This window comes from Dama dama, chromosome 16 (genome assembly GCF_033118175.1).
Source record: "Dama dama isolate Ldn47 chromosome 16, ASM3311817v1, whole genome shotgun sequence".
NCBI lineage: Eukaryota > Metazoa > Chordata > Mammalia > Artiodactyla > Cervidae > Dama > Dama dama.
The window spans coordinates 25,832,467-25,904,555 of record NC_083696.1 but is presented as its reverse complement, the minus strand read 5'-3'; the positions used below and the strand labels follow the sequence as shown (position 1 = coordinate 25,904,555).

The 72,089-nt window shown below is 39.0% G+C and overlaps 1 protein-coding gene across 4 annotated transcripts; it reads left to right on the top strand.

Moving 5' to 3' along the window:
• Positions 1–18,554: 18,554 nt before the first annotated feature.
• ZNF169 (zinc finger protein 169) lies at positions 18,555–68,248 on the top strand. Of its 4 annotated transcripts, none has more exons than XM_061163590.1 (6): positions 18,555–18,631; positions 18,772–18,966; positions 29,012–29,097; positions 50,597–50,723; positions 51,210–51,305; positions 66,242–68,248. In XM_061163590.1, exons 3-6 carry the CDS (start codon positions 29,020–29,022, stop codon positions 67,786–67,788), a joined length of 1,848 nt encoding a protein of 615 aa, XP_061019573.1. In that variant the 5' UTR covers positions 18,555–18,631; positions 18,772–18,966; positions 29,012–29,019; the 3' UTR covers positions 67,789–68,248. The 4 variants fall into 4 exon arrangements, with proteins under 4 accessions (XP_061019573.1, XP_061019571.1, XP_061019574.1 ...); XM_061163588.1 differs by having other exon boundaries at positions 66,239–68,248; XM_061163591.1 differs by lacking the exon at positions 29,012–29,097 and having other exon boundaries at positions 66,239–68,248.
• Positions 68,249–72,089: the final 3,841 nt, after the last annotated feature.

Here is a 72,089-nt window from a genome sequence, read left to right as displayed (position 1 = left end):
TTTAACTATACATCTTGATTTGGGTCTCTTTAGATTTATCCTGCTTGGAATTGGCTGAACTTGAATTCAGAGATCTTTGTCTTTACTCAAATTTGAGAAGTATTCAGGCATCATTTCTTCAAATAATCTTTCTTTCCTTTTTTCTCTCTCATCTTCTGGGACTCATACATATTTTTCCTTTTGATGGCATTTCTAGATGGTATATTCATATATTTATAGATGGCATAATCTATAAATCCCTTGGATTCTGTTCACTTTCCTTCATTTTTTTCTTCTTGATCCTCAGACTCAGTAATTTGAAATGACCTGTCTTCAAGTTTACTGATGCTCCTTCTTTGGTTGCTATTGAATCCCTTCAGTGAATTTTTCAATTCAGATATTTTATTGTCGCCTCCAGGATTTTTTTGGCTCCTTTCTACACCATCTCTCTTTGTTGATATTCTTGCTTTGCTCATACATTATTTTCCTGATTTCCTTTAGTTCTTTGTCCAAGTTTTCCTTTAGCTTTCTTGCATATTTAAATTGCTTTAAAGATGTGTAGCCAAAGTCAAAGGCTTTAGCATAGTCAATAAAGCAGAAGTACATGTTAAAAAAAAAGATGTTGTATGGCAAGTCTGCTGCTTGTATTTATTCAAGGATGGTTTCTGGAAATTTATTTTGTTCCTTCAAATAGGCCCTTTTTCTTGTTTCTGTGTCTGCTTTATGCTCTTGTTGAAAATTGGGAACATGAGAAAACAGCTACCTCCCCCGTCTATGCAAACAAGCGTGTTAATGCCTTCAGTAATTGGCCAGGTATGTCCTCAGCCTTGGGATCTATTTGGGAGGAAGCTAACATCTTAGGTTTTTTTTGGATATCATCTTACTTGGGCCATATGTGAGCATTTCCCCTGCCCCAGTTTTCCCAGAATTTATGGCTGCTGTTAAATGTGTTAACTTCTCTGAACACCTGCTTCTCAGGGCCTTTCATGTTCTATTATATTCCTTCGCCTGTAATTCTTGCCTCAGGTCTCCATGGGTCAGTGGTTTCCCCTGCAGGTTTCATGTAACGTTGTGCCTTCCACTTCTTTCAGTGACTTCTGCCAATCTGAGATCTGAGCTGTGCTGTTGTTCCCCATTGGAACTGAGTCAGCTGAGACAGAAATTAGTTCCTTGGGTATCCCACAGACTAGTCCTTCTAGCCTGAGGGAGAGACTGGGAATTAGGTTACTTCCTTTCAGCCATGCCACACCTGGGAGAAAGTGGGATGAGTGTGGGTAAGAAGGCTACAAATTCTCCTACTATTTGAATGTTGCTTTTTCTTGACTGGGCATTTGTTGGTTGCTTTCACTGTCTGAAGGCAGTGTATCTTGTGTGAACTGGCTCTCTACAGCTGAGGCAATCACCAAACAGGGCTGACAGCTGAGTGTTCCTTGCCAGCAGCACTCCCAGCAGCTGGGATAACGATTCTTCCTTCCTAATGAGGGATCTCGGTGATGTGCCACAGCATCCACCTCAGACCCGAAGTCATAAAAAGCAGAGGAAGGTTATGTGTGAGTACAGACCATATGCACATAATGGCCATTCAGTGGCTCTTAAGCTGGCCAACAGGTTGTCAGACATGGAGTATCAGTTCTGACCTTGACCCCAGAAAATTCATGTGTACCCTGACCTTTCATTATGAGTTGGCTAGAAAAGTAGATGAATTGGAAATACCAGCACCATGAAATATGAGGGAGAAATGAGGACAGACTTTAAAGATACGAACACAGCATGGCCCAACCTAGAGTTCCTTTATTCCACCCATGCAGGCAGGTAAAATTTTCTGGAATATATCTTCTATGGAGAAATTGAAGCAGAGGGGATGTGACTTACAGGTGCCAGCTGGGAATGATATGCTGGAATAAAAACAGTCAACTTAGGTGAAAGTCTGAATATTGATCAGGAGACCATTAGCCTCTTGGTGCAAAAGCAGTAAGTAAAACTATTTGTCCATTTAGCATGAATTAAGGCAGTGGCACCAATGTCCCGGTAGTGTTTCTTTACTGCCACACACTCAGAGGTTTTTTAAAAAGTCAATGTCACTTAAGAGTCTCTTTGATGAAGTAAAATTTATTAATTTTATGTAAATCTTGACTTTTTAGTAATGACTTTAATATTCTGTGTGATGAGATAGGAAGTATACAAATGCATTTGAGTTATTGTTTGAATTTGTGACCTGAAGTAGCTGATTTTTTTCATGGGAAACCACTTTTCCTTGAAAACACTACTGATAGATAAACTATAACTATTCATACCTGGGTATTGGTACACATTTTCTCAGAAACCAAATGACCCAGCTACTTATGACAGTGTTTGTGGCCAATGATAAAACTTAAAGTTCTAAGTGAATTTATAATTGTAAATTCTAGTGAGAGTTTCCCAATATTTAAAATTTTTCTTATGGGATCAGTGGTGATATTAATGATACTTTTGATATTATGTAGTGGAAAGTGTTACTGTTTGCAAGACCTGCATATCTCAGTGAAAAAATGCATGATGTAACATGCATAATCTATGGATAAAAGATTTATTCAGTATGTAAGGATTTTAATGTAATGGTATGAGAAATTTATAGGTATTTAGATTCCACATTGCAAATAACCTTTAGGAAGTGACCAGTTGTTGAATTTTGGTGTGGTGTCAAAGTAGATCCTGTGTATTGATACGAGGCTGGATTTTCTTCATACACCTCGACTGGAAAATTGTATCACCATAAACTGAATGAGTACACAGATAGACGAGATCGGGCGTGTTCAGGGTGGTATGGCCGTAGACCAGATAGGAGAATCTATTTGTCTTCTAAAAAGTCAGACATTAAAGAGATTTGCAAAAAACATAAAAACAATACCACTCTTTCCCCCATTTCTCTTATTTTGAAAAATAGTTATGTTTTTATAAAATGCTATTTATCATAACATAAGATTATTATTTTAAAATAAATTTTTTTTTCTGTTTTAATTTCTAATATAAATTTTCATACATTCAACCCACTAAATAGAAATTTGTTGGTGTCTTCAATATTTTTTAAGTGTTTAAAGAAGTCCTGAAATCTAAACATTTAGGAATCACTGCTCTGGAGATAGGGGTTTCCCTGGTTAATCTGCGGTAAAGAATCTGCCTGTGATGGGTTTGATCCCTGGGTTGGGAAGATCCCCTGGAGGAGGCTATAGCAACCCACTCTTGCCTAGAGAATCCCATGCACAGAGGAGCCTGGCAGGCTGCATGCATTCCATAGGGTTGCATAGAGTCAGACAGGATTGAAGCGACTAAGCAGCAACAACAGCAGCTCTGGAGATACACATCTGTAACTTATCCTTGTCTACCTTTAAGATGGTTCCCGAGCAAAGTAAGAACTTTACAACAGTGTACTTCCAATTGCTATCTGTACTCTGTGCTCTGTTGAAGTGTATCTTACTTTTCCGTATGCTAAACCCCCCACATTGTATTATAATTTTTACTTTAAACATTTGAGGCACCATGGAAGTGTACTGCTCAGAGCTCCCTTTAAGAAAAAACTCACTAGTTGTGAGGCGCACAGTTTCCTGAGAGCCTCCAGTTACAGCGCCTTCAGAATCTCCCTCAGTGTTAGAACTGAGGCCAGTGACTCCTTAGGCAGTCCTCAGCAGATGATAAGAATGGCAGGTTTGCCAGAGTGTGGCCATTTCACCAAGAACAGTGCTCTTCTAAGAGGCTTTCTTTGCCATGGAGCTCTGTGTTGGATTGTCTGAAGTTTTAGTATATCTCCCTGCCAAATCCTGCTTCCTTCCGCGTTTCTTTCTCAGATGTTCAATTTACACTGTACTCTGAAGGATTCCCCTGAAATATTCAGACCCCTTGTCTTATCTTCCATAGACATCACCCTCGATAAACCTCTCACGTTCTTAACTCTATCTTGTCATTTGCTTCCTTGAAAGAGCCACCTGACATAGCACTCTTTCAAAAAGATTTTACTCTACTGTTTTTAGATTTTCTTCTTGCAGAATTGAATTTCTTCCTGTTATCATTTCTCTTCTTTATTTTTCCTTCATTTTTGAAGGCTATTTTCACTGGATACAGAATTTTAACTTGGCAATTTTTGTCTTTCATCACTTTAATGATATAGTTCTGTTATCTTCTGATTACATCAGTCATTTTTCTTTTCACTATTTCCAACATACATTGTCTTTTATTAGGACTGCTTTCAGGATTTTTTTAGTTGTTGTTGCTGCTGTTTTGCTCATTCTTCTTTATGTTTTAAATTAAGAAAGATCAATAACACATTTATAGGAGACTTGGAAAATACAGAACAAAGTTACATTTCGTTTCACTATATTGCAATTATTTTTTAGGTCGCTAAATTAAGATTTTTAATTAGGGTTCTAATATCAAACTCTCAAAAATTAATAGAATGAATAGATAGAAAAGTTGAATATATCTAAAAAGCCCCATGAATGAATTCAACATAATTAAGATTTATACAACTTTTACATGGCAGTAAGATACAGATTCTATTCAAGTTCCTCTGGACTTGGAGACACTGGAACATATCCAGGGATGTAAAACAAGGTGCAAAATTTTCATGGTCTAAAGGTATTGAAATCATACAAAACCTGTTCGCTTATCATACAAAGTCTGTTATCACTGTGGAATTATGTTAGAAATCAATATCAAAAGATACTTGAAAACCATATATTTTCAAGTGCAGTGTGACATTTACCAAGAGAGAGCTTTGTCTTAGCCACTGAAAAAACCTCAGTAAAGTTAGAAGACTGAAAAAATGCAGAGGTTGATTGCAGAGAAGAAAGCATTTAGATAAGAAATTAATATCAAAATGAGAAATTAATATCAGAGATATTAAAAAGAAACCTCATGTATTTTAAATTAAATGCCCACTTTTAAATGATGGGTCTAAGAAGCCATAACATGGAAAATTAGAAAATATTTGTAACAGAATAAAAATGAAAAAAGAATTCACCAGCATTTGTCACATGCAGCTGAAGCTTCTCAGTGCAACTAAATACATTGTGGAACCTTAAGGTATAAGAACAAATAATAGACACTAGCACAAAGTTTTGTGAAATTTGAACAAAATCTGTAGTTAATACTGTATCACATGTTCATTTCCTGTTTTTTTTTTTTTCAACATAGTATTTCTTTATAGTCTCAGAATTGGGATTAGAAGTTTCGAACCTCCTTCAGTATTTTAAAAATCACTATAAATTTTCTTGACTTTTAGCAGTAGTACTAGATGCTGAAATACGTGGAACTGTATGAAAGTTTTGAGTGAATATGAATTAGAAATCTAGCATTCTATTCATGCCAAGTCAAACAAGTGGAATCAAAATGTCATAATTTTTTTTAGCTAGGCAAAATTTCATGGGAAAAAAGTGAGAAAGGGAAAGTGTTAGTCACTCAGTCATGTCTCAGTCTTTGTGACCCCATGGGCTGTATAGCCTGCCAGGCTCCTCTGTCCATGGAATTCTCCAGGCAAGAATATTGGAATGGGTTGCCGTTTCCTTCTCCAGGGGATCTTCCTGACCCAGGGATTGAACCCAGTTCTGCATTGCAGGCAGATTGTCTTCATCATCTGAGCCACCAGGCAAAAATTCATAAGTTTTCTGAAATGCATGTATTATACATACTATTTACGTATATGTATACAAAAAGATTTTCTACTCTGCTTCTAAAGTATTGAGAAAGAACAACAACAAAAAAGAGAGACATTAGAAAACATAAATGAAATGGGAGGACTGAATGTGAAATAGAAAAAGTGAAAAAAACTATATAAAAGTAAAAGATCATCATATAGTCCAGTTGTTTCTAAACATGGCTGCTCATTAGAAACACATCTGGAGCTTTGGAGGAAAGAAGCAATATTTGGGCATTTGTATTCTTCAAAAATTTCCAAGATAATTCTGATATGCCTCTTGATTTTAAAGACTGATTACATGTTTTTCTATTAAATGGTAGCTTTAGTGAAATAGAATTGTGTTATTTTCTGTTGACCAATCATGATACAGTAGTATTAAGTAAATAATAGTTACATAATCACAGTAGTAAAAGATGTTTATCAGTTTTCACAATCAATAGCCAGAGAATAAAAGATAATTACAGTTGCAAGCCACTATGGCAACATGGTTAACCTAACAATATAAATTAATTATATACAGTTTGGGGGTTAAGTAGAGTGATATGGTAAGTGGAAGTGCATACATGCACATATTTTCTTCATCTACCCAGCCAGTCTTATGTCTTTTGGTTGGTGTGTTTAATCCATTTACATTTGAAGTAATTATCAGTATGTATGATCTTGTTACCATTTTCTTAATTGTTTTGGGTTTATTTTGTGTAGGTCTTTTCCTTCTATTGTGTTTCCTTTGTAGAGCAGTTCCTTTAGTAGTTCTTGTAAAGCTGATTTGGTGGTGCTGAATTCTCTTAACTTTTGCTTGTCTGGAAAGCTTTCGATTTCTCTGTCAAATGTGAACGAGAGTCTTGCTGCATAGAGTATTCTTGGTTGTAGGCACTTCCCTTTCATCACTTTAAATATATCATGCCACATTCCCTTTTGGTTTATAGAGTTTCTGTTGAGAAATCAGCTGATAACCTTCTGGGGGTCCCCTTTTATGTTGTCATTTTTCCCTTGTTGCTTTTAATATTTTATATTTGTCTTTAATTGTTGTCAGTTTGATTATTACGTGTCTTGGTGTGTTTCTCCTTGGGCTTATTCTGCCTGGGACACTCTGCTTCTTGGAGTTGGTCGACTATTTCTTTTCCCATGTTAGGAAAGTTTTCAGCTATTATCTCTTCAAATATTTTTTCTTTGGTCCTTTCTCTCCTCATTCTGGAACCCCCATAATGCAAGTGATGGTGCATTTAATGTCCCAAAGCTCTCTTGGGCTTCCCAAGTGGTGCTAATGGTAAAGAATCTGCCTGCCAATGCAGGAGACATAAGACACTTGGGTTCGATCCCTGGGTCAGGAAAAACCCCTGGAGGAGGCCATGGCAACCCACTCCAGTATTCTTGCCTGGAGAATCCCATGGACAGAGGAAACTGATGGGCTGCAGTTGATGGGGTCACAGAGAGTTGGGCATGACGAAGCAACTTAGCAGGCACGTATACACTGGAGGGGATTCTGTGGGATAAGTGAGAGAATCATAGCACAAGGCCTGGCATGAAGGCAGCCCCCAACAAAGTCTTATTTCCTGGCCTTCCCTTGGGACAGTCTTCCCTCCAGCACTAACCATTCACAGATAGTATGTCTGAGGACACAAGCCAGCTGTCTTCCACTTGCCCAGTGTGTGGGCATCACCTGAGGGGTAGGGCACTCAGTGTTTGCCTTCAAGAACACACAGGCAATCCATGAACAGAACAGAGATGACTGGCATTCCAGACTTCCAGTACAGTAGTGAGCATGTAGTTCCTTTTTCTTTGCGGCCTCAATGTGCTCATGAGGATAGCAGTGTGACGCAGAGGAAGACAGAGTCTGCATCTGATAGTAGTGGTGTAGTGTTAGTTGCTCAGTCGTTTCCAACTCTTTGTGACACCATGAACTGTAGCAGGCCAGGCTCCTCTGTTCATGAGATTTCCCAGGCAAGAATACTGGAGTGGGTTGACATTTTCTTCTTCAGAGGAGTCTGTATCTTGTTGCGTCTGATCACAACTCTGAAGAGTCACTGGCTGCAGGATTCAAGCAGGTCCCTCCACTTCTCTGATCCTGTTTCTTCATTGAAATTGGTTTAACATGAGGGGTCAGTGAGAGAATACAGGTGAAGGGCTGCATGTTGTCTAGTACTGCTAATGCTGGATGAGGGTTGCCTTCTCCCACATGGATTCCTTATAAGATCCAGTGGAGGGGAGAGCAGTCAGGATGGTCATAGAAGCTCTTTGTTGCTCTCAAGGCCTTACTGTGGCCTGGACCTTTGGGACCGAGTCTTCTGTGATGGTAAAACAGTTCTGTGATATCCATGTGCCATGTGTCTCTCCATCTTAGGGCATAGGCAGAGGCACCAGGATCTTGACTCTGTGCCAGTTCTGTTGGGAGGTTTTACAGAGGGTCTAGCACAGCACTGTCCAGTAGAAATATAAATCACGTGTAAGTTTAAATTTTCTAGTAGTCACATTAAAAAGAATGAAAAATAGGAAAATTTTAATGTATTTATTTAAATTAGTATACAGGAGACTTAAGAGACACAGATTCGATCCCTGGGTTGGGAAGATGCCCTGGAGGAGGAAATGGCAACCTGCTCTGCTATTCTTGCCTGAAGAATCCCATGGTCAGAGGAGCTTGGTGGGCTATGGTCCATGGAGTTGCAGAGTCAGTTGGACATGACTGAAGCAACTTAGCATGCACCTAAAATATTGTTTCAACATGTAACCCATATAAAAACATTTATTAATGAGATAAGCTGTTCTTTTTTCATACTAAGTCTTCAAACTCCCATGTATATTTTACATGTACAATAATCTTAATTAGGACTAACCACAGTTCAAGGACCCTAATATTAGATAGGACAGATCTAGTGGGATGTGACCTCCAGGAAATAGAGCCATGCTGCCATCTCGTGGTTATGCTATCAAATAGCATCCTGAGCACCCAGAGGCCAGGCCTTGTGCTGGCACCAAAGGCACACAAGTTAGTGAGAGAAAAGGCACCAACCTTCCAGGAGTCCAAAGTTCCAGAAGAGAAGGCTCTTAGAGTGCTCTGAGATTTGGAAACACCAGGGATGATCAGTTCAGTTCAGTCGCTCAGTCCTGTCCAACCCCTTGCGACCCCATGGACTGCAGCACGCCAGGCCTCCCTGTCCGTCACCAACTCCCAGAACTTGCTCAAACGCATGTCCATTGAGTTGGTGATGCCATCCAGCCATCTCATCCTCTGTTGTCCCCTTCTCCTCTGGCCTTCAGTCTTTCCCAGCATCCAGATCTTTTCCAGTGAGCCAGTTCTTCGCGTCAGGTGGCCAAAGTATTAGAACTTTAGCTTCAACATCAGCCCTTCCAATAAATATTCAGGACTGATCTCCTTTAGGATTGACTGGTTTGATATCCTTGCTGTCCAGGGGACTCTCAAGAGTCTTCTCCAACACCACAGTTCAAAAGCATCATTTCTTCGGTGCTCAGTATTCTTTATAGTCCAACTCTCACATCCATGCATGACTACCGGAAAGACCATAGCTTTGACTAGATGGACATTTGTTGGCAAAGTAATGTCTCTGCTTTTTAATATGCTGTCTAGGTTGGTAGATCCGTGGTAGCCCACAGCACCAGGGATGATAGTCAGCCAGAGATGTGAGAAGACTTTAGGAACAAGGAGGCACTTCATTTGCTTTTTAAAAACAACTTTTCTCATTGCTCAGATTTTCTATTTTTTCATTTGTTTCAAAGACTTTGTACTTGCTTCTTAAAGTATTTTTATAATGCCTGCTTTAAAATTCTTGTCATAAATTCCATTATTTGATTCATTCTGGGGTTTGATTGTCTTGGCATTTGTGGATAATTTATACTAGATAGGAGCCTCTGGATTCTATCTTCTTCTTCTTTTTTTTTTAGGAGTTGGGGTTTAAAATAAGGACCAGCTGAATGCAGCTGTTCGGCTTCCCACTGGGCCCTGGAAACACTTGCTTGGCAAAATGGAGCACTTACAGTGTGCTGCTGCAGTGGATGGGTACCTTTCAGGCCTGTGTGGGTCACCAGTTCACATCTGCTCACTGCCTCTGAGTGAAGGTTTTGGTTGGCGCCACTGACACTTGGAGAAAGAGGAGCAAACAAAGTGCTAGTTAGACCCACCACCTATCATCTTACTTTACCTCATTAATCCCAGGGGAATGGAAACTCACTTTCCCAATTGACCCCCTGGAAGCAAGAGAGGACTGAAGCAGAGTGATGACTACCCTCCCTAGCACCATCTTATTCTGCCTTAGTAATGCCACCTGGGGTGAAGGCTCAGGTTCCCTAGGGGTCCTCTTGATGGGGTTTTAGGGTGAGTGAACTGCTTACTAACTGTGCTTCACTCTCTGCCTGTTTAATCTCATTGCTGGCAGGTGGGGGTGGAGGTTTAGCTCCGTCTTGGACTCTGCTGGCACATCGGGTGGAGTGGGGGAGAATGAATTACTCACTGGATCAGAACTGCATTGCTTTGTTCAGTGTGGATGCTGGATATGGGTGCAGACACTAGGCCTTGCTGATCGGGTGGCGGGATGGGGTAGGGAGGGAGTGGGTATTAGTGTAGTGTGACTAGCTTCATTATTGTATCTTGTCATTAAGTTTTTTTACTGTCAGGTGAGGAGAAAGTTCAAAATGCTGTAGGACTCCACTTAACACTGCTCTAGGGGTGAAGGAAGAAAGTGGGGGATTGGAGCACTGCCTGTTTCCCTTAGTGAAGGATGAAAGATCAATCTCCACCTAGCCTACTGACACCATTTGAAGCTGGAGGTCAGCTTGCAAGGTGGAGGAGGATAAGTAGAAGATCAGCCTCTGCTTGGCTTTATGAAACTATGAAGCAGGATGGAGTTTTTTCATCTGTTCTTGGTTAGAGGAGGGTCTGAGTATTGCCAAAAAGGTTTTCTGATGTTAAACATATGTTTTCCTAGTCTTTGGCTAGGGAGAACAAAGTTTTCTTATTTCTTGGAGGTTTTTTGGTCCATGCCTTGTTGGGCTGTTCCTGCTTGGAGGCTTCCTCAGCACTCTGTCCAGTATATATAAGGGGCAATAGAAACAGTGAATCCACTACTGTATGGAACCTCATATCCCATGGCCCAATGACAGTCTTCTTTCTTTCTATTACATTCAGATTCTGCCTATACTTGTGTTATGCCCAGTATTTTTAGTGGTAGGAGGAAGAACCTGGGAGAAAGGTTTTGCTGAAATTCAAAATGCATTTTTCCTTTTATTTTACTAAATCATAAATGTACAATAGCATCCTAACTCTGTGGTGGTGGTGGTGGTTTAGTTGCTAAGTCGTGTCCGACTCTTTTGCGACCCCATGGACTGTGGACTGCCAGGCTCCTCTGTCCATGGGATTTTGCAGGCAAGAATATTGGAGTGGGTTGCCATTTCCTTCCCAACCCAGGGATTGAACCTGCGTCTCCTACATTGGCAGGTGGATTCTTTTTTTTTTTTTTTTTTTCATTTAAATTTATTTATTTTTAACTGGAGGATAATTGCCTTATAATATTGTGTTGGTTTCAGCTATATATCAACATGAACCAGTCAGAGGTGTGTGCTATGCTGTGCTTAGTTGCTCAGTCATGTCTGACTCTTTGCTACCCCTTAGAATGCAGCCCACTAGGCTCCTCTGTCCATGGGGATTCTTGAGGCAAGAATATTGAAGTGGGTTGCCATGCCCTCCTCCAGGGGATCTTCCCAACCCAGGGATCAAACCCAGGTCTCCCGAATTGCAGGTGGATTCTTTACTGTTTTAGCCACCAGGGAAGCCAATCATAGTGCTCTGTGGCAACCTAGAAGGATGGGATGAAACGGGAGGTAGGAGGGAGGTTTAAGAGGGAGAGGGACATACATATATATACCTATGACTACCTATGACTTCCCTGGTGGCTCAGATGGTAAAGAATCTGCCTGCAATACAGGAGACCTGGGTTTGATCCCTGGGTTGGGAGTATCCCCTGGAGGAGGACATGGCAACCCACTCCAGAATTCTTGCCTGGAGAATCCCATGGACAGAGGAGCCTGGCAGGCTACAGCCCATGGGGTCACAAAGAGTCAGACACAACTGAGTGCCTAAGCACAGCACATCTATGACTACATGTGTGTGTCCCCCTCCCTCTTAAACCTCCCTCCTACCTCCCACTCCATCCCACCATTCCAGGTTGTCACAGGGCACTGGATTTAAGCTCCCTGAATCATACAGCAAATTCCCACTGCCCATCTGTTTTACATATGGTGACGTATATGTGTTAATGCTACTCTCTCAATTCATCCCAGTCTCTCTCATTCCACCCCCCACTGTGTCTACGTGTCTGTTCTCTATGTCTATGTCTCCATTGCTGCCCTGCAGATGGGTTCATCAGTACCATCTTTCTAGATTCCATATATATGTGTTAATATATGATATTGGTTTTTTTCTTTCTGACTGACTTCACTCTGTATAATAGATTCCAGGTTCATCCACTTTATTAGAACTGAGTCAGATGCATTCCTTTTAATGGCTGGGTAATATTCCATTGTATATATATACCACAGCTTCATCATCCATCTGCCAGTGGACATCTAGGTTCCTTCCGTGTCCTAGCTATTGTAAATAGAGCTGCAGTGCACTTTGGGGTACATGTGTCTTTTTCAATTTTTTGGTTTCCTCAGAGTATATGGTTGGTAGTGGGATTGCTGAGTAATGTGGTTTTATTCCTAGTTTTCTAAGGAAACTCTATACTGTTCTCCATAGTGGCTGTATCGTCTTAAATTCCCACCAACAGCGCAAGAGAGTTCCCTTTTCCCTACACCCTCTCCGGCATTTATTGTTTGTAGATTTTGATGATGGCCATTCTGACCAGTGTAAGGTGATATCTCATTGTAGTTTTGATTTGCATTTCTGTAATAATGAAGGATGCTGAGCATCTTTTCATGTGTTTATTATTCATTTGTATGTATTCTTTGGAGAAATGTCTGTTTCTTTTTCCCACTTTTTGATTGGGTGTTTTGCTTTTCTTGTATTGAGTTGTATGGTGGTTTAGTCGCTAAGTAGTGTCTGACTCTTGCGGCTGCATGGACTGTAGCCCACCAGGCTCCTCTATCCTTAGGATTTTCCAGGCAAGTATATTGGAGTGGGTTGCCATTTCCATCTCCAGTTGAGTTGTATGAGCTGCTTGTATATTTTTGAAATTAATCGTTTGTCAGTTTTGTTTGCTATTATTTTTTCCAATTCTGAGGCTTGTATTTTTACTTTGTTTACAGTTTCCTTTGCTGTGCAAAAACTTTTAAATTTGATTAGGTACCAGTTGTTTATTTTTGTTTCTATTTCCATTACTCTAGGAGGTGGGTCATAGAGAATCTTGCTGTGATTTATGTCATAGAGTGTTCTGCCTGTTTTCCTCTAAGAGTTTTTTAGTTTCTGGTCTTACCTTTGGTCTTTAATCCATTTTGAGTTTATCTTTTTGTATGGTGTTAGGAAGTGTTCTAATTTCATTCTTTAACACATAGTTGTCCAGTTTTCCCAGCAGCACTTATTGAAGAAACTGTCTTTGCCCCATCGTATATTCTTGCCTCCTTTGTCAAAAATAAGGTATCCATAGGTGTGTGGGTTTATCTCTGGACTGTCTATCTTGTGCCATTGGTCTATATTTCTGTTTTTGTGCCAGTACCATACTGTCTTGATGACTATAGCTTTGTAGTATAGTCTGAAGTCAGGAAGGTTGATGTCTCTAGCTCAGTTCTTATTTCTCAAGATTGCTTTGTTCTGCCCACTTTTTGATTGGGTTATTTATTTTTCTGGTATTGAGCTGAATGATATGTTGTGCAGTCAAAAAAGAAAATATGCCTCCTTTCTTTCCAAACTACCTAACAGTAATTATCTCAAATGACATCAGCTTTTCCATACTCCTTGCCATAATGTCTAAGCTGATGTTCCTTAGTATCTTCTTTAAGTCCACCAACAAACAGCCTCTTCACAGTGCCAAATTTTCCAGATTCCTCTTTGGCTATGGCCCATTATGGCTAACTCACTTGTTCATCAGTTGAATGAGATTTTGCCGCCACAGCAGGATCAACCTCAGTTATGGATGAAAAAGTTACAAAACCAGATACTCTTGATCCTTTGCTGACAGGATCCCTCATACCACACAGTCTGTAAGTTTTCCCCATGGCTTATAGTAGCTCTTAAATTTTCTTCTGTGGTTTCAAAGCTTGGTGGTGGTTTAGTCACTAAGTTGTGTCCGACTCTTGTGAACCAGTGGACTGTAGCCTGCCAGGCTCTGTCCATGGGATTCTCCAGGTGAGGATACTGGAGTGGGTTGCCATTTCCTTCCCTAGAGGGTCTTCCCGACCCAGGAATTGAACCCTCACCTCCTTCATTGCAGGCAGATTTTTTACCAACTGATCTATGAGGGAAGCCCCTTCAAAGCTTAAGCCACCAATAATGTTTACAGAAATGTCCTTTTCTCTCTAAACAGGAGACTCAGTCACTTCAGCTGGATTTCAGTCCAGACAGATGAGAGATATGCACCAAGGAGTATGAACATACTTGTCCTGGCACTGTTGCCTTGAGGCATTCGTTTTTTGATGGTCACTGCTTTAGTGTAATGCATGTAAAGACCTTCCATACCACAAAATGGTTTTCAAAATAATTTACATTTCACATTAGATCTCTGATATCTCTCTTATTTTTTTTTATTTACAAAGATTGTTTCTTTTCCAACATGCTGGTACATGGCAGTGTGTTCTCAGTGAATTTATTAATCAAGGTAGTATCCAATTAAAAACTTTCTCCAAGAAGTCATCTTGGCAAAGGTAATTTAACTTCTGCATTTCTACTTAACCTAACCTTGCATTGTGACTTGTGAGAAGACCCTGCTAGTGAGAAAAAAAGATCATTAGTTGCTATTATTAATCACAGGAAAATAATTCAAATATGCCTTACTTTATCAGTCAACGGGTCAAAAACACATTACTGTGGGTAGATAATAAAGTTCTATTTAACAAATTTGTAACATTAATTCTCAGGTGTTAAAGCTTTATATTTGTTTTGTGAGCTAGCTTCAGTTCAGTTCAGTTTAATTGCTCAGTCGTGTCCAACTCTTTGCGACCCCATGAATCGCAGCACGCCAGGCCTCCCTGTCCATCCATCACAAACTCCCGGAGTTCACTCAAACTCATGTCCGTTGAGTTGGTGATGCCATCCAGCCATCTCATCCTCTGTCGTCCCCTTCTCCTCCTGCCCCCAATCCCTCCCAGCATCAGGGTCTTTTCCAATGAGTCAACTCTTCACATGAGGTGGCCAAAGTACTGGAGTTTCAGCTTCAGCATCAGTCCTTCCAATGAACACCCAGGACTGATCTCCTTTAGGATGGACTGGTTGGATCTCCTTGCAGTACAAGGGACCCTCAAGAGTCTTCTCCAACACCACAGTTCAAAAGCATCAGTTTTTCAGTGCTCAGCTTTCTTCACACTCCAACTCTCACATCCATACATGACTACTGGAAAAACCATAGCCTTGACTAGACAGACCTTTGTTGACAAAGTAATGTCTCTGCTTTTTAGTATGCTATCTAGGTTGGTCATAACTTTCCTTCCAAGGAGTAAGCATCTTTTAATTTCATGGCTGGAATCACCATCTGTAGTGATTTTGGAGCCCAGAAAAGTAAAGTATGACACTGTTTCCACTGTTTCCCCATCTATTTGCCATGAAGTGATGGGACCAGATGCCATGATCTTAGTTTTCTGAATGTTGAGCTTTAAGCCAACTTTTTCACTCTCCTCTTTCCCAAATAGCTATTTTCCTCAAGCTTACCAAACTGATTTGAAATCACCTGAAAAATTTTCCTCCCTCTCTCCCTTCTGGTTACTTTATTGACTTTCCCTTTAGTTCCATTTAGCTGACTTGCATTACTGTCACATTACAGTTTTATATTAAAATGCTAATAATAGAGGAAATTGGGTTTTATTATTTACCACCATTTTTGTTCTTTTTTAAAAATTCATTTTGTTATTGAAGGATAATTGCTTTACAGAATTTTGTTGTTTTCTGTCAAACCTCAACATGAATCAGCAGTAAGTATACATTTATCCCCTCCCTTTTGAACCTCTCTCCCATCTCCCGCCCCATCCCACCCCTTTAGATCGATACAGAGCCCCTGTTTGAGTTTCCTGAGCCATACAGTAAATTCCCGTTGGCCTTCTATTTTACATTTGGTAATGTAAGTCTCCATGTTACTCTTTCCATATATCTCACCCTCTCCTCCCATCTCCCCATGTCCATAAGTCTATTCTCTGTGTCTGTTTCTCCATTGCTGCCCTGTAAGTAAATTCTTCAGTATCATTTTTCTAGATTCTGTATATATGCATTAGAATACTCATATTCTAGATAATAATAAATATTTATAATATAAATAACATATCATTCTATAATATTAATATTATAAAATAATATAATATTATTGTTATCATAAATATATATTTATCTTTTTCTTTCTGACTCACTTCACTCTGTATAATAGGTTCTTTGTTCATCCACCTCATCAGAACTGACTCAAATGTGTTCCTTTTTATGCTGAGTAATATTCCATTGTATATATGTACAACTTCTTTGTCCATTCATCTTTTGATGGACATCTAGGTTGCTTCCATGTTCTAGCTATTGTAAATAGTGCTGCAGTGAACAGTGGGATGCATGTGTCTTTTTCAGTTTTGGTTTCCTCAGGGTATATGCCTAGGAGTGGGATTGCTGGGTCATATGGTGGTTTTATTCCTAGTTTTTTAAGGAATCTCCATAACATCTTCCATAGTGACTGTATCAGTTTACATTCCTACCAACAGTGCAAGAGCATTCCCTTTTCTCCACACCCTCTCCAGCATTTATTGTTTGTAGACTTTCTGATGATGGCCATTCTGACTGGTATTTACCACCATTTTTGAATAAATATCATCAATATAGTCATCCAAATAAATATCAAATTACTTTGTGGTGTTGAAATATATGTAAATGCTCTTTTAATTGAATTATTTTAAAGTTACTGCTCATTTTATGGAAAGCCTTGAATTTAGCCTTCTTTGAGATTTTATTTATCTAAGAATATGTATATTTCTGCTTATAGGATTCATATAAAAATGAAAGTGACTATTAAGATTTCTGAAACATATTTTACATACTTCTCCCCTAAATTTAACATAAAGATTTTCTCAATCAAGCATTTTGGCCTAATTTTGCCCCTGTATTGAGGCAAAAATCCTTGTGATTACTTTGATTCCTCGCAATGTGAATATGAAAATTTCCACTCTGTCTGGCAGGTACGGGCACTCACTATTCCTGGCCTTATGTGTGCTCAGGCATTTTCCACTTATCTTTTTCAGTTTCTTTCCTGGGAGTTGCACTCCTGCATGTTGGTAGGCACTCAACTGATACTTGAGGAAGAAGTTGCTCCACTCTGATTTCCCTTTTCTGTCCTGTGACCTGAAATTTCTTAAGGCTCATTTGGCTCCTTACCCGTTTCTCAGGGTCCATTGCTCTTCATTGTCTTTTGTCCAATGTCTTCAGAAGTGTCATTTCACATATTTCCTTCTTTTTAAAGTTGTTTTAGGCAAGAGGTTAAATCTGGTTCCCATTACTTCATTTTGAGTATTGAGTAAATAGGAAGTAATTTGAAAACATTTTTGTCAAAATGAAAACATTTTTCTAGAAAAAGAGTTATGTCTGTTTATAAATACTTCAAAATGTTTTTAAGCTTCCTACTCTGTTACATCTAATCAAGAGATTTTTTTGTATTAGTAAAATAATTTTAATTTTAGTTATTATAGCTTTAAATGTCTGCAGGCTTAGTTTTTCTTCGTTTTCTTCTAATCATTATTTTATTAATAAACTTCAGAATTTTCCTGTTTAAAAAAGGAAAAATGCCAAGACTTTTGGCATATTTTAGAAGTACATTCATTACACGCTGTTATTAAAATATAAAAACATTCAGGCGAATCTGTAGTATGAAGGAGAGGTATACATCCAGGTGACTAAAAACTAACAGGACCCTTAGTTTAAAAAAACAAAGTTAAAAAAGGAAGATTTTAGTGCTCACTTGAACAGCCCTTCTCATCTACCTGAAAGTCACTTTGACTTTAATTGTGCTAAACCACTTCAGTCAGACGAACTCTGTGCGACCCTATGGACTGCAGCCCGTCAGGCTCCTCTGTCCATGGAATTCTCCAGGCAAGAATACTGGAGTAGGTTGCCCCGTGCCCTTCTCCAGGGAATCTTCCCAACCTAGGGATGAAACGCACGCCTCTTACATCTAACCTGCACTGACAGAGGGTTCTTTACCACTAGCGCCACCTGGGAAACCCCATGAAGATGGAGGTGCCAGGGATTAAAACACGGATCTCATAAATGCGAAACACACACTCCACCACAAAGCCACCAGCCACCCCCCCCACCCCCCACATCTTGTCTACTCTGTAAATGTGTGTGCTGTGCTACGAGTTTAGTCGTGTCCGACTCTGCGAGCCCATGGACTGTAGCGTGCCAGGCTCCTCTGTCCATGTAGATTCTCCAGACCAGAATACTGGAGTGGGATGCCATGCCATTTTCCAGGGCATCTTCCCAACCCTGGAATCGAACTCAGGTCTCCCGCATTGCAGGCGGATTCTTTACCGCCTGAGCCACCAGGGAAACTCTTGTCTAGTTTTTCACAATTTCTCCCAGGGCCCAAGTGACTGTAATTCTGAAACTCGAGTGAGAGTACTACAGTTGAAGAACCAGGTCCAGTTGGGAGGCATGTCCTCCCCCGGGGGCATTGTGGGTAGTGTAGTCCCACGCCTCTAGCTCACTGAGCGCGGTCTTGAGCTCTGGAGCGTTTAGGGTTGTGCGATCTCGCACCCCGGGGAACTTTGGGTATTGTAGTCCCCGCCCCGAGGTTTTGTGGGTAGCGTACTTCCGAGCCGCGCTGTCGTATTTTTGGACGTGGTGACAGTCTGTCAGTGCTTGTGGTGAGCTATCCCGCCTCTGGCTGCTGAGTCCGAGGGATAGAGGCTCCGGAAAGCCGGAAAGCCGGGAGAGGGCGGGCAGGTTTGGTACGCCCTGTCCGCGGGTTCTTTGAGGTTTGATTTCTTTTTCCCCCCGGGATCAGGCGCAGTCCACCTCGGAGGAGCTGTTGGCAGAGGTCTCGGGTCGCTCAGTGTCCAGCGGTGCTCGGTACTCAGCGCCCTTCCTGAGGGGTCGAGACTGGTGCGGGTGGCTTGGGGGACACAAGAAACCTTTGTCCGGAGCAAACGTCCCCACTGCTGAATGTGTGCCTTGGACATTCTTCCTTGGTGTTAACTGGGTGAGCGCGGCTGGATGATTCCTACCTGGTGATGGAGGTGCCGTTTGGCCCTAAGGACCTAGGTTTTGAGGGGAGGACTCGCATGGGGCAGACACTCAGACTTACCTTGATTGACGATGGTGGTGGGGGGAACTTGGGTCAGCGGCCTCGGGCCCCACGGGCTCCTGGGGGAGTTGGAAGGGCCGGGTGGGAGTCAGACACCCTGCGTTTGCGTGGGGCACCCTTGTGCTCACTTCTGAGACTCCTCCCGAAGTTGACTCCTCCTCTGGTGCTGTGGCTCTTCCAGCAGCTTGGAGTGGAGCCCACAGGGCAGGAAACTTTGTTCAAGCCATAGGGGACTGGTGGGCTGACTCCCTGAATTACTGGGGATGAGAGAGTGAGAAGAGGGTGGTAAGACGTCCAGACTTAAATTTTATTTTAAATTTTGCTTTATGAAAACATAAACATGCACAGAAGTAGCTGTGAGGTCTCCTGGATTCTTCACACAGATTCACCACTTCTCAACTAGAGCCCTGTTCTTTCTCCCCCAAATCTGCAACCTCAGGTATATATCTCTTTGGGCATTTCCTTTCCCTGAGGGCCTATGTCAGACCTGTTGTGGGAGCCCTGGCCTCCATAGGGAGATTTCACATACAGGTCTGCCTATATGTGAGTGTCCTTGGGCAAACTGCTGAACCTCCTGGAGCTGTTGGGAGTGTGGAAAGAGGTAAAACAGGGGTCTGGTACGTGTTAATATAATGTTCATTTCTGTTTTTACTAACCTTTATAGGCACGTAGAAGATTAACGTCGTGCTGGATTATCAGCATAACATTAGAGAAGGCTTGTTCTAAAACCCACTTCCCAATTCTGTCCCTTGTATTGTGTTTCTCTTCCATGCCTGTATCTGATACCTTACCTTAGTGAAGTGCTCCTCAACTGCAGGCTTGGGGGTGTCCAGTCCACTGTCTGAACTGGGAGAGAATACTGAGGCTGGAACTACTTCTCTTGTACCAGGTTTTGCCTTGGTGCAGTCTGCTCGCTCGCATTCAGAGGGGACTGCCTGTTAGGGAGGAGAGGGTTCCTAGGGGCCCGGCCGACCTGCCTCAGATGATAGTACTTCCTTGTTTTATTCTTATGGTGTCTTTGGTACTAAAGGAGGGTGTGATATCTTATATCTTATAATATCTTATATATATCTTTGATATCTTATGCCAAAGTCATATCTCCTCTCGGGCACAGAGCTGCAGGTGATGTCCCGGGAAGAGAGGCTTGTTCTTGACGGAGTACATTCCTGCACAGCTGTCCTGGGGCACATTCCTCTGCTCTCATTTAGGTCTTTCCATCTTCACAGTTGTTCCTGCATTGTTTCTCTCCACATCCATTCACACTGTTGTATTTTCAGGGCCTTGGAGTGCTGGCAAAACAGTGATGGTGAGGAGTACTGTTTTGAGAGCAATAGTCCTGTGTGGTCAGTGTGCTTTCTAAGTCAAGTGTTAGTTGCTCAGTTGTGTCCGACTCTTTGCGACCCCATGGACTGTAGCCCTCTAGGCTCCTCTGTCCATGGAATTCTCGAGGCAAGAATATTGGAGTGGGTAGCAATTCCCTTCTCTAGAAGATCTTCCCAAACCAGGGACTGAACCCGGGTCTTCTGCATTGCAGGCAGATTCTTTACCGTCTGAGCCACCAGGGAAGCCCAAGATTTTTTTTTTTGTTTGTTTGTTTGTTTTAACTTAATGATTGTGATTAAGTTAAAATGATTTAACTTAGTGATTGTGCTTCTGTGTCTCTTTTCTACTCTGTCATTTTTTTTACTTCATGTATTTTTTCCAGACTGTGACTTGACTTTTTATTTTCTTGCTAGTATCTTTTATAGAACAGAATTTTTTGAATCTTAACAGACTCCAGCTTACCATTTTATTTTTTCTTTCATGAATTGTGTTTTTGCTGTCATATGTGAAAAGACATTGCCAAGTCTAAATTTTTTCCCTTGTTATTTTCCAGGAGTTTTATAGTTTCATGTTTTACCTTTAAGTCTGTTATGCATTTTAAGTTGATTTTTGTGGAAGATGTAAGGTCTGTGTATGTGGAAGTTCAGTTGTTCCAGTCCTGCTGTTTAGTAAAAAGATAGTCTGTTCTCCATTGAATTTTTTCTTGCTCTGTTGACTTTATTTATGTGTGTCTGTTTCTGTGTGCTCTATTCTGTTCCATTGATGTGTTTGTCTATTTTTTTTTAATTTATTTTTTGGCACTACCACATATTTAATTCCTGTAGCTTTATAGTAAGTTTAGAATCTAGTCTGACTTTGTTATTCTTCAGTATTGTGTTGTCTCTGTTGGTCACTTGCCTTTCCATATAAACTTTAGAACCAGTTTGTTGACATCTTCAAAGTAACTTGCTGGAATTTTGATGGATTAAATGTATAGATCAAGTTGGAAAGAACTGACGTTTTAACAATATCAAATCAAGTCTACCTATCCATAATATGGACTATCAATTGTTTTAGATCTTTTATTTTTTTCAGCAGAGTTTTGTAGTTTTCCTCATGTATATCTTATACAAATTTTTAAAAGATTTATATCTAAGTATTTTCATTTTTCTGGATGCTACTGTAATGTTTTTGATTTCAAATTCCATCTGTTCATGGCTGGCATATAGGAAAGCAGTTGATTTTTGTATATTAACCTTGTGTCCTGAAGCTTTGATATAATCACACGTTCTAGAAAGAAATCTTGGATTTTCTACATAGACAGTTGGACTTCCCTGGTGGCTCAGTCAGTAAAGAATCCACCTGCAATGCAGGAGCCTGGGCTTGATCCCTGGGGTCAGGAAGATCCTCTGGGGAAGGCAGTTGCAACCCATTCTAGTATTCTTGCCTGGAAAATTCCATGGACAGAGGAACCTGTGGGCTATAGTGCATGGGGTCACAAAGAGTCAGACACAACTTAGTGACTGAACACCACCACCACATAGACATTCAAGTCATCTTCAGAAAAGACAGTTTCATTCCTTTTTCTTAGTCAGTATACCTGTTATTTCTTTTTCTTGTCTTCTTACATTAGCCTGGAATTCCAGCATGATGTTGAATAGGAGTGGTGAAAGGTGACATTCCTGCCTAGTTTCTGATCTTAACGGAATAGCATCTAGTTTCTCACTGTTAAATGCTGTTAGTTATAGATTTTAACTTTTTTAAGCACAGCAACAATTATTTGCAGAGAGTATCAGCACAGCCTATCTTTAGCCTAAGCCTAACAAAATTAAAATCGATTCTTTAATGTCATCTAGTATCTCATCAGTGTTCATATTTCCTTGATTGCCTCCAAAATGTCTAAATAAGGTCCTCACATGGCATTTGAATCTCTCTTCAGTCTCCTTTTATTCCACAAGACCTTTCTCTTTTTATACTATTAACTTGTTGAAGTTTTAACATTAAAAAAATTGCAAATTATGTCATTTTACTCTCCGCACTTCAGTTTCATTTCTTAATAATGATTTGTTTTTCTTTGTATCCAGAATATCACGATCTTACCTAACAATATTCACAATAATTCTCTAACATCACCTAATACCTAATTCATTTGAATTGGCCCTCATAGTTCCCAAAATGTTTTTCAGTTCATTTGTTCAGATCCCTAGTGGCTCAGATGGTAAAGAATCTGCCTGCAGTGAAGGAGACTGGGGTTCGATACCTGGGTTGGGAAGATTGCCTGGAGAAGGGAATGGCAACCCACTCCAGTATTCTTGCCTGGGAAATCCCATGTACAGAAGAGCCTGGCGGGCTACAGTCCATGGAGTCGCAAAGAGTTGACACAACTGAGCCACTATTACATTCACTTTCACTTGTGCAGATTAGTCAGTCGAGGCTAATAGATGACATCTGAAGAATGATGTTTATTTCTTAAGTGGATTTGTGTTAAGGAAAATCTCCCCTCTAAAAAATTTTGTCATGAAATTGACTTGCTGAAGACCTAGGGTATTTTATGATTGTCCATTCTTACTTTCAAATATCACATTTCAAATCTTGGGTATATAAGTGGAGGGGAAGGAAGAGCCAGATTATGGCTTCAATCTTGCTTCAAATTTCTCTCCAAATCTACATTCTGTCTGAACTGTAGTGCCCTTTCTGTTTTGAATTTCCTAGGCCTTGTCCTTAAGGCTGATGTGGATGGAGAACTTCTGTTTTTACTATGATAAGTCACCATTTCTCACCATGAATGCTCACCTGTGGGCACTATGAGACCCTTTCCTCTTAATAGTCCATACAGTGACTTAATAGAGTCTTACTCAGTTGGTGGGGCTGTGGGCTTCATTTACCAACTGGTGATTGGGGCTGAATCTGCCACTGGTCCAGCTCTGGGGGCCTTATGTACAGGACACTGTTAAGAATGGGCAACTCTCTCTGGAGTAGGAGCACTGAGTCCAGGACACTAGACTGCCAGAGAACTCCTGATCCCAGGGAGTACTAATTACTGAGAACTCCCATGAAGGCTTCCACCTCTGTCTAAGACCTGATGTCATCTAACTGCTGGCAACACACAGTGCAGGATGCCTCACCCAAATAAGAAGCATTATGAAAACACAAACCCAGTCATCAGCAGACAGGCTTCCCACAGACACTCCCCAGAAAGGCACTTCACATAGCCCTTCCCATCAGAGGGAAAAAAATTCACTTCCTCCCACCAGAATTTAGGTATAAGTCCCTCCAAATAAGAAGCTTATCCAAACTGCTGGACCAATTTCAACCACCAAGGACAGAGACCAAAAAGAAGAACTATGACCCTAAAACCTGGGGAAAGGAGACTTCAAACCAGTAAGTTAGAAAAAAAATGAAAAGACAGTGAAATATTGCACAAATGAAGGAGCAAGTTCAAAACTCAAACAAAGAGGAAATAAGCAAACTACCTGAAAAGAATTCAGAGTAATGGTAATAAAGATGATCCAAAACCTTGGAAATAGAATGGAGAAAATGCAACAATCAGTTAACACATTCAATAAGGACTTAGAAAAAATAAAGAATAAACAGACACAAACAAAACAATTACTGAAATTAAAAATACTCAGGAAGGGATCAATAGCAGAATAACTGAGGCAGAACAATAGGTAAGTGAATTGGAAGATAGAATGGTGAAAATAACTGCTGAAGAGCAGAGTAAAGGAAAAAGAATGAAATGAATAGAGGATAATCTCATAGACATCTGGCCAAATATTAAATGCATCAACATTCAAATTATAGGGGTCCCAGAAGAATAAAAGAAGAAGAAAGAGTCTGAGAAAATTTTTGAAATGATTATAGTTGAAAATTTTCCTAACATGGGAAAGCAAATAGTCCATCAAGTGTTAAGAAGCCCAGAGAGTCCCATTGAGGCTAAACCCAAGGAGAAACATACCAAGACATATACTAATCAAACTAACAAAGATTAAACATAATATTAAAAGCAACAAGGGAAAAGCAGCGAGTAACGTACAAAGGAAACTCCATATGATTAACAGCTGATCTTTCAGCAGAAGCTGCAGGTCAGAAAGGAATGGCAGGATACATTTAAAGTGCTGAAAGGGAAAAATATACAACCAACATTACTTTACCCAGCAAGGATCTCATTGAATATTGATGGAGAAATCAAAAGCTAAAGACAAGCAAAAGTTAAAGAGAATTTAGCACCACCAAACTAGCTTTACAACAAATGTTAAAGAGACTTCTATAGGCAGGAAACATAAGGGAAGGAAACCTACAAAAACAAACCCAAAACAATTAAGAAAATGCCAATGGGAACATACACACACACACACACACACACACACACACACACACGTATATAAATAAATAATTACTTTTAAGTGTAAATGGATGAAATGCTCCAACCAAAAGACACAGATTAGCTAAATGGACACAAAAACAAGACTCATAGGTATGCTGTCTATAGGAGACTGACTTCAGACCTGGAAACACATACAGACTGAAAATGAAAGGATAGAAAAAGATATTCCATGCCAATGGAAATCAAAAGAAGAGTAGAGTAGTAATTCTCAAATCAGATAAACCATGAAATAAAGAATATTATTAATAGAAGAGATAAGGAAGGACACTATATGATGATCAAGGGATCAATCCAAGAAGACATAACAATTGTAAGTATTTATGCACCCAACATAGGAGCATATCAATGTATAAGGCGAACACTAACAGACATAAAGGGGGAAATTGACAGTAATACAATAATTGTAGGGGACTTTAAAACCCCACTTATGCCAATGGACAGATCATCAAAACAGAAAATTAATAAGGAAATATAAGCCTTAAATGACACATTAGACTAGATGGACCTAATTGAAATTTTTAGGACATTGTATCTAAATGCAGAAGAATACACTTTCTTCTCAAGTGCACATGGAACATTTTCCAGGATAGATCACATCTTGGGTCACCAATCAAGCCTTGGTAAATTTAAGAAAATTGATATAGTATCAAGCATCTTTTCTAATCACACTGCTATGAGACTAGATACTTATTACAGGAGAAAAACTGTAAAAAGCACAAATACATTCAGATTAAACAATATATTTCTAAATAACCAACAGATCACTGAAGAAATAAAAGGGGAAATAAAACAATTCCTAGAAACAAATAACAACAAAGACATGACTCAAAACCTATGGTATGCAACAAAAGCAATTCTAAGAAGGAAGTTTATAGCAATACAATCTTACCTCAAGAAATAAGAAAAACATCAAATAGACAATCTAATTTACATGTAAAACAACTGGAAAAAGAACAACCAAAAAATCCCCAAGTTAGTAGAAGGAAAGAAGTCATAAAGATCAGAGCAGAAATTAATGAAAAGAAATGAAGGAAACGATAGTAAAGATTAAAAAAACTAAAAACTGATTCTTCGAGAAGATAAACAAAATTTACAAGCCATGAGCCAGACTCATCAAGAAAAAAAGGGAGAAGCCTCAAATCAGTAAAATTAGAAATGAAAAAGGAGAGGTCACAGCAGACAATGCAGAAATACAAAGACTCATAAGAGACTATTACAAACAACTATATGCCAGTAAAATGGACAACCTGAAGAAATGGATGAATTCTTAGAAAAATTTAACTTTCCAAGACTGAACCAGGAAGAAATAGAAAATTATGGACAACCTATCACAAGCACTGAAATTGAAACTGTGAGAAGAAATCTCCCAAAACACAATAGCCTAAGGCCAGATGGCTTCACAAGTGAATTCTGTCAACTATTTAGAGAAGAGCTAATGCCTGTCCTTAAACTCTTCCAAAAAATTGCAGAGGAAGAAACATGTACAAACTCATTCTACAAGGCCACCAATACCTTGATACCAAAACCAGATAATGACATCACATAGAAAGAAAATTACAGGCCAATATCACTGATGAACATAGATGCAAAAATCCTCAACATAATAACATCCACATATGATAAACCCACAGCAAACATTATCCTCAATGGTGAAAATCTGAAAGCATTTCCTCTAAGACTAGGAACAAGACAAGGGGGCCTACTCTTGCCACTAATATTCAACATAGTTTTGGAAGTCCTAGCCATGGCAAACAGAGAAGAAAAAGAAATAAAAGGAATCTAGAATTGGAAAAGAGGTAGAACTCTTACTGTTTGAAGACGACATGATACTACACATGGAAAAGCCTCAAGATACTGTCAGAAAATTGCCAGACCTAATCAGTGAAATTAGTAAATTTGCAGGATATAAAATTAAGACACAGAAATCAGTTGTATTCCTATACATTAACAATGAAAAGTCAGAAAGAAATTAAGGAATCAATCCCATTTATCATTGCAACAAAAATAACAAAATACCTGGGAATAAACCTACCTAGGAAGACAAAAGAGCTGTATACAGAAAACTGTAGGACACTGATGAAAGAAAGATGACCTAAATAGATGGAGAGATATGCCTTGCTCCTGGATTGGAAGAATCAATATTGTGATAATGACTATACTACCCAAAGCAATCTACAGATTCAGTGCAATTCTGATCAAACTACCAATGGCATTTTTCATAGAAGTAGAACAAAAGGTCTCACAATTCATATGCAAACACAGAAGACCTTGAATAGCCAAAGCAATCTTGAGAAAGAATAACGGAGCTGGAGGAATCAACCTTCCTGACTTCAGACTATACTACAAAGGTACAGTCATCAAGACAGTATCGTGCTGGCACAAAAACAGAAACACAGACCAATGGCACAAGATAGAAAGCCCAGAAATAAATCCATGTGCCTATAGGCCCCTTAATTTTTATAAAGGAGGCAAGAATATACAGTGGAGAAGAGACAGTTTCTTCAATAAGTGGAGCTGGGAAGACTGGACAGCTATGTGTAAAAGAATGACATTAGAACACTTCCTAACACCATACACAAAGATAAACTTGAAATGGATCAAAGATCTAAAGGTAAGACCCAAAACTGTAAAACTCTAAAAGGAAAACATAGGCAGAACACTCTGTGACATATATCATAGCAAGATCCTCCATGACCCACCTGCTAGAGTAATGGAAATTAAAAGAAAAAATAAACAAGTGGGGCCTAATTAAACTTAAAATCTTCTCACAGCAAAGGAAACAATAAATAAGATGAGAAGACAACCCTCAGAATGGGAGAAAATAACTTCAGATGAAGTAATTGACAAAGGATTAATCTCCAAAATGTATAAGCAGCTCAAACAACTCAATATCAGAAAAGCAAGCAGCCCAATGAAAAAGTGGGCAGAAGACCTAAACAGACATTTCTCCAAAGAAGACAAACAGGTGGCTAATAAACACATGGAAAGATGCTCAACATCCCTCATTATTAGAGAAATGTAAATCAAAACTATGATGAGGTATCATCTTACACTGGTCATCAAAAAAAATCTGCAGTCAATAAATGCTGGAGAGGATGTGGAGAAAAAGGAGCTCTCTTGTACTGTTGGTAGGAATATAAATTGATATAGCCACTATGGAGAACAATATGGAAATTCCTTAAAAACTAGGAATAAAATTACCAAACGACCCAACAATCCCACTATTGGACATGCAGTGTGAGAAAATCATGGTTGAAAAAGACACATGTACCCCAGTGTTCATTGCAGCACTATTTACAGTAGCTTGGACATGGAAGCAAAGTAGATGTCCATCAACAGATGAATGGATAATGAAGTTGTGGTACATATATACAATGGAATATTACTCAACCATAAAAAGGAACACATTTGAGTCAGTTCTAATGAGGTGGTTGAACCTTGAGCCTATTATGCAGAGTGAAGCAAGTCAGGAAGAGAAAAACAAATATCATATATTAATGTGTATATATGAAATCTAGAAAGATGGCACTGATGTACCTGTTTGCAGGGCAGCAGTGGAGACACAGACGTTGAGAACAGACTTATGGACAGAGGGGGGAAGGAGAAGGTGGGACAAATTGAGAGAGTAGCACTGAAACATGCACATTACCATATATAAAGTAGATACCCAGTGGGAGTTGGCTGTGTGACTCATCAAGCTCAAACATAATCTGTGACAACCTAAAAGGATGGGATGGGGTGGGATGTGGGAGGAGGTTCAAGAGAGAGGGGACATATATATACCTATGGCTGATTCATGTTGATGTATGGACGAAGTCAACACAATATTGTAAAGCAATTATCCTCCAATTTAAATAAATTAAGGAAAAAACTCTGGAAAATGCAAATGTAAGAAATCTTTGATGACAAAATGCAGATCAATGCTATTGGGGAGGGGAGTGAAAGATTACAAATGAGCACATTGGTCATTTTTGGAAATGACTGATAAATTTACTCTCCTCAGTGTTGTGATGTTTTCACAAGTGTATAAGTATTTCAAACTTACTAAGCTGTATACTTTAAATATGTGTATAATTGTGTGTCAAATATATGCCAATAAGACATAGTTTTTTAAATTACAAAAAGAAGGGGTGCTTCTAATGCCATCTTTAGCCTGCTTTCCTTACCTCCTCCTTGCCTCTGCTAAACTGGGAGGCTGGATAGATGGGTATTCCTCCCACACATCCCTTTACTTCTCTTCTCTTTCTCCAGTTCTGCCTATGCAACAAGTCTTCTCTAAGAAGAGCACTCACCAGACTAAGAACATGGTCCCAGGGCTCCTGACTGCTAGGGATGAGGTGAGTCCTAAAATTTCTTCCTAGCTCTTATAGGATGGACCCATTTCTTTTATCTTTTACTGGAGCTTCCTTGATGGTGTTAGGCTGTACCTAGCCTTGATCTTGGAGGTGTGACTTGTCTTACCTGGAGCCTTTTCTCAGACTCCTCTGGTCCATTCATGAGCTATACATTCATCAAGTAGTAAATTGTCATCAGCACAGTTAAAACACAATCATGGTTATGTGCCCAGTGATTCCAGGGCCTAAAAGAGTGAAGGAAGGCTTTCAAAGGAGGAGCTGCCTGAGCTGCCCCTGAAGATTTGGCAAGTTGAAGAGCTGAAGGAATGTATTTCTGTGAGAATGTGACTGGAAGCCTAGCCCGTCTCTGAGATCTGCAGGCTGTCTCTCATCATATGGAAAGCTTGGAGCAGTCCATGGCCTTTTGTTACATCAGTTTTCTCTGTGTAGAGGAGAGGATACTGACTTGCTGTCTGCTGGTGATTCATGGGTAGCTATAATTTGGCTGGCCCCATGCTTTATATTTAAATGAGTTTTCCACACTTAAAAATTGGAAGAATACACCTAAGTCCTGAGTCCACATTCTTGGTGCATATGACAAGTAGCTGGAACCAAACAGCATTCCCATGGTGTAGTCACAGCCTCTTGTGCCCCTTGACCCCATTGCTGAAGTGCCTGCTTCATTCATTCATTACTTGCCTCGGCTCTGAAGGTTTTGCTTTTACCCACTCTGAGTCTGAATGGAGGTAGTTCAACCAGAATCCTGAAATCCAGGCTGAGGAGTTTGGGCTTGAACTTGGAACAAGTTAGGTTTGAAGGATTTTGAGAAGTTTGCCGTAAGTAGTCACTGAATGAATATATGTCGTAAAGGAAAGATTTTCTAATCCCTAAGACTAGGCAGTTTCTGACCTTGACATAATCAAATGGAGTTAACATTTACTGACTGCCTAAACAGATGCCAGGTAGGATACTTCTGTTGATTATTATCAGTTACAAAAAATAGTATCAGTTATTCTAATTAAATTTTGTGTTGCCTGTCATAAAAAATATGACAAGTGTAAAATTTTTTTGTTAGATCTGAACTTGCTCTTAATGCTGAGCTCATATGGTAGGTATTTGCCTGTTACTGTATCAGTTAAAAATAATTAATTTTGATGTTATCAGATACCATTGAGGGCTGTATGTCCCTCAATTATAAAATCTTTTATTTGAGAGAAAATGTTTATGCAGTACATGCAATTCAGCATGTTTCCTAAGGTGTTTGGCGGGGGGGCGGAATTTCTTTTATAGGTTTCTCTTTACCATTACTGATGTTAATAGAGAAACATTCTTGGCCAAAATGGAACATTATTTTCCTGCCCCTTCCTGTGGGATCCTTAGCACACCCTGAACCATATCCTGTCTATGACCATCATCGCTCAATATACATTTTTTTCCTTTTATTCATTCATTAAAAATTGATCCCAGGGCATGAGCATCTGAGTAGCTTTGTTTTTATTTTTTAATTTTTTTTAATTGTGGAAGTATGATAACACGTTCACAGGAGACTTGGAAAATACAGAACAATGTTACATATAGTTCCACTATATATTATAATTATTTTTTAAGTAGAGAAGTTAAGATTTTTAGTTGGAGTTTCAAACTCTCAAAAATTAATAGAATATAGAGAAATAGAAGGGTATAGTAGATCTGAAAAGCACTGTGAACCGATTCAGCATAATTAAAATTTATACAATTTTCACACAATAGTAGGATACAAATTCTATTCAAGTTCCTATAGACTGTAAACTAGGAGACACTGGAACATACCCAGGGACATAAAACAAGGTGCCAAAATTTCATGGTCTAAAAATTTTGAAATCATGCAGAGTCTATTCTCTTATCACTGTGGAATTATGTTAGAAACTGATATCAAATGATATTTGAAAATAACATATTTTCAGGTGCCATGTGACATTTATCAGGAGAGATCTTTGACTTAGCCGTCAAAAGCCTCAATAAAGTTAGACTAAAAAAAACACAGAGGATGATTGCAAAGAAGAAAGTATTTACATGAGAAATTAGTATCAAAATGAGAAATTAATATTGAAGGTACTTTAAACAAAATCCCATGTGTTTTGAAATTAAATGACCACTTTTAAATGATGGGTATATCTAAGAAGCCATAACCAGGAAAATTAGAAAATACTTGTAATAGAATAAAAATGAAAAGGAAATTTACCAGAATTTTTTGCATGGAGCTGAAGCTGCTCAATGCAATTAAATACAATGTGAAGTCTTGAATAAGGTATGAGAACAAATAATGGATACTAGGATAAAATTTTGTGAAATTTGAACAAAATCTGTACTTTAGTTAATAATACTGTATCACATATTCTACATAATAGCATATCACATATGCTACATAATCACAATAGTAAAAAAATGTTTATCAGTTTTCACAGTCAATAGTGAGACAAAAAATAAAAGATAATTTACAATTACAAGCCACAATGGAAACATGATTAACCTAGCAATAGAAAATAATTACATATAATTTGGTGGGTTAAGTAGAGTGATGTGATAAGTGGAAGTACATACATGCACATGTTCTCCTCTGCCCTGACTGTAAATGTCTTTTGGTTGGTGCAATTAATCCATTTACATTTAAGGAAATTATTGATATATCTGATCCTTTTACCACTTTCTTAATTATTTTGGTCTCATTTTCTGTAGGCCTTTTCCTTCTCATGTTTTCTGCCTGGAGAAGTTCCTTTTGTATTTGTTGGAAAGCTGATTTGGTGGTGCTGAATTCTCTTAACTTTCGCTTGTCTGGAAAGATTTTGATTTCTCCATCAGATCTGAAGGAGAGTCTTGCTGGTAGAGTATTCTTGGTTGTAGGTTCTTCCCTTTCATCACTTTAAATATATCATGTCATTCCCTTCTGGCTTGTAGAGTTTTTGTTGAGATATCATCTGATGACCTTATGTGAGTTCCCTTGTATGTTATCTGTTGTTTTTTCCTTGTTGCTTTTAATATTTTGTATTTGTCTTTAATTGTTGTCAATTTGATTACTATGTTGTCTTAGTGTGCTCCTCCTTGGGTTTATCCTGCCGGGATAAACCCTCTGTGCTTCCTGGACTTGGTTTACTGTTCTCTTTCCCATGCTAGGCAAATCTTCAGCTGTTATCTCTTTAAGTAGTTTCTCAGGTCCTTTCCCTCTTCTCCTTCTGGGACCCCAATAATGTGAATGTTGGTGTATTTAATGTTGTCCCAGAGGTGAGTTAGGCTGTCTTCATTTCTTTTTATTCTTTTTTCTATATTCTGTTTTGTGGTAGTGATTTCTATCATTCTGTCCTCTAGGTCACCTATCTGTTCTTCTGCCTCAGTTATTCTGCTCTCGAGTTCTTCTAGTGTATTGTTCATCTGTGTTTGTTCTTTAGTTCTTCTAGGTCTTTGATAAATATTTCTTGCATCTTCTCAATCTTTGCTTCCATTCTTTTTCTGAGATCCTAGATCATCTTCACTATCAGTATTCTGATTTTTTTTCATTTGGTTGTTTTTCTGGAACTTAACTTGTCCCTTCATCTGGGACAAAACCCTCTGCTTTTTCATCCTGGTTAACTTTCTACCTACTAGTGGTTTTCTAGCTATTGTGGGATTGTAGTTCTTGCTTCTTCTGTTTGCCCTCTGACGGAGGAGGCTGAGAAGCTTGTATAAGCTTCCTCATGGGAGAGGCTGGTGGTGAGAAAAATTGGGTCTTACTCTGGTGGGCAGAGGCATGCTTAGTAAAACTTTAATGCAATTATCTGCTGATGGGTGGGATTTGGCCTGAGGCAGCTCAGCCCTGGGGTCTGTGGACTCTATTGCAGGGTTAATGGTGACCTTCAAGAGGACTTCTGAATGTTGAGCTTTTAAGCCAACTTTTTCACTCTCCTCTTTCACTTTCATCAACAGGTTCTTTAGTTCCTCTTCACTTTCTGCCATAAGGGTGGTGGTGTCTGCATATCTGAGGTTATTGGTATTTCTCCTGGCAATCTTGATTCCAGCTTGTGCTTCTTCCAGACCAGCATTTCTCATGATGTACTCTGCATATAAGTTAAATAAGCAAGGTGACAATATATAGCCTTAACGTACTCCTTTTCCTATTTGGAACCAGTCTGTTGTTCCATGTCCAGTTCTAATTGTTGCTTCCTGACCTGCATACAGGTTTCTCAAGAGGCAGGTCAGGTGGTCTGGTATTCCCATCTCTTTCAGAATTTTCCACAGTTTCTTGTGATCCACACAGTCAGCGGCTTTGGCATAGTCAATAAAGTAGAAATAGATGTTTTTCTGGAACTATCTTGCTTTTTCAGTAATCTAGCGGATGTTGGCAATTTGATCTCTGGTTCCTCTGCCTTTTCTAAATCCAGCTTGAACATCTGGAAGTTCACGGTTCATGTATTGCTGAAGCTTTGCTTGGAGAATTTTGAGCATTACTTTACTAGCGTGTGAGATGAGTGCAATTGTGTGGTAGTTTGAGCATTCTTTGGTATTGCCTTTCTTTGGGATTGGAATGAAAACTGAACTTTTCCAGTCCTGTAACCACTGCTGAGTTTTCCAAATTTACTGGCATACTGAGTGCAGCACTTTCACAGCATCACCTTTCAGGATTTGAAATAGCTTAACTGGAATTCCATCACCTCCACTAGCTTTGTTCGTAGTGATGCTTCCTAAGGCCCACTTGACTTCACATTCCAGGATGTCTGGCTCTAGGTGAGTGATCACACCATCGTGATTATCTGGGTCATGAACATCTTTTTTGTATAGTTCTTCTGTGTATTCTGGCCACCTCTTCTTAATATCTTCTGCTTCTGTTAGGTCCATACCATTTCTGTCCTTTATTGAGCCCATCTTTGCATGAAATGTTCCCTTCGTATCTCTAATTTTCTTGAAGAGACCTCTAGTCTTTCACATTCTATTGTTTTCCTCTATTTCTTTGCATTGATCACTGAGGAAGGCTTTCTTATATCTCCTTGCTCTTCTTTGGAACTCTGCATTCAAATGGGTATATCTTTCCTTTTCTCCTTTGCTTTTCACTTCTCTTCTTTTCACAGCTTTTGTAAGGCCTCCTCAGACAGCCATTTTGATTTTTTGCATTTCTTTTCCATGGGGATGGTCTTAATCCCTGTCACCTGTACAGTGTCAGGAACCTCCATCCATAGTTCATCAGGCACTCTGTCTATCAGATCTAGTCCCTTAAATCTATTTCTCACTTCTACTGTATAATCATAAGGGATTTGATTTAGGTCATACCTGAATGATCTAGTGGTTTTTCCCTACTTTCTTCAATTTAAGTCTGAATTTGGCAATAAGGATTTCATGATCTGAGCCACAGTCAGCTCCCGGTCTTGTTTTTGCTGACTGTATAGAGCTTCTCCATTTTTGGCTGCAAAGAATATAATCAGTCTGAGTTTGGTGTTGACCATCCGGTGATGTCCATGTGTAGAGTCTTCTCTTGTGTTGTTGGAAGAGGGTGTTTGCTATGACCAGTGCGTTCTTTTGGCAGAACTCTATTAGCCTTTGCTCTGCTTCATTCTGTACTCCAAGGCCAAATTTGCCTGTTACTCCAGGTGTTTCCTGACTTCCTACTTTTGCATTCCGGTCCCCTGTAATGAAAAGGACATCTTGGCATCTGGTCCCATCAGTTCATGGGAAATAGATGTGGAAACATGGTCAGACTTTATTTTTTGGGGCTCCAAAATCACTGCAGATGGTGATTGCAGCCATGAAATTAAAAGATGCTTACTCCTTGGGAGGAAAGTTATGACCAACCTAGATAGCATATTAAAAAACAGAGACATTACTTTGTCAACAAAGGTCCATCTAGTCAAGGCTATGGTTTTTCCAGTAGTCATGTATGGATGTGAGAGTTGGACTGTGAAGAAAGCTGAGTGCAGAAGAATTGATGCTTTTGAACTGTGGTGTTGGAGAAGACTCTTGAGAGTCCCTTGGACTGCAAGAAGATCCAACCAGTCCTTCTAAAGGAGATCAGTCCTGAGTGTTCATTGGAAGGACTGTTGTTAAAGCTGAAACTCCAGTACTTTGGCCACCTCATGTGAAGAGTTGACTCATTGGAAGACCCTGATGCTGGGAGGGATTGGGGGCACGAGGAGAAGAGGACGACAGAGGATGAGATGGCTGGATGGTATCACTGACTCGATGGACATGAGTTTGGGTAAACTCCGGGAGTTGGTGATAGACAGGGAGGCCTGGCGTGATGTGATTCATGGGGTCACAAAAAGTCGGACATGACTGAGCGACTGAACTGAACCAAGAGGACTTAGGCGAAAGGACCTTTTCCAGGACTGCTGCTGCCTTTGCCCCCATCCTTATGGTTAGCCACTGCTGACCCACACCTCCACAGCAGACCCTCAACACAAGCAAGTCACTGCTCCTTTTCCCTGGGTTTTGGCATATCCAGATTTTGTTTGTGTCCTCCCAGAGTGGAGTCTTTGTATCCTTCAGTCCTGTGGAAGTCCTGTAATTGAATCCCACTGACCTTCAAAATCAGATTCGCTGGGGATTCCCAGTTCCTTTGCTGGATCTCCAGGCTGGGAAGCTGGATGTGGGGCTCAGAACTGTCAAAACAGTGGGAAAACTTTGGTAATATCATTCTCCAGATTGTTGGTCGCCCACCTAATGGGTATGGGATTTGATTTTGTGTTTGTGCTCTTCCTACATCTAGTTGCGGCTTCTTCTTTGTCTCTGGACATGGGATATCTTTCTTTGGTGAGTTCCAACATCCTCCTGTTGATGATTGTTCAACAGCTGATTGTGATTTTGGTGCTTTGGCAGGACTGAGTAGCTTTGCTTTTAAGAAGTTTCCATACTTGCAGATATAGGGCACTCATAACATACTTGTTTCATGATGGGACCTGATCTTAACTTATTCTGAAAGAAAAAAGAACAATGGATTTGTTTTGCTGGTTTGTTTAGCTGTTTGTTATTTGAGACATAGAAATTTACATATATTCACCTCCACTAGCTTTGTTCGTAGAGATGCTTCCTAAGGCCCACTTGACTTCACATTCCAGGATGTCTTGCTCTAGGTGAGTGATCACACCATCATGGTTATCTGGGTCATAAAGATCTTTTTTGTATATTTCTTCTGTATATTCTTTCCACCTCTGCTTAATATCTCCTGCTTCTGTTAGGTTCATACCATTTCTGTCCTTTACTGTGCCCATCTTTACATGAAATGTTCCTTTGGTATCTCTGATTTTCTTGAAGAAATCTCTAGTCTCTCCCATTCTGTTGCTTTCCTCTATTGTTTTGCATTGATCACTGAGGAAGGCTTTCTTATCTCTCCTTGCTATTTTTTGGAATTCTGCATTCAAATGGGTATATCTTTCTTTTTCTCCTTGTCCTTTAGCTTCTCTTCTTTTCTCAGCTGTCTGTAATGCCTCCTCAGACAACCATTTTGTCTTTTGCATTTCTTTTTCTTAGGGATGGTCTAGATCACTGCCTTCTGTACAATGTCACAAATCTCCGTCCATACTTCTTCAGGTACTCTATCAGATCTAATCCCTTGAATCTGCTTGTCACTTCCACTGTATTATCGTAAGAGATTTGATTACATATTTTAGATTCTCTAAATTGCATTTTCAGTTACTTTGTTTTATGTCAGTTCTGAATTACATAGAATTTTCTGATCTGTATATAATGACATTTAGACATTTTTCCTATGGGTTTTTGCCTGAGAGGAGAAATTGGAATATGCATTAAAATTGTGACATAGAAGGGGGTTGTACCTATAGGCTACTAACTAGTAAGAAGTTAGCAATCTTTTATTTAGTCTTAAAAGAATTGTTTTGATTATCTCCTGTGTGCAGGAGCCTCTGATAGTCTAGACAGTGTGACCTACAGCACAGCTTCCATTCTTGCAAGATTCCCAGCTTATTTGGGGGTTTACCTATCACATGGGAATGAAACATTTTGAAAAGTTTTCATTGAGATATAAATGGCAATGAAATTTGCCTTTTTAAAGGGTGCAATTCAGTAGAGTTTACTATATTCACAAAGTTGTGGAACATTCACCACTGTCTAGTTCCATAATGTTTTCAGACCCCTCCCACACCAGAGGTGGATAAGGAAATGGCAGCTCACTCCAGTATTCTTGCCGAGAGAATCCTGTGGATGGAACAGCCTGGTGGGTTGTTGTTCGTAGGGTCACACAGAGTCAGACATGACTGAAGCGACTTAGCATGCATGCATGCATTGGAGAAGGAAATGGCAACCACTCTAGTATTCTTGCCTGGAGAATCCCAAGGACAGAGGAACCTGGTGGGCTGCTGTCTATGGGGTCGCACAGAGTTGGACATGACTGAAGTGACTTAGCAGCAGCACTCCAGAGAAATCCTGCACTCATTAGGAATCCTGCACTCAGAGGAATCCTGCACTCCCCATTCTCCCATCCCCCAGCTCTTGACAACCACTAATCTATTTGTATACATTTGGTTGTTCTGGATGCTGTATGTAAATGGAATCATATAATATATGGTGTTTTGTGGCTGTTTTCTTTCCCTTAGCATAATATTTTCAAGATTCATCCACATTGTAGCCCAAACCAGTAATACTTCATTCTTCTTTAAGGTTGAATAATATTCCATTGTGTGGATATAAGCCATTTATCAATTGATGGATATTTCAATTATTCCTGTCACTAGAATTTAATTAATATTTTTGGTCTGTGTGCATCTGACAAGTTTTAATGATAAAATTATAGTATTTTAAAACTAGTGACTACACCACTATCATACCTTTAAAGTGAAGAAATCACAAACGTTCACATTCAAATCAATAACTCTTTAGGTTAAAGCATTAATAGATTTTCACTATTGCATCCCGCTGTTTCTCAGTCATTAGAAATTTAACTTGTTCTCAATGTTTGAGAATTGTTTCTATGGGAAATTTTATTCATGAAGTGAATTTTGGACTTACCACAAAATATGGCCAAGTGAAGAAAGATCCCAAAAATATGGCCAGGTGAAGAGTGATGAATGTTTTAAATCATGAGTTACAATTCTATAGTAGAGTATCTGGTTTTTTGTCTGCTTTTAAAACCATCGACAAGATGCTCTAACACCTCTGCTCTCTATTCTACTACCACTAGCTTTCCTTTCCCTCCTGCGAGATGTTTTTCCCTTCCCATATCATAGGCTTTCTCCCTTTCCATCTTAGGGTATCTGTGTTCCCTTCCTCTCTACATGCCTCATCTTGATTTTTAGCCCTCTGCTTTTTCCATGTCTATTCTGAATCTTACTCATGTTTTAAATGTAATTTTTCTTTTATTTAAAAAATTTTTATTTTGGCTATACTTGGACTTTATTGTGGCACACAGGCTGTTTGGTGCATTGGCTTTCTCTAGTTGCAGAGCATGGGCTTAGTTGCCCTGCGGCTTGTGGGAGCTTAGTTCCCTGACCAGGGATCAAACCTGTGTCCCCTGCATTGGAAGGCAGATTTATAACCAGGGAAATCTCTAGATTTCTACTAGACTACCAGGGAAGTCCCTAAAGTTTAATTTTTTTTTTTTAATATTACATACCATAATTCACCCTGGGGATTAAATTTCCAGACAAGAACTTTAAAGTCTCTATATTAACTATGCTCAGTGAGGAAAGGAAAATAGCATTATTAGCTATCAGATAAAATGAACTGCTAGACAAAGGGAAAGAAGAACATTTTGGAATGATAAAGAGGTCATGTCATCAGGAGGACATAACAATTATGTGTGTATATAATTACTCAAAATAGCAAAACTTCAAAATAATTGCCAGAATTAGAGGGAGGAAAAGACTCTCCTCTGAGTAATTGATAGGACAATGAGGTAAAATTTAGTAAAGTCGTAGATAATCTGAAGAAAACTAGCAACTGTGTTATCCTGGTTGATAGTTATAGAGTACACCACCCTACAACTGCAGAATACACATTCTTTTCGAGTACATTTGGTATGCTCACCAAAATGGACTACATGGGGTTCTATAAAGGAAATCTTAACACATTTAAAAAGATCCAAAGAATACAAAGTATATATTCTGTGACTAAGAGAATTGTGTTAGTAGTCAACAATAAGATATCTAAGTAAATTTCAAATACTGGAAATTAACAACATATTCCTTGCTATCATTACATCAAAGAAGAAATTTTAAGAGAAATTAGAGAATATTTCAAACAGACTGATGATGGAAATATAACTTATCAAAACGTGGGAGGCTAACTGAGTAGTTCTGCCTTGCCAGCCTTCCAGCAGTGTCATCCATTACTCTTGGGGCTAGCCCCACCCCTAGTGTCCAACTTGAAGACCCATGAAGTGTCCCTAGAGGGACTGAGAGGAAGACAGTATTGCCGATTGGGCTCCCATATTTTCTCTGCCATTTCACTTTCTGTTCCTTATTGTGGAAGCTCAGGGTCTCTAATAAGCACTGAGGACATGAAAGTAGGCTTAGTAGTTGGGAATTTACTGGAACAAATACCCCAGAGCCATCACCTGCTTGCTTTCTTAGACTTGGATAGAGGCAGCTTCTTGTAGCCACAGTGCTGCCTTGCCAATTGACTGATAAACCACTTTGGACTTTTCTATATTTCTTGTTATCAGGCACATTGGGCCAAAACCCAAGGTCTCCTTTGCTTAATGAGGAAGAGAATTTCAGGACAGAAACATCATAGGCTCTGCCTTTAATGGACTAATGTTGAATAGAAAATTCATGTATACAACATAAAACAAATTCTGCAATAAAGATGAAGACAAACCATCTTATTTTGTGAAAGAAGAAATCTCAGATAATGGGTTTCTTCTTGGTACTGGGAATGGTCTTGAGGCATTGTCCTGGGGAGCCCTGTTTGGGGAAAGCTTGTAACACTGGCTTAGGTTAGGTTTCTCCAAGACCTTCCCTGAGAAACTATTTTATTTCTGGCAAGTGACCATGTCTCCCAAAATTCTTCAGTAACAAGAACCAAGGGATTTGATGAGTGTAAGATCAGTCTAAACTCAGACTTTCCTACAAGGAGAGTGATACTTCAGGAAGAAGAACCCACATTTGTGGAAATGTGTCGTTTATGGCAGAGGCTTCAGATTCAGTTATGAGCTCAGGCAACATCAGAAAATTCATTCTGGTGAGAACCTTGTATGTGCGATAATGGAAGTAAATGCTTCATTGAGAGTGCAAAACTTACTCAATATTAGAGGATTCAGTCTCACTTGTAAAGAGAGAAACTTTACAAGTGTACTGAATATTTTAAAAGCATGAGTCAAAATTCTGATCTTCCACATTAGCAATTTCACACCAGAGAGAAACCTTATGGATATCACAGTATAGGAAAAGAAAGGATTCAAATCCATCTCAGATCTCTTTCAGCACTGGGTTGGCAGGGCCCCTTGAGCTCAGAGGGGTGACCCTGCCTCTGTGGCTCTTTGAGAGGCTCTGATGTAAGCAAAGAGTGGCAGCCTTGTCCCTTGACCTGTGGTGGGATTGGCAGCCTTGACAACTTATGAATAGCCTTTCTTTCCTTGAAGGATAATGCATATTCACATTTTTCTATCCCATCCCATTTTAAACTGCCTGCCTACCGACTATCCATGAGGAAGCCCTGGCACAAAAACTTTAAATCAACTATCTTAAATATGCATGAAGAACTAAAGGAAGCCGAGGACATGGAATGAAAAGAACTAAGTCAACAATATTTGAACAAATAGAGAATCTCAATAGAGAGAATTTATAAAAAAGAACCGTATAGAAGTCTTGGAGCTGCAAGTTCAATAACTGAACTGAAAAATTCATTATAGGGGTTCAACAACATATTTAAACAAGGAAAATTAAGTCTGTGCCACTTGAAAATACTTCAATTGAAGTTACCCATTCTGAGGAACAGAAAGAAAAGATTAGTAAAATATGAACAGTTCTTGAAAGACCTGTGTAACACCATCAGGTTTACTTTACATACACATAATGGAAATTGCAGAAGGAAAGAAGAGAGAAAATTTCAGGAAATAATATCCAGAAACTTCCCATGTTTGATGAAAGACATAAATCTATACATCCAAGACACTCAACGAACTCCAAGTAAGATAAACTAAAAAAAAAAAAAAAAAGAAAAAAAAAAAATCCACACTAGGACATATTAGTCAAATTGTCAAAACCCAAAGACAGAATTTTGAAAACAGCAAGTAAGAAGTTGTTTGTTACCTGCAAAAGACCCTAAAGTAGATTAATAGACAATTTTTCATCAGAGCCCATGAGGGCCACCAGTCAGGGGGATCACATATTTTAAATCTTGGAAGAAACACTGTCAACTAAGAATTCTCTGTCTGGCAAGTTATTCTTGAAGAATGAAGGATAAATCAAGATGTTAGTTTAAACAAAACCTGAGAGAGCTCATTAATGATAGACCTGCTCAATAAAAACCTTGAACCAAAAAAACAAAAATTCAGGTTGAAGTGAAAATACACTAGGTAGTTATTGTAAACCATTAGGAAGAGAAGTGGATACTAGTGCGTAAGCTAGTGTAAGAGCCAGCATTATTGTGCTTTTTTTGTGTAGTTTATGACTTCTGCTTTTTCTATATGGTTTCAGGCAAACACAGAAAGTATACATCTATATTAGTGAGCATACATGGTATAAAGATGTAATCTTGGACAATTACAAAATAAGGGGAGAGGGATGGAAAAATATAGGAGCAAGCGTGCTCGTATACTATTGAAACTAAGTTAGTAGATTTTTACAGGTTAAAAATGTTAACGTATTAACCACTAAGAAACTACTTAAAAATATACAGAAAATAAAAGAAGGGGATAAAGGTTAAAAAAAACACAAGAAAAAAAATTTTTTTAAAGGCAGCAATGGAGGAATTGAACAAAAGACATACACAGAAAACAAGTGGCTAAATGGCAAAGGTAAATCCTTCCTTTTCAATAAACACATTCAATGCAAGTAGTATAAACTCCCCAGTCAAAAGGCCTAGGTTAGCAGTTTGGATTTAAAAAAGAAAAACAAGATCTATGTATGGCTGTCTACAAGAGACTTACTTTAGATATATAGATACAAAGAGGTTGAAAGTAAAAGAATGGAAAAGATGTTTCATACTAATAGTAACCAAAAAAGAGTTGAGATAGCTGTATTGAGACAAAGTATATTTTAAATTAGGGAAAGATAACAAGATGAAGAAAGATATCATATATTGATAAAAGGCTACTACAGAAAGAAGATATAATGATTATAATTTAATGACAGTTTAAACAGAAAGGACAAGAGGATGTAATGGGAGGTTAAGTTTCCATAGTTCAAACTGGTAAAATGACAAAACAAGTAGACCTATAAGTTAGAACCTAGAGCAACTACTAAAAATCTATACAAAGAGGTACACTAAAAAACAATATAGATAAAAGCGTTAAAAAGAAAATTCAAGTAACCGACAATAAGTCAGTAATAAGAAAACATAAGCAGAGGGAACAAAATTAAAATGGTCTAAATACACCAACTAAGAGAGACTGACATTAAGAAAAGACTCTATATGCTATCTAAATGAAGCATCAAATGTAACATCATAGGCAGGTTAGAAAAAGAAGGATTAAAAAGAAGATAAAAAGGATTTAAAATATTTTAATAAAGATAATAAAGAGTTTAATTTTAATAAAGATAAAAAAGATTTTAAAAGATTAAAAAGAAGATGCAGACATTAGTCAAAGGAAAGCAAGGGTGCCTATATTAATATCAAGTAAGACAGACTTCAAAGGAAATTATCAGACACAGAGAACAATAAGTGGGTCACTTCATCAGGAAGACATTGGGGTCCTTAATGTGTATGCATGGGCTTCCCCCATGGCTCAGTGGTAGAGAATCCACCTGCAATGCAGGGGTGATACTGGTTTGATCCCTGGGTTGGGAAGATCCCCTGGAGGAGGAAATGGCATCCCACTCCAGTATTCTTGCCTAAAACACCCCATGGGCAGAGGAGCCTGGTGGGCTACAGTTCAAGGGGTTGGAAAGAGTTGGACACAACTGAATGACTAAGCACCAGTGTATATGCATCAAATAAGTGAGCTTCAAAAGATGTGAAGAGGAAACTGAAAGGAGAAATAAACAAATCAACAATAAGAGATTTCAACACTTTTCTGTTCATGTTATAGAGAATAATTAGGTCCAAATCAGTAAGAGCTCAACACTGTCAACCAATAGAATTGAATCAACATTTATAGAACATTTCACCTAACAATAGCAAAATGCATATTCTTACAGTTAACCTGGCTTTTCCAAGGGTTCCATATCTGCAGATTCAACCAACTGCTGATCAAAAAGTAAAAAAAAAAAAAAAAAAAAATTTGGAAAGTTCCAAAAAGCAAAATTGGAATTTTCTGTGACTAGCAACTGCTTACATAGCATTGACATTGTGTTAAGCATTATAAGTAATCTAGAGATGACTTAAAGTATATAGGAAGATGTGTGTAGGTTACATGCAAATACCATGTTTTATATAGGGGATTTGGACATCTGTAGATTTTGAGGGGGGTTCTGTAACCACTTCTCCGTGAGTGCTGAGGGATGACTGTACCAACATAGACATTTCCTGGGCTCAAAACAACATATAAGACACAATAATTTGTTTACCTTAAGAAATTTTAAAAAATTTAAATTGAACGAAATATGTTGTTTGACCACAATGGAATCAAATTTGATATCAGTAAGAGAAAGTTAACAGAAAAATCTCTATAAACACTTAGAAAATAACAGACTTCTAAATAATCTGTTCACCAAAAATGATGTCTCAGGAGAAATCAAAACATGCATAAAAGTGAATGAAAAGGAAAATATGATATATCAAAGTATGTGGGATGCAGCTAAAGCAGTCATGAGAGAAAAACTTGTAGCATTAAATGTATATGTGAGAAAACAGGAAATCTCAAGTCAGTAATCTAGGCTTCAAAATGGCTGTCTGATTTCTCCAAAGAAGACATACAGATGGTTAACAAACACATGAAAAGATGCTCAACATCACTCATTATTAGAGAAATGCAAATCAAAACCACAATGAGGTACCATTACACGCCAGTCAGGATGGCTGCTATCCAAAAGTCTACAAGCCATAAATGCTGGAGAGGGTGTGGAGAAAAGGGAACCCTCTTACACTGTTGGTGGGAATGCAAACTAGTACAGCCACTATGGAAAACAGTGTGGAGATTTAAAAAACTGGAAATAGAACTGCTGTATGACCCAGCAATCCCACTTCTGGGCATACACACTGAGGAAACCAGATCTGAAAGAGACACGTGCACCCCATGTTCATCGCAGCACTGTTTATAATATCCAGGACATGGAAGCAACCTAGATGCCCATCAGCAGACGAATGGATAAGGAAGCTGTGGTACATATACACCATGGAATATTACTCAGCCATTAAAAAGAATTCATTTGAATCAGTTCTAATGAGATGGATGAAACTGGAGCCCATTATACAGAGTGAAGTAAGCCAGAAAGATAAAGAACAGTACAGCATACTAACACATATATATGGAATTTAGAAAGATGGTAATGGTAACCCTATGTGCAAAACAGAAAAAGAGACACAGAAGTACAGAACAGACTTTTGAACTCTGTGGGAGAAGGTGAGGGTGGGATGTTTCGAAAGAACAGCATGTATACTATCTATGGTGAAGCAGATCACCAGCCCAGGTGGGATGCATGAGACAAGTGCTCGGGCCTGGTGCACTGGGAAGACCCAGAGGAATCGGGTAGAGAGGGAGGTGGGAAGGGGGATCGAGATGGGGAATATGTGTAACTCTATGGCTGATTCATATCAATGTATGACAAAACCCACTGAAATGTTGTGAAGTAATTAGCCCCCAACTAATAAAAAATAAAAAAATAAAAAAAATAAAAGAATTCAGAAATACAAAAAAAAAAAAAAGACAAAATGGCTGTCTGAGGAGGCCTTACAAATAGCTGTGAAAAGAAGAGAAGTGAAAAGCAAAGGAGAAAAGGAAAGATATACCCATTTGAATGCAGAGTTCCAAAGAAGAGCAAGGAGATATAAGAAAGCCTTCCTCAACGATCAATGCAAAGAAATAGAGGAAAACAATAGAATGGGAAAGACTAGAGATCTCTTCAAGAAAATTAGAGAAACCAAGGGGACATTTCATGCAAAGATGGGCTCAGTAAAGGACAGAAATGGTATGGACCTAACAGAAGCAGAAGATATTAAGAAGAGGTGGCCAGAATACACACAAGAACTATACAAAAAAGATGTTCATGACCCAGATAATCATGATGGTGTGATCACTCACCTAGAGCCAGACATCCTGGAATGTGAAGTCAAGTGAGCCTTAGGAAGTATCCCTAAGAACAAAGCTAGTAGAGGTGATGGAATTCCAGTTGAGCTATTTTAAATCCTAAAAGAGGATGTTGTGAAAGTGCTGCACTCAAAATGCCAGCAAATTTGGAAAACTCAGCAGTGGTTACAGGACTGTAAAAGTTCAGTTTTCATTCCAATCCCAAAGAAAGGCAATGCCAAAGAATGCTTAAACTACCACACAATTGCACTCATCTCACACGCTAGTAATGTAAGGCTCAAAATTCTCCAAGCCAGGCTTCAGCAATACGTGAACTGTGAACTTCCAGATGTTCACGCTGATTTTAGAAAAGGCAGAGGAACCAGAGATCAAATTGCCAACATCCACTGGATCATCAAAAAAGCAAGAGTGATCCAGAAAAACATCTATTTCTGCTTTATTGACTATGCCAAAGCCTCTGACTGTGTGGATCACAGTGGAAAATTCTGAAAGAGATGAGAATACCAGACCACCTGACCTGCCTCTTGAGAAACCTGTATGCAGGTCAGGAAGCAACAGTTAGAACTGGACATGGAACAACAGACTGGTTCCAAATAGGAAAAGGAGTACGTCAAGGCTGTAGATTGTCACCCTGCTTATTTAACTTATGTGCGGAGTACATCATGAGAAATGCTGGGCTGGAAGAATCACAAGCTGGAATCAAGATTGCTGGGAGAAATATCAATAACCTCAGATATGCAGACGACACCACTCATATGGCAGAAAGTGAAGAGGAACTAAAGAGCCTGTTGATGAAAGTGAAAGAGGAGAGTGAAAAATTTGGCTTAAAGCTCAACATTCAGAAAACTAAGATCATGGCATCTGGTCCCATCACTTCATGGCAAATAGATGGGGAAACAGTGGCTGACTTTATTTTTTTCGGCTCCAAAATCACTGCAGGTGGTGATTGCAGCCATGGAATTAAAAGACGCTTACTCCTTGGGAGGAAAGTTGTGACCAACCTAGATAGCATATTAAAAAGCAGAGACATGGGACTTCCCTGGTGGCTCAGATGGTAAAGCATCTGCCTACAATACGGGAGACCTGGGTTCGATCCCTGGGTTGGGAAGATCCCCTGGAGAAGGAAATGGCAATCCACTCCAGTACTCTTGCCTGGAAAATCCCATGGACGGAGGATCCTGCTAGACCCCAGTTCATGGGGCCACAAAGAGTTGGACATGACTGAGCAACTTCACTTTCACTTTCTATGTTAAAAAAGCAGAGACATTACTTTGCCAACAAAGATCCGTCTAGTCAAGGCTATGGCTTTTCCAGTGGTCATGTATGGATGTGAGAGTTGGACTATAAAGAAAGCTGAGCACAGAAGAATTGATGCTTTTGAACTGTGGTGTTGGAGAAGACTCTTGAGAGTCCCTTGGACTGCAAAGAGATCCAACCAGTCCATCCAAAAGGAGATCAGTCCTGGGTGTTCATTGGAAGGACTGATGCTGAAGCTGAAACTCCAATACTTTGGCCACCTGATGAGAAGAGCTGACTCATTTGAAAAGACCCTGATGTTGGGAAAGATTGAGGGCAGGAGGAGAAGGGGACGACAGAGGATGAGATCGTTAGATGGCATCACCGACTCAATGGACATGAGTTTGGGTAAACTCCAGCAGTTGGTGATGGACAGGGAGGCCTGGCGTGCTGCGGTTCATGGGGTCGCAAAGAGTCGAACACGACTGAGTGACTGAACTGAACTGAATCTAGGCTTCTGCCTCAAGAACCTAGAAAAATGAGAGCAAAATAAACTCAGAGGAGCAAATGGAAGGAAATAATAGTGATAAAGGCAGAAATAAATGAAATTGGAAATAGAATAAAGAAAAATAAAAAATAAAGAAAGAGCTGATTCTTTGAAAATAATAAAATTGACAAAACTTTTAAAGAAGACTAAAGGAGTAGACACAAATTGCCAGTATCAGGAGTGAAACAGGAGTTATTACTACATACTCTGTAGCCGTCAACAGAATATCCACCCATACATTTGACAACTTAGATAAAAAGGGACTGGTTTCCTTGAAAAACATAAACTATTGTACTTTAACTTGACCAATATGGAATAGATAATTTGAACAGGGCTATAATTATTAGCCAAACCACAGAAACAACCTAAGTTGTTGACAATCTAAATGTCCATCAATGGATGAATAGACATCCATTCATCCATTGATGAATATATGTATATGTGTACATACATACAATGAAATATTATTTTCAGCCATAAGAAATCTTGCCACTTGGAACAACATGGATGGATCTTGCGGGCATCGTGCTAAAAGAAAATAAGTCAGAGAAAGACAAATACTGTATGCTGTTACTTATATATCTTTAGAAAAGAAGAAAAGGTTACAGATAGAGAACAGACTGGTGGTGGTGGTAGCAGGAGGTGGGGGGTGGGTGAAATGAGTAAGGGGGGTCAAAAGATATAAACTTCCAGTTATAAAATGAATGTCATGGGAATGTACTGTACATCATGGTGACTGCAGTTAGTTATGTTGTATTGTGTATATGGAAGTTGCTAAGAGAATAGATCTTAAAAGGTCTCATCACAAGAAATAGAGTTTTGTAACTATGTATGGTGATGCATGTTAACTAGACTTATTGTGGTGATCATTCTGCAATATCTACAAATATCAAGTCATGTTGTACACCTGAAACTAATATAATATGATGTATCAGTTATACCTCAATTAAAAAATATTATAGAAGTAAAAAAAACCCAAAGATAGTCCAATTTATAATTTTAAAAACTCTTACAAAAGAAATGTATAGGCTCAGGTGATTTTACTGCAGAATCTGCCAAATTTTTAAAGGAGTCTTAAACACCAATGCTACATGATTTTTTTTCAGAAAATAGGAAGGACACTTCCTAATTCATTTTGTGGAGCAGATATTATGCTGGTAACAAAATCAGACAAGAACACTAGAAAAAATGAAAACTACAGGTCAACATCTCTCGTGAATATAGACATGAAAATCCTTAAATTATTATGCAGATTAAAATCAACAATATGTAAAAATAATTGTACACCATTATCAAGCATGGTTTATTCCAGGGACACAAGACTGACTCTGTAACTTAATCAGTATAGTCCCCCATTAACAGGCTAAAGAAGAAAAAGCATGTGATTATATCAGTTGATGCATTATAGTCATTTGGCAGAATACAATAAACATTTGTGGGAAATATAAAAACCACCATACGATAGAAACGGGAACTCCTTTACTTGATTAGGGACATCTACAAAAAAATCTGTAAGTAGGATTATTCTTATTTTTTTAAAATATAATCATATACTTAATATAAAATTTTCACCATTTTAAAATGTCCAGTTTAGTGGCATTATTTATTCACACCATTATGCAGTCATCACCATTCATTTCCAGAACTTTTTCATCTTCCCAGACTGAAACTATCCATTATATAATAACTATCCGTTCCTAACCCACTCCCCCTCCCAGCTCCTGGTAACCTCTGTTTTACTTTGTCTCCATGAATTTGCCTATTTCAGGTACCTGCTGTAAGTGGAATCAAACAATGTTTGTCATTTGTAACTGGCTTATTTCACTTAGCATAATGTTTTCAAGGCTAATCTCTTGATTTAGCATGTATCAGAGTTTCTTTCCTGTTTAAGGCTGAATTACGTACAGTTATGTGTATATACGTACTACATTTTCTTATCTGTTTGTCTGTTGGTGGACGTTAGGGTTGTTTCCGCCTTTGGGCTGTTGTGAATAATGCTGTTATGGACATTGGTGTATGAGTATGTTGAATTCTTGCTTTTGATTCTTTGGGGGTATACACCCATGATTCAAATTGCTAGATCATATGATAAATTGAACTTTTTTTTTTTTTTTGGTATATTTAACTTTTTGAGGAACTGCTAAACTCTTTCCCACAGAAACCACATCTTTTTACTTTTCCCACAACAATAAATAGAGGTTCCAGTTTCTCCATGAGTGTGTGCTCGGTCATGTCCGACTCTTTGTGACCCCATGGACTGTAGCCTGCCAGGCTCCTCTGCCCATGTAATTTTCCAGGCAGAATTACTGGAGTGGGTTGCCATTTCCTACTCCAATTTCTACTCCAGTTTCTCCACATCCTCCCAAAATGTTTTTTCCTGTTTCTTTGGTAATAGCTATCCTAATGAGTGTGATGTGGTATATTTGTGGAGCAGTATTTTTAATGCTTTGAGACATTATGTTTCCTTCTAATATCAAGTACAAGGCAAGGATGTCTGTTCTTACCACTCTTATTTGTTATCACGCTAGAAGTTCTACAGTAAGGCAAGAACAGGAAATAAAATACATAGATTATAAGGAAAGAAATCTGCCCCTGTGTGCAAATCCTCTGATTGTCTACATAGGAAATCTTAAGGAATCCAGGAGGGAAAAAAACTAGAGCTAATGAGTTCCACCAGGTTGCCAGATTCAGGATAAGCATACAGTTTATTACTGTTTCATGGCAGTTGTTCTGTATCATGAACAATTGGTCACTGAACTAAAAATACAGTACCATTAAAATCACTAAAAAAAAGAAAAACAAAGGAATTTTTAGGTATCAGTTTTTTAACAAAGCATATGTGGATTTGTATACTGAAAACCACAGTAACTGTTGAAAGAAATCAAAGAACATCTTGGTAAATGGAGAGACATCTCATGTTCATAGGTTTGAAGAGTCGACATGATAAAGATGTTGGTTCTTCCTAAATTGATATACAGGTTTAATGCAAATCTTGTCCAAATTCCAGAAACAGTTTTTAGTAGATACAGGTGAGATTATTCTAAAATTTTTTATGGAAAGGCATATGCCTTATAATAGCTAAAATAATCTTTTAAAGTGAAGACTAAAGGAGGAAGAGTCCATCTATCTGATTTCAAGACCTGTGGTATAGCTGCATTAATCAAAACAGTGTTTTCCACAGCATCATAGATGTAGAGATTGACAGAACGGAACAGAGAACCCCTGAATAGACCCCCAGCAATGTGGGAAGAGGTGTGGTAGTCTTGAATACATGGCAAAGGGTTCTGGTTGAAAGCAGTGTCTACAGGTCTCACCTGATGTCCCAGGCCAGCCTTATTGCTGCCTCAGCCCTGGCTGGTAACTTAGGTTAAGTTGACTAGCGGGCCTGTGTGGTGAGCAAGGATGTGCTTGTGTTTTAGGCATTAATGGCCTTCAGGGATGTGGCTGTGGCCTTCACCCAGAAGGAGTGGAAGCTACTGAGTCCTGCTCAGAGGACCCTGTATCGGGATGTGATGCTGGAGAACTACAGCCATATGGTGTCGCTGGGTAAGGATGACTTGCCCCATGTCTCAGACTCTGCCTGTAGGCCTCTTGATGTTTAATGGAGTAGCCACCATGCTTTTGGCTCAGAAAGAAACATGTATTTTCTCCGTATCTCAGAGAATGTCTGGATTCTGTAGAGTTGGAAATGGTGAAGTTGTGCATGTGTGTGTATTTGTGTGATATGACACTGCATTTCGAGGCCCCTTCCAAGGCCAGGCCCTCCTCTAAAGTGATCTTACTTCAGACGGCAGAGTATTTGTATTCATTCAAGCATAGGGGAGAATCATATACTGCCTTCAGAGCCAGGATTCCTCCCTCCCCTTAGTCATCTTTTCTCAGCATTCAGAGAATCTTTGTCCCCATCCATGGCCCCTGCCTGGCTTTCCTACCCGCTTCTGAGTCATTGCATTCCCTGGCTGACTCTGAGTTCTGTGATAGCCTCTTAAGTCACTAACCAAATGTCACCTTGATTTTTTTCCCTGTGAGTAGGTATTGCCTTTCCTAAACCAAAACTCATCATACAACTGGAACAAGGAGACGAGCCCTGGAGAGAGGAGAGTGAATGTCTTCTGGACCTTTGTGCAGGTAAGTGGAAAACAGAAGGCAGACAAAGATCAGGGCAGTGAGGTGCTCAGCAGGCGAGGAAAGAGGAGCATCTGTAAGCTTCTGAGGAGGAAGCTGTTCCTCAGGCCTGCCTTCCATGCCATCCTACTCAGCCCAGAGAGGGCTTCGCTGGCCACCCTCTCTTTCCTCCCCAACAGAGCAACATCCACTCACTTGGTGTCCCTTGTCCAACACTTCTAGGATCTTCCCATTCTTGAATTTTTGTTAGTTGACCTGATCTTGAACATAGCACTTGTCCTCTGAGACTAAGTCATCTATCCCTGCTAGATTCTGTCCACTTTTTATTTTTAAACGGGTAATGTTTTCATGCAGCAGTTCTACCACATAAGTTCCCATAACTTTGTTTCTTTTATGATGTGTTATTTAAGATTATACCAGAATGTGAAGAATTATACAATGAGTGCCAGTTTGCCTTCCCTGCAGCCTAAGTGGTGGTGGTGATTTAGTCACTAAGTCATGTCCAGCTCTTGTGACACTGTGGACTGTAGCCCATCACGCTCCTCTGTCCATGGGATTTTCCAGTCAAGAATACTGTAGTGGTGTTTTGCTGAAAGTTTTCACTTTTGTCTCAGGTTTAAAGGATTTGTCAACAAAATAAGCCACTCATTATATACAAATAAGTAATAAAAATATTTATTAGAGAATTATCTGGCTTACTTTCAATATACTAACATTGAAAGAAAAGTGAAAGAGAGCAGAGGACATCACCAATTTGGGTTTTCACCAACATTCAGATTTAAACAGTACTGGGAAGTCCCATGTCACAGCACATCTGGAGTTCCAGTTGGGAAAAGGCTCCAGGCAGCATGTCTGCTCCGTGGGTGAGACTTCAAAGATTGCAGTTTGGGGTTCCCGCTTATAATCCCAGGATGCAAACAGGATGCTTATCATCAATCTGTGAGCAAATTGCAATTCTGGTTTCGTGTTATGCTGTTTGTTTTCTCATGTAAAACTTGGAATGTTGTTAAGGTCAGGGCTTAGTTGGCCAGGCCCCCTTCAGGAGCTTAATAAACTCCAAGATCTGCTCCCTATGATATCTATTGTGTTTCTCTTCTGACACTCACAGCAGGTGTGGCTGACATTCACAGCAGGTGTAGCTGACATCCACAGCAGTAGTCAGGGCAGTGTCCAGGTAGGTCAGAAGCAAGGTCAGAAGCCCGCTCTGCTCTTTTGCCTCTGAAGCCTGGACAAGACTACTTCTATTTTATTTCTCTAACAAGTGGGTTGCCGTTTCCTTCTCTAGAGAATCTTCCTGACCCAGGGATTGAACGTGGGTCTCCTGCACTGCAGGCAGATTCTTTACTGACTGAGCTACCAGGGAAGCTTGCAGACTAAGAAATATACCATTATATAAGACCAGGTGATACCTGGTGATACCTTTCCTGGTTGTGTCCCGCTCCTTCACCCTGCCTCTGAGAATCTGACTTCAGCATTAGCATGCCTGTGACTGCCCTTAGCTTTTTATCCCTTCAGGGAATCTTTTAACCATATAGAGAGTTCTTTTGCGTGTTTGTAGACATCTCTGCACATAGTACCATATTGTATACCTCCTTCACTAGCTATATGTGAGATTCATATTAAAATGTGCAAGTTTAGTTTATACTTTTAACATTTGTTATATATTGATTTCATTATATGAATATTTTAATGCAGTTGAATTACCATTTTTCTTCTTTTGGACATTTGAGTTATTTTCAGTTTTTGTCTATGAAATAATGTTGATGTATATTCTTATTTCTTCCTTGGAAATGCATGCAAGTGTTTCTCTCAAGATGCATACCTAGGAGCACAGAGACTGGTTCATGGGTGTGGGTCGCCTCAACCTGATTAGGTTATACATGTGTTCTGAATCTGTTCAATGCCATATTACACTCCCAGCAGCAGTGATGAGTTCTTGTTCCACATCCTCACATTTTTCACCCATCTGTTTGGTTTGTGGTGAAATGTCATAGGGATTTGGCTTTCCAGAGAGCGTGAGCATCTTTTCCTGTGTTGACTTGGTCATTGGTATTTCCTTTTCTGTGACTTGTCTGTTCAGGGTATGTTCCTACTTTTGATTTGGGCTATTTCTGTTATTGAACTGTAGAAATTCCGTATACATTCTGGAAACATTTAGATCTTTAATCCAGGAGGAATTAATTTTATGTGACTGTTGGGAGGTAAGGATAAATTTCTGCCTTTTTTTTCATTCTTTTATTTTCAACATTCTTGGCATTTTATTTTTTGTTATTTATTTTTGTTTCTAAATACAACCATATATGTGTACTTGTACTTTATAGCAAACTCAATACTTTTTTCTTTTAAAAAAAGAACTATTAATAAACTATAATTATTGTATAATAGAAAAACATTATTATAGTATAAGGTATGATATGCTAGGAGGTATAAGGTATGATACCTTATGCTAGGAGGTATAAGATTTGACACCTTATGCTAGGAGGTATAAGGTAAAATTTGTTAAGTTTTGATATCTGCACAGTCATAAAACCATCACAATAATCCAGATTCTGAGCATACCTATCACTGCAGAGTTTCCTTGTGCTTCACTATAATTTCTATCTCCTGCCTCTGCCTGTCCTCCCCTCTCTCCCTTACCCAGACAACCACTGACTGTTTTCTGTCATAGATTTGTTTGCATTTAAAAAATTCATATAAATTAATCATGTTAATTCTTTCACCCAATATAATTATTTTGAATTTTAGCCATAATGTTGGGTGTGTCAACAGTTCATTTCTTTTGATTGCTGAGTAGTAATATAGATATCACAATTATTTAGCCATTCATGGGCTAATGAAATTTCAGTAGTCTCTAATTTTGATGAATACAAATACAGACTATATGAATATTCATGAAAAGTATTTGTGTAAGCATATGCTTTCATTTCTTTTGGATAAGCACCTGGAAGTGTAATGGCTGGGATGGATGATACAGGGTATATTTAATTTTTAATGAAACTGACCAAGTAGCTGCACTATTTCACATTCCCACCAGTAGTGTGTGAGAGTTCCATATGCTTCACATATTTGTCAACACTTGGTATTATGATTTTAATTTTAGACATTTTTATAATGGTGTAGTAGCATCTTATGTGGTTTTACCTGACATTTTCTTAATGACTTGTAATGTTGATAGTCTTTTCAAGTGCTTATTTGCTGTTTGTATATCTTATTTGGTGAAATGTCATCTGAAATCTTTGGCCAATTTGAAAAGTTGGTTTCTTATGTTTTTATTGAATTTTGCAAATTCTTCATATAGTCTGTATAGAAGTCCATTGTTTGATTTATAAGTATTTTCTTTGTGGCTTGCTCTTTATCTTCTTAGTAGAGTTTTTTCAATGAGAATTTCTTAATTTTGGTGAAGTCCAAGTTTCAATTTTTCTCTCATGAATTTCACTTTTGGTGATTTATTTAGGAAATTTTTCCAAAATGAAGGCCAAAAAGAGTTTCATGTATTTTTCCTTTTAAAAGTTTTCTAATTTTTACTTTTCATTTAGATCTAAGTCTTATTTTGAGTAAATTTTTTTTACTTGATACCAGGTCTGGATTTAAGTACAATTTTTCTTGGTTTTTTTTTTTCTTTTGTATACAAATATCCAACTTCTCTAGCACTAATTTATTGAAAAGACAACCCTTTCTTTGAATTTCCTGTGCACCTTTGTGTAAATTAATTGTGTACGGGTCTATATCTAATATATACTCTATTTTTTTCCACTCTTCTATTTATCCATCTTGATGTCAGTACCACATAGTCTTGATTACTGCAGCTTTGTAAGAAGTCTGGAACTTAGTATAAATCCTTGAACATTTTTTCTTTTTTGAAGTTGTTTTACTTGTGCTAGATTCTTTGCATTTCCACATGGATTTTAGAATCAGCTTGACAATTTTCAACGAAATGCCTGTTGGAATATTGATTGGGATTGAGTTGAATCTACATCAATTTGAGGAGAATTTACATGTAAATCGTATATTCTGTCATCCAGTACATGAACACAGTCCCTCTATTTTTATGGGACTTAATATTTGTCAGCATTGTTTTATAGTTTTTCATACAAAGGTCTTATGCATCTTATCAGATTTATCCCTCTCTGCTTCATATTTTTCATGCTATTTAAAGTACTTTAAAATTTCAGTTTGTTGATAGCATATAGAAATAAAATTAATTTATCTATACTGATCTTGTATCTGGTAAACTTGCAAAACTTGTCATCCTAGTAGTTTTGTAGATTCTATATGATTTTCTACATAAATGACTAATTATTTTTAAGTAAGTATACTTCACTTCTTTCCATTCTTTGTGTCTTTAATTTCTTTTTCTTGCCTCATTGCACAGGCGAGAACATCAGTGCAATGATGAATTTAAATGGTGGTGGAAGTGGACATTCTTTCCTTGCTCCTGATCTTATGGGGAATGCTTTCCTCCTAAGTGTAAGTTTTGTAGCTACTCTTCATCAGCTTGATAAGCTTCCTTTCTCTTCCTTGTTGATGAGTTTTTACTGGGAATGGATATTGGATTTTGTCATTTTTTTGTGGCATCTTTACAGATGATCATTTGTGTTTTTCTTTTTCTGTCTTTTATTATAATTTAGTAAATTATACATTTTTGTTGTTAAATCAGCCTTTTATTTATGTTTATACAATGCACTGACATTCAAATTTCATCAGTTGTACCTTCGTTTTGTGTGTATGTGTATATTTATTTAGTTCTTTGAAATTTTATATATGTACATTCATGTAACTACCACTGTATTCCAAGATACAGGACAGTTCTATCATAAGAATCCCCCTTCTGCTACTCTTTTATAGTCACAGCCTACACCCTCACGTGTTCCCTCTCTTCATCTGGCAACCACTAATCTGGTCTCTGTCTCTATAGTTTTGTCATTTTAAGAAAGTTATATAAAAGGAGTCACATCATGTGTTACCTTTGGAGGTTGCTTTTTTTTTTTTCTTTTGCTATCCATACAAATTGTTGTATGTACTAATATTTTATTCCTTTTATTGCTGAGTAGTAGTCCATGGTAAAGAATGTATCAATACTACAGTTTGTTAAACCATTCAAGAACATTTGAGTTCTTTATATTTTTGGCTATTAAGAATAAAGTTGCTGTGGACATTTGTGTGTAGGTTTTTGTGTGAATGTATGGTTTTTGTTTCTGGCATAAATGCCCAGAAGTGCAAGTTGCTAGCCTGTATGGTCAATATAGGTTTAGTTTTATAATAAAATGCCATACTCAATTTCCAGAATGGTTATATCATTTTATATTCCCATCAGCAGTGTTTTGAGTGATCCAGTTTTTCTGCATTTGTGTCAGGATTTTGGTGTTAACACTATATATATATATTTTTTATTTTAGCCATTCTATCAGATATCTAGCAGTATCTCCTTAGTTTGTGGGAGTAAGAAGTTTAGTACAAGCAGTTCTTCTCTGAGGAGAGCTGAGTAGCTCAGCGTATCTGAGTAAGTTCACTGTAGCAAGGCTTTACTCTTCTTGCAAAGAGACTTGCATTCTCCCCATGGGTAGATTAAGAGCTTATGAGGACCTGTTCATAGGTGGCTGTTGCTGTCATTTTGTGAGGTCTTCCTGGCATGTCCTTCAGTTCAGTTCAGTAGCTCAGTCATGTCTGACTCTTAGTGACCCCATGAATCGCAGCATGCCAGGCCTCTCTGTCCATCACCAACTCCCGGAGTTTACTCAAACTCATGTCCATCGGGTCGGTGGTGCCATCCAACCATCTCATCCTCTGTCGTCCTCTTCTCCTGCCCCCAATCCCTCTCAGCATCAGCGTCTTTTCCAGTGAGTCAACTCTTCGTATGAGGTGGCCAAAGTATTGGAGTTTCAGCTTCGAAATCAGACCTACCAATGAACACCCAGGACTGATCTCTTTTAGGATGGACTGGTTGGATCTCCTTGCAGTCCAAGGGACTCTCAAGAGTATTCTCCAACACCACAGTTCAAAAGCATCAATTCTTCAGTGTTCAGCTTTCTTCAACAGTCCAACTCTCACATCCATACATGACCATTGGAAAAACCATAGCCTTGACTAGACAGACCTTTGTTGGCAAAGTAATGTCTCTGCTTTTTAATATGCTATCTAGGTTGGTCATAACTTTCCTTCCAAAGAGTAATCATCTTTTAATTTCATGGCTGCAATCACCATCTGCAGTGATTTTGGAGCCCCCCAAAATTAAGTCTGACACTGTTTCCACTGTTTCTCCATCTATTTGCCATGAAGTGATGGGACCAGATGCCATGATCTTAGTTTTCTGAATGTTGAGTTTTAAGCCAACTTTTTCACTATCCTCTTTCACCTTCATCAAGAGGCTCTTTAGTTCTTCTTCACTTTCTGCCATAAGGGTGGTGTCATCTGCATATCTGAGGTTATTGATATTTCTACTGGCAATCTTGATTCCAGCTTGTGATTCTTCCAGCCCAGCATTTCTCATGATGTACTCAGCATATAAGTTAAATAAGCAGGGTGACAATATACAGCCATGACGTACTCCTTTTCCTATTTGGAACCAGTCTGTTGTTCCATGTCCAGTTCTAACTGTTGGTTGCTTCCTGCATATAGGTATAGGTATAGGTTTCTCAAGAGGCAGGTCAGGTGGTCTGGTATTCCCATCTCTTTCAGAATTTTCCACAGTTTATTGTGACCCACACAGGCAAAGGCTTTGGCATAGTCAATAAAGCAGAAATAGATATTTTTAACATCTGCTTATTCCACTCAGACAATTATTTTCCCTGAGTGGTTGGCAGGTGTGAGTGTGTCTTAAGATCTAATCTAATCTGATCACCAAGTGGTTCTGGCAAAGACAATCTAACAAGTGGTGAGAGGAAAGACATAGTTTCTTCCTAGGTTAGCTCATACTGGTGGTGGGCAGGCAGGGACCTACAGACTCAGGTCCAGGATGTCCACTTGAGCATCTTTGGACACTGCAGTTTTAAAAGGGCCAACTTCTGATAGTTGATTTCAGCTTGGTGGGCACCATGAAAGTTGATTGGCCCCAGGAATAATGGGTAGCATGAATATCATTAACTAGAGTTTGTTTCTTTTAAGGTAGAATTTATTTACTGGAAATGCAACATTTTAAGTATACTAGTCTGTGAACTCAAACAATGCATATATCTCTATAACACAAACTTTATCAAAATGCAGATTACTGTTATCCAGATAGTTCCCTTGTGGCCCATCCCAGTAAACCCCTGCTCCCACCCCTCAGAGGTACCACTGTTTTTCTGATTCTGTTTCACCATAGATTGGTTTTGCCTGCTGTACAATTTTGCATAAAGGGAATCATATAATACTTTCTTTTTTGTGTAAGGCTTCTTTGACTCAGTATATTTTTTAAGCATCATCCATGCTGTGGCATTTATCAGTAGTCTATTCTTTCTTTAACATCAAATAATGTACCATCATATGAATATATACATATGACTGTTTATTCATTCTCCTTGAGAGTCACCTTGATGGCTTCCAGTTTTAAGCTGTTTTGAAAAAGCTGCTGTTAATATTCTTATGGTAATTTTTTTGCTGGATTTCAACAAACCTTTGTTTTCCATTTTCTTTGGATACATACCTAGGATGTATTAGTTTCCTAGGGCTGATTTAATAAATTACCACAAACTGAGAAGCTTAAAAAAAGAAACTTATTCTTTCACAGTTCAAAATCAACCTGTTGGTGGGGTTGGTTCTTTCTGAAGTTTCTGAAAGGGAGTCTGTTCTGTGCCTCTCTCTTCACTTCTGGTGGTTGCTGGCAAGCCTTAGTGTTCCTTATCTTATAGCTGCATCACTCTAATCTCTGCCTCTGTGGTTATACAGCCTTCTTCTTTCTAAGTGTCTGTGTATCCAGATCTCCCTCTCCTTGTAAGGATACCAGTCATTGGATCAAAACTCAGTCTAATTGGAGTATAACCTCATCTTAACTTGATAACATCTGCAAAGACTCTTTCAAAATAAGGCCACATTTATATGTTCCAGGTTGACATTCATTTTGGTGGGATACTATTTAGTCCAGTACACTGAGTCATAGGGTAACTGTACATGTAGCTTTATAAGAAATGACTAGACCTTTTCCAAAGTGGTTGTACAATATCTCATTTCCATGATCAATAAACATGTGAGAGTTCTTGTCACTTCACATCCTCCCCAATAGTTTTCCTTTTATCTTTGGTGATGGATGTGTACAGTTATCTCATAGGGGGCTTCCATTTTGCTCATGGTTAATGACGTTGAGTCCTTCTGTGTGCTTTTTGATCTTTTATATATATCATATACTTTGTGAAGTATACATTCAAATATTTCTCCCAGGTTTTCTGCACTGATTTTTATAATTAAATTTATTTTTAATTGAAGGATAATTGTTGTACAATATTGTGTTGGTTTCTGCCAAACATCAACATGAGTCAGCCATTGATACACCTGTGTCCCCTCTCTTGAACCTCCCTCTCACCTCCCTCCCCATCTCACCCCTCTAGGTTGTTACAGTGCTCCATTTTGAGTTCCCTGAATCACACAACAGATTCCCATTGGCTATCTATTTTACATATGGTAATGTATTTGTTTCCATGTTACTCTCTCCATACATTCCACCTCTCCTTACTGCTCCCCACCACCTGCATTATTTTTCATTATTGAGTTTTATGAATTCTTTATTAATCCTCGATACCAGTCTATTGTCATTTGTACATTTTGCAAATATCCTCTCAGTCTGAAGCTTTTGTGTTCATTTTCTTAACAATAACCTTTCATATTTTAATACTGAGGAAGTCTTTTTCTTTTCTTAAATTTTTTTGTCATTTATATTTTCTTTTAAATGCTGTTTAGTTTTAGCTGCTTTTATACTTAGATCTGCAGTTCATCTTGAATTAACTTTTGTATATGGTGTGAGGCAGGAATCAAGGTCTTGTTATTTTTTTTTTCCCATGTGGATACACAGTGGCTCTAGCCCCATTTGTTGAAAAGTCTTGTATTTCTCTCATTGGATTGCTTTGTTGAATATCTAATCGCTGGCTAAGATTAGGTTTATTTTATACTCTGTCTGTTCTATTCGTTTGATTAGTACGTCTGTCCTTAAACCAAACCATACTGTCCGTGCTACTGTAGGATCACTGAAAATCTTGACGTCAGGTAGTGTAAGTCTTCTCCTTTTGTATGTTTTTTCCCCCAGGGTTGCTTTGGATAGTCCTCTGCATTTCCACTTAAATTTTAGGATCGGTTTCTCATTTGCAAAAAGAAAGAAAAAAAGAAAACCTGTGTAGTGTTTATTTTGAGATTTTACTGTATCTATAGATAACTTGAGGTAGAAATTACATCTTACCAATATCAACTCTTACAAGCCACTACCTAAATCTTTTCAAATTCATCTCAGCAAAATAAACATTTGTGAGATGCAGCTAAAGCAGAGTTTAGAAGGAAATTTATAGCCTTAGGTGCTTATTTTAGGAAAGGTCTATGATCATTGACTTAAGAAGCTAGAAAAAGAACAAAGTAAATGCAAAGTGAGTGCAAGGAATAGAATAAAGAAAATAAGAGCAAAAATCTGTGAAATATAACATTTTATTAGCAGAAAAATTTGCCATGAAAATGTTGAATGTCTGAAAAGAAAATGATACATTGCAAAAAATGAAATTTAAAAATAAATTTTAAAATAAGTAAATAAAAAAAGAAAATGATATATTGCTACTAAATTATATATTGCTGCATAGACTAATCAAGAGAAAAAGAAGACATAAATAATTCAAGAGTGAAGGGGAAGTTACTACATATTCTTGATACTTTAAAAGGATACTAAGGGGATATTATGAACAAGTTTATACTAACAAGTTTAACACTTTATATGAAATGAATGAATTTACTACAGATACAGGATGGGACAAAATCTGAATATAGTACATTTTTAAAGTAATTAAGTTGGTGGTGGATCCCCAAACCCAAACAAGTGATAAAAACATTCCATATTTTAAAAGAATTACACACCATGCCCAAATGGAATTTATTCTACATATGCAAAGCTCAGCACTAGAAACTCTGTACTATAGATTAGTCAATTTATATATCCTCTGATAGAAGCTTTCTTTCCAGCTCTCTTCCTTTCTTTTTAAGTCCTCAGCAAAGTCACATTTGTCATCCATATTTCTACCAGCAGTGTCTTCTTGCTTTTTCTAGTATGTACCTCAACTCTTTCAGCCTCTAACTGTCACCTAGTTCCAAAGCCACTTCCACAAATTTTAGGTATTGGCTATAGCAGCATCCCACTTTTTGGTATCAAAATCAGTATTAGGGTTATTGAGTAACAGAACCATTTGGATGTATGTGTACACACACACACACACACATACACACGCACACACACACACATGATGTATTATAAAGAATTGGCTCATGTGACTATGGAGGCTGAGAAGTTCCAGGATCTGCAGTTAGCAAAATGAAGACATATGAGAGCCCATGGTTCTCTCAGGCTCTCAGTCTCAACACCTAGGAAGAACTACTCTTTCAGATTAGGTGTGATAGCAGGAAAAACAAATACAACTCCATCTGTCTCCTCTCCACCACTCACATTCCCATGTACCAGCCAGAAGGCAGTTAGCCTGGAAGAATTCCCTCTTATTTGGGAGTTGTTGTTCAGTCACTAAGTCATGTCCTACTCTTTGAGACCCCATGGACTGCAGCACACCAAGCTTCCCTGTCCTTTACTATCTCCCAGAGTTTGTTCAAACTCATGTCCATTGAGTCAGTGATGCCATCCAACCATCTCATTCTCTGTCACCACCTTCTCCTGCCTTCCATCTTTCCTAGCATCAGAGTCTTTTCCAGTGAATCAGCTCTTCACATCAGGTGGTCAAAGTATTGGAGCTTCAGCTTCAGCATCAGTCTTTCTAGTGAATATTCAGGATTGATTTCCTTTAGGATTGACTGGTTTGATCTCCTTGCTGCCCAAGGGACTCAAGAGTCTTCTCCAACACCACAGTTCAAAAGCATCAGTTCTTCAGTGCTCAGCCTTCTTTATGGTCCAGCTCTCACATCTGTGCATGACTACTAGAAAAACCATAGCTTTGATGTCAGCAAAGTGATGTCTCTGGTTTTTAATACGCTGTCTAGGTTTGTCATTGCTTTTTTCCAAGGAGCAAGTGTCATTTAATTTTGTCACTGTCTGCAGTGATTTTGGAGCCCCCAAAATAAAATATGTTACTGTTTCCACATTTGCCTCATCTATTTGCCATGAAGTAATGAGACCAGATGCCATGATCTTAGTTTTTTTAATGCTAAGTTTTAAGCCAGCTTTTTCACTCCTCTTTCACCCTGATCAAGAGGCTCTTTAGTGCCTCTTCACTTTCTGCCATTAGAATGGTATCATCTGCATATCTGAGGTTGTTGATATTTCTTCTGGCAATCTTGATTACATCTTGTTGAGTCATCCAGTCCAGCATTTTGCGTGATGTCCTCTGCATGTAAGTTAAATAAGCAGGGTGACAATATACAGTCTTGACGCACTGCTTTCTCAATTTTGAACCAGTCTGTTGTTCCATGTCTGGTTCTGACTGTTGCTTCTTGACCTACATACAGGTTTCTTAGGAGACAGGTAAGGTGGTCTGGTATTCCCATCTTTTTAAGAGTTTCCACAGTTTGTTGTGATCCACGCAGTCAGAGGCTTTAATGTAGTCAATGAAGCAGAGTAGATATTTTTTTGGAATTCCCTTGCTCTTTCTATGATCCAACAGATGTTGGCAATTTGATCTCTGATTCCTCTGCCTTTTCTAAGTCCAGCTTGTACATCGGGAAGTTCTTGGTTCATGTACTGCTGAAGCCTAACTTGAAGGATTTTGAGCATTATCTTGGGAGAGGGTCAGTCTTTTGTTCTACTCAGGCCTTTCAACTGCTTTACTCAGTCTTCCTATTTAAGTGTTAAAGTCTTCCAGAAACACCCAGCTGCTGCTAAGTTGCTTCAATTGTGTCCGACTCTGTGCAACCCCATAGAAGCCCAGAATAGCGTTTAAATGTTTGGGCAACCTGTGACCAGAGCAGTTAATGCATAAAATTAACTGTCACATATTTTAATATTTCTTTTATATTGTCTTAAAATCATGGAGATGGCATATTATGAAAGTTGTCTAGTTTCCAGGGATTATTTCAGATTCTTATCAAAAGTGTTCCCTTTTTTCAAATGTGGACCAAGTCTTAAAATTCTTTTAATTGTTAAAAAGCAGTGAATGCACAGCATTCTTTCTTCTATTGTAATCCAGTACCTGTGGCATCCATTTAACTCATTGGTATAATTTTATTCCTTACAATTACAGCTGCAGAAGGAAAAATTTCTTTAAGAAGCCATTAGGCATGGATTTTTTTTGTTTCCTTTGGGATGTTTGTTGAACATCCCAACATGGACAGTTGTTGAAATACTTATTGGTCTGAAAAATCAATTGGCATGAGAGTAGCTGTAGGTTATAAAAGAGTTTATAAACTGATCTTTTCTGTTATATCTTGGAAACTTTTATGATTATCTAAAAAGAATTACCTTGGCAAAATTTTATTTCTTTTTTTATTGAGGAACTTGGATGCTTAAAGCCACAGTGAACATTGTAACTCTTAATCATTTTTAGTTAAAATTTGTCACATTACTAGATAGGCACAAAAATTTTGATGAATGAACAGCCTTAGTAGAGACTAAGGCTCCTATAAGGACAGCGTTAACTGTATTTAAATCAGTCACTGTGTTTAATACAGAAGACACTGGACAGCATACCTGTAATGGAGTAGTTTACCACTGGCCTTAGACTTTATGCCCAGCTGGGAGCAAAACAGCTCAAGGAGAAGGCAGTGGCTGCTTTCCTCTTCCCATCGCAGATAGATCATAGACAAGGAGACAATAATGCAATACTGAAAGCTCAGCTGTCAGAGCTTTAGAATTACAACGAAATTATTTCTTGGAAACTGCTAGCCAGAAATGTACATGTCTGCCATGAGTTTTGAAAATGTGGACAGCCTAGCTTAACAAAATAAACTCACTCTCGGTTCAATGGGCTGAGCTAAAGACCAGCCATGGTGGGACCCCTGATGGCCAGAACTGTATAGAAAGACTGAAAGGATATTCACTCTCACTGGCAGTCCAGTAGGGTCAGCACTTATGAGTGATCGCTGTTGCTGGTGCTGCTGCTGAGTCTCTTCAGTCGTGTCCCACTCTGTGCGACCCCATAGACAGCAGCCCACCAGGCTCCGCCATCCCTGGGATTCTCCAGGTCAGTCAGGGCTATTTCACAGGATCCTCTAGATTTAGCATCACACACACACACAATGAAGTTTACTGAATAGTTTGCTGAGGAGGAAGTGTAGGGCCTTTTAAGTGTTAGGAAGGGCTTTCATGGTAGCTATTATTGTTAGTATTAAAAGCTGGTATCTTAGACAAGACGGAATGAGTAACTTTCTGTAAAAGGGTCAGAAAGTAAATATTTTAGGCTTTGTAGTTTTAATGTTTTTTTGTTGCAACTACTCACCCTTGCTTTTGTATGTGAAAGCTGCTATAGACACAACATAAAGATTGAATGCGGCTGTGTCCAATAGACTTCTTTACAAAACACATGATTGGCTGTACTTTGCTGACCAATGTTGTTGATTGTTCATAAAATACATCTCAGTTTTGATTGGTGAAGAAAGAAACATGTATGTCTGGAAAGGCCTGGTGTACTGAGTTTATTTAAGGTTCATGGTATTTTTCATCAGCTTCAGGTGGATAGAAGCAGGATGATAGAACAAGGCATCCAAATTTGATATCTGCAAAAATGATTTTAGGTGGAAAGTTTCCATTTACAACAATTTGTATTAAAAAAAAAAAGCAAAGCACTGAGAAGAGCAGGTCTTAGATTGATTGGGGTCACTGGGAGCCAAAATCATTTAAGGGATTGTAGGCCTAAACTATGTCTTCGTGTTTCACTGCCAAATCCACACACCGTGTTAGAGGTCCCAGCACATAATCCTCTAGGAAATACTTATTTAGGACAGGAAACACCTTCTGGTTCACTTCCCACATGGATCTCTGACCTGTCCTCTATACTGCCTCCACTAGGTAGTTCAGTTCAGTCGCTCAGTCGTGTCCAACTCTTTGCGACCCCATGGACTGCAGCACGCCAGGCCTCCCTGTCCATCACCAACTCCCGGAGTTTACTCAAACTCATGTCCATTGAGTCAGTGATGCATCCAACCATTTTATCCTCTGTCGTCCCCCTTTTCCTCCCACCTTCAATCTTTCCCAGCATCAGGGTCTTTTCAAATGAGTCAGTTCTTTGCATCAGGTGGCCGAAGTATTGGAGTTTCAGCTTCAACATCAGTCCTTCCAGTGAATATTCAGGACTGATTTCCTTTAGGATGGACTGGTTGGATCTCCTTGCTGTCCAAGAGACTCTTAAGAGTCTTCTCCAACACCACAGTTCAAAAGCATCAATTCTTTGCTGCTCAGCTTTCTTTATAGTCCAACTGTAGAGTGATTCCCTTTTTTGATTCCATCTTTTCTTATAGGAAAAGTCCCTAAAGAAATTTGTAATAAGTTATATATTTTAACTCTCAGTAAAAGCATATGTTTGTAGATATTGTTTACAGTGGCTGTGGCTTGTAGGATAATTGTATTGGGGGCACATGTATAACTCTGATGGCAGTGATTTATAGGGCTAGATCTGCCTGTGATACTTTCTTAAAACTCCTTAAGCTGGGCTGATACTTAGAGCTGGCTCTTTATGTGGATTTTATGTGTTGTAAAAGGTATGCATTAATATGTCACCATGGGTTGGAAGGAAGGTCTTTGAAGGAAGTCTTTGTGTGGGAGCATCTGAGGAATGAGAGCTAGACAAGTGTTACCATCCACAAGATACCTTTGGTGATTTTTACTGACACTTTCTCTCCAGCAGAACAAAGAACAGAATTCCAGCCCTGTCTCTCCTGCCCGGTGACTTTTTCCAGTCCACAGATCCTCCATCAATATGTGCTCTGTGGTCACTCCCTTCAGATCTTCCCAGGTTCATCTGCAGAAAGCCACTTCCTACTAGAAGCTCCAAGCTGCTTGAAAGACAAAGTAGAAGATGGAGAGAGAGAAGGCTCTGGCACTGTGTTTGGGAGGCTGCGGCTGAGTGGGACTTCAAGGGCATTTTTCAGCTCATCTCAAGGTCAGCCAGTAGACCAGGGAGGCAATAGCAGTGGAAGAATAGACCAGGGGATGATCTCTGATGAGGCAGATGCAGTATTGACAGAGACAAACATCTCAGAATCTGAAGCAGTCATATGTGAAAACTATAGACTAGGATTTAACACAAAATCAAGCCTCTTTAGCCTCCAGAAGCATCATGTGTGCCCTGAATGTGGCAGAAACTTCTGCCAGAAGTCAGACCTCGTCAAACACCAGAGGACTCACACGGGAGAGAAGCCGTATAGTTGCAGAGAGTGTGGGCGAGGCTTTGGCCGGAAGTCCTCCCTCACCATACACCAGAGGAAGCACTCAGGGGAAAAGCCCTACGTGTGCAGGGAGTGTGGGCGACACTTCAGGTATACATCCTCCTTAACTAACCATAAGAGGATACACTCCGGGGAGAGACCCTTTGTATGTCAGCAGTGTGGGAGAGGCTTCCGCCAGAAGATCGCCCTCATCCTGCACCAGAGGACACACTTGGAAGAGAAGCCCTTTGTGTGTCCAGAGTGTGGAAGAGGCTTTTGCCAGAAGGCATCACTCCTTCAACACCGTAGCTCGCATTCAGGTGAGAGGCCCTTCTTGTGCCTGGAGTGTGGGCGTGGCTTCAGGCAGCAGTCACTGCTCCTCAGTCACCAGGTCACACACTCAGGAGAGAAGCCTTATGTCTGTGCTGAGTGTGGGCACAGCTTTCGCCAGAAAGTCACCCTCATCAGACACCAGAGGACACACACAGGGGAGAAGCCTTACCTGTGCTCCGACTGTGGGCGTGGCTTTAGCCAGAAAGTCTCCCTTATGGGCCACCAGAGGACGCACACAGGTGAGAAGCCTTATGTGTGCTCTGAGTGTGGGCGTGGCTTTGGTCAGAAGGTTACCCTCATCAGACACCAGAGGACGCACACAGGGGAGAAGCCTTTTCTGTGTCCGGTGTGTGGACGTACCTTTGGCTTCAAGTCACTTCTCACCAGACACCAGAGGATACATTCAGGGGAGGAAGCTGATGTGTATGGAATATGTGAGCAAAGACTTGGTCTGAAGATCCAACTCACCTCTGACCAGAGGACACACTCAGGAGAAAAGCCATGTGTGTGTGATGAGTGTGGACGTGGCTTTGGCTTCAAGTCAGCCCTCATCAGACACCAGCGGACACATTCAGGAGAGAAGCCGTATGTGTGCAGGGAGTGTGGTCGTGGCTTTAGCCAGAAGTCTCACCTCCACAGGCATAGTAAAACCAAGTCTGGCCATCACCTCCTGCCACAGGAGCTGTTCTCTTGACATTTCCTTTCCTTCCCCATGAGTGTTTAGGAGGCAGAAATCACTAGGAAATATTCCACTTCCTTTAAAATGCAGTTGCATTTTTTCAGTGATCATAAGATAGTTGATTTATGGTTTACTTCCTGCATTGGCAATGTGTTTTAATTTGCCAGGGCTGCCATAACAAAATACCACAGACTTGGTAGCTCAAAGAACGGAAGTTTATTTTCTCATAGTCCTGGAGACTAGAAGTCTGAGATCAATGTGTGGGCAGTTTGGTTGTTATTGAAGTTTTTCCCCTTGGCTTGCAGATGATTGCATTCTTGCTGAGTCCTGAAATGGTCATTTTTTCCCCTGTGTGTGCACTTTCCTGGTAACTCTCTCTCTTCTTTCTGAGGACACCAGCCATACTGGGTTAGGGCTTCACCGTATGACCTTGTAAAGGCCCTGTCATCAAATAAAGTCATGACTTTATGTGTTATGTTATGACTTCAATACGTTAATTTGGGGGAACAATTCAGTCTTAACAGCTCAGTCCTCAGGACCCCCTATATTCACATTCTTCAAGTACAAAATACATTCACCCCAAAGTAACAGCAGCAAAAGTTTTAGCCCATTTCAAGTTCATCTCTACATTAAAAATCTCACCCAAGTTTCATCTAAGTTGAGTGTGGATGAGACTAGAAGTGCATTTCATCCTTTTCAGCTGTGAACCTGTGAACCAGACAAGTTATTTGCTTCCAAAATACAATGATGGGACAGGCAGAGAGTTCACATTCCCATTCTAAAAGTGGAAAGGATTGATTGGTCCCAAGCAAGTTTAAAATGTTACAAGGCAAATTCTATTAGTTTCTAAGGCATGAGAATGGTCTCTGGTTGTATCATAGTTCTGGAGACTAGAAGCCCTCTGGTCTGGCGGGTGTGGCAGAGGTGTATGTGGCCCCCTGAAACCATGGAAGAACCATGCTGGCTCCCCAGACTTTTACTCTCTGGGCCTGTTTTGGAAGTGGCAGACCTGCTCGTCTCTGTTTCACCTTTGGGGTCATTCTTTCCTCTTCTTGATGGATGATGTAGTCAGATAGTTAGCTCTATTCTCCCGTCTTGTAGAATCCCAGAAGTCTAACAGCCTGCCTTCATTTTGTCCCATCTATGTCACCTTTAGTTCTACATCTGAGAAGTTTGATTGCTTCCAAACTTAACTCTTTATTAAACCATGTCTCACTACACCATAGTATTATTTCCAGAACATGCTTCTCATTTTCTGCAACATAGATATCCATAGGCTGAGAATTTTCCAAATCTCCAAATTCTAGTTCTCAGAATTTTGTTTAATAGTTGCTTCAATTTATCTTTCTACTCTCACATTTTACTGTAAGGAGGGAGAAACCAGGTTTCACGTGTAACACTTTGCTTAGAAATCTCCTTAGCTAAAAATTTGTTGTTTATGTCACAATTTCTACTTTCCACAAAACACTGAAACACAGGCCAGATTCTTTGCAGCTTTATAACAAGGATTGTCTTTCCTCCAATTTCCAGTAATATGTTCCTTATTTCTGAGACTACACCAGAATCACTTTTAATGTCCATATTCCTACCAACAGTCTCTTTTAGACAAAAGACTTTTTATAACAAGTGCCTCAAACCTCTTCCAGCCTCATCCCATCACCCAGTTCCAAAGCTGTTCCATATTTTCAGATATTACCTTCAGTACCAAAATTGTATTTGTTTGCTAAGACTGGCATTACAATACCAAAGGCTGGGATGACTAAGTAACGGAAATTTATTTTCTCAGTTATGGAGGCTGCAAGTCCATTAAGGTGTTGACAGGGTTGTTTTCTATTTAAGTCTCTCTCCTTGGCTTGCAGATGGCTGCCTTATTGCTGTGTCATCATGCAGGCTTTCTTCTGCACATGTGCTGGAGAGAGAAAGTGAGCTCTGGTATCTCTTACTCTTATAAGGACACCAGCCCAATTGGATAAATACCTCATCCTTCGCCACTGTTTAATCTTAATTACCTCCGATAAGCCCTATGTCCAAATACTGGAGAGTTAGGGGTTCCCAGCTTGAGATGCTTGCACTGGCACTTCCCATCCTGAGACGCTTTATGCACACTGACCATGGCCAGTGAGGGCTGGGTATTGAGGCTTAGGCTTCAGCAGTCAGACTCCAGGGAGAAGGCTGGGGTTGACTACCTTGAAGACAGTCTGAGGGGGCTAGTACAGGACATTTGAGGAAGTCTAGGAAAAAGCTTGGCCTGCCAGAGAGGCAAGAGATCATTGTTGTTCAGTTTAGTTCAGTCACTCCGTCGTGTCTGACTCTTTGTGACCCCCGTGGACTGCAGCACACCAGGCTTCCCTGTCCATCACCAACTTCTGGAGCTTGCTCAAACTTATATCCATTGTGTCGGTGATGCCATCCAACCATCTCATCTTCTGTCATCCTCTTCTCCTCCTGCTGTCAATCTTTCCCAGCATCAAGGTCTATTCTAATGAGTCAGCTGTTCACATCAGGTGGCCAAAGTATTGGAGAAACATGCAACAGATGAAGGAGCATGGTAAAAGCCCACCAGACCAAACAGATGAAGAGGAAATAGGCAGTCTACCTGAGGAAGAATTCAAAGTAATGTAGTAAAGATGATCCGAAGTCTTGGTATTAAAATGGAGACACAGTTATGGATTGAAGAGATGTAAGACATGTTACAGATAATCAGCAATGAACAACAAAATGGCTGAAATAAAAAAATACATTAGAGGGAACCAATAGTGGAATGTGGCAGAAGAATGGTTAAGTGACCTGGAAGATAGAATGATGGAAATAACTGAAACAGAATAGAATAAAGAAAAAAAAAAAAAGAAAAAAATGAGGACAGTCTCAGAGACCTCTGGGACAACATTAAGTACACCAGTATTCAAATTATAGGGGTCCCAAGGAAATAAAAAGGGTATGAGAAAATATTTGAGGAGATTAGAGTTGAAAATTTATCTAACATAAGGAAGGAAACAGCCAGCTTAAGTCCAGGAAACCCAGAGAGTCCTATAAAGGGTTTACCCAAGGAGACACATGCCAAGACACATATTAATCAAACTAACAAAAATTAAATGCAGCATTGTTAAAAATCAGCAAGGGAAAGAACAAATAGCATATTAGGGAGTGCCCATAAGGTTAATAGCTGATATTTCAGCAGAAACTATTCAAGGCAAAAGGGGTATACTTAGAGTGATGAAACGAAAATACCTGTGACCAAGATTACCCAGCAAGGATTTCGTTTGGATTTGATGGAGAAATCAAAAGCTTTACAGACAATCAAAAATTAAGAGAATTCAGCACCACAAAACCAGCTTTACAACAAATGCTAGAGGAACTTCTCTAGACAGGACACATAATAGAAAAGACCTACAAAAACAAACACAAAACAATAAAGTAAATGCTAATAGGATCATACATATCAAGAATTAAACATAAATGGATTAAATGTTCCAACCAAAACACACAGACTGGCTGAATGAATAGAAAAACAAGACTCCTATATATGCTGTCTACAAGAGACCCATTTCAGAGCTAGGGACCCATGCAGACTGAAAGTGAGGGACTGGAAAAAGATATTCCATGCAAATGGAAGTCAAAAAAAGAGGAGAGTAGCAATACTCAGATAAAATTGACTTTAAAATAAAGGTCATTACAAAAGATAATGAAGGACACTAAATAGTGATCAAGGGATCAGTACAAGAAGAAGATATAACAGTTATATATGCACAGGAGCACCTCAAATGCTAGCAGGGGAATGCTAAAAGGGGAAATTGACAGTAACACAATCATAGTGGGGGACTTTAACACCCTGCTCACACTAATGGACAGATCATCCAGACAGAAAATTAATAAGGAAACACAAGCCTTAAATGACACTTTGATCCAGGGAACCTAATTGGTGTTTTCAGTATATTCCATCCAAAAACTGTAGAATACATTTTTTTCCTCAAGTACACATTGAACATTCTGCAAGATAGATTACATCTTGGGTCACAAATCAAGCCTTGGTAAATTTAAGAAAATTGGAATTGTATCAAGCATTTTTTTCTGACCACAACAATGTAAGATTAGATAGCAATACTAGTGGGGGGAAAGACTGTAAAAAACACAAACATATGGAGGCTAGACAATACACTTCTAAATAATCAAGTGGTCACTTAAGAATTCGAACAGGAAATTAAAAAAATACCAAGAAACAAATGACAATGAAAACATTGCAACTCAAAACCTAAGAGATTCAGTAAAAGCAGTGTTAAGAGGGACGTTTAAGCAATAAAAGCCTACCTCAGGAAATG

Excerpts from the sequence above, each read along its gene's own strand:
- ZNF169 (XM_061163588.1), top strand. The coding sequence starts at position 29,020 with ATGCAACAAGTCTTCTCTAAGAAGAGCACTCACCAGACTAAGAACATG. Across the intron at positions 29,098-50,596 it reads TCCTGACTGCTAGGGATGAG|GCATTAATGGCCTTCAGGGA; the intron begins GTGAGTCCTAAA and ends CTTGTGTTTTAG. Across the intron at positions 51,306-66,238 it reads TCTTCTGGACCTTTGTGCAG|CAGAACAAAGAACAGAATTC; the intron begins GTAAGTGGAAAA and ends CTTTCTCTCCAG.